Below are 72,089 nucleotides of genomic sequence, written 5' to 3' on the forward strand. Positions count from 1 at the left end.
TGACCCTCTCCCCTCTCATGCTCTCTATCTCATTCTCTCTCTCAAATAAATAAATAAAATCTTAAAAAAAAAAAAAAAAGAAGTGTAAGTCTTAGTCAGTGAGATGTGCCTTCTTGTGAAAGGTTCTCAAAGAGGAGTTGGTGACACATTCCAACAGTGGCCATCAGAGGGGCTTCTGAACTAGAGTGGAGATAGAGTTTGCCAAGTAGAAGAGGTTGAGGAAGTGAGGTCGGAGTGTGAGATAGTTCTCCTTATGAGCAGCAGACTTGTTGAAGCCCATGAATGGAGGCAAAGATGGTTACTCACAGTACAACCAGAGAGAGAAGAAGAGAACGTTGAGGTCAGGAAGTGACAGAGTTGGGGGGCTGAGAGCTGGATAGGCTGGCGCTGGAGACTCAGCATGGTCCTGCGTCTAGGGGAGCATGGTTCTAGAACTCTTGGTGGCAGGACTAGTCGATACGTTGACAATGTACAGCGAACTCTCTGATGTCCATGTGGTGATAGCTGGAATTTTAGTTCAGTGCTTTGCATATGCTTCTATTTTGCTACCTGATGTATTCATTTGGAAGTCTTCGTCACTTAGACTATATAATGCCTTAGCACTAGACTTCTGTTTTCCTAATTTTTGAATCCCCTGTGTCTGACACATGGTATATACTCAGTTAAATCTTCTTCTGAAAGAGTGAATGAATGAAGAAATGGAGGATGGATGGATGAATGAATGAATGAATGCATGACGAATGATTGAAAGAAACTAAGCGGCCCCATATTTCCAATAGGAACTTTGGTGGGAGGGTGCAAAGGAGAGTGTAAGTGAGTTACATTTGATGAGAAGTTGTTCATGGTGATGAAGGTGAGAGTGTGACTGTCGTCTGAAAGCAGAATAAGTGAGATAACAAAGATTTCATTCTCCACGTGAGCATGGGATGTCCAGTATCACAAACTCAGCCTCTGCTTTCTTCAAATTCTCCCCCCAGGTGAGCTCAACTTTATTCTTGGCTTCAATTATCACGTCTATGAGCACACAAACCTCTCCTCTGACTCCAGAACCGTATCTCTTCCTACTCAACTATCTTTTCTCCGAAGCACCAGAAAGCCCCTGAGGCGTAATCTGCACACACAGACATCACCATCTGCCACAGCAGTCCTGGTCCTCTTTGGGTGTAGTCTCTCCCAGTACTTAGCACGTCCTTTCCCAGGAATCAGCTCTGCTGAGTCCCTCTCCTCACCTTCCATAGCCACGCTTCCAAGTTCTTCCAGTTTTAAGATCTAAAGTTCTTCTCTCCATTGTCAAAGCCCCCCAGTTCTGGAATTCTGTAATATCCCCCAGTGGGTTTACTATGCCTACTTTAGGCCCCTTCCAATCTCCTTTCCATCTCACAGCCAGGATGATTTTTTTTAACTCAAATTTGGTAGTGTTGTGTTCTCACTTAAACCACCTATGCAACTTACCATTGCTTTTAGCCCTGAATGTGATTTATAGGCTCAGTCTGTGTGGTCTGACTCCCACCCATGGCTCCGGGTTCATTTTGCATTGTGTTCCTTCACTGTCTCTGGGAGTCAGGCAGTAGGTTTCTTTTGTTCTTGAACAGGTATCATACTGTTCCCACCCCCACTCCCCAAGGCCATTGTACATGCACTTCCTTCCCCACTTCGTGCAGTTAAACCCTACACTTCCTTCTGATCTCAGCTGGGACATGATTTCCCTGGAGAAGCCATCTGAGATCTCTCTGTTGAGGTGAAATCCCCCTCTTTTATTTGCTCATAGAAATATGTCTTCCATCTTTATAGCATACATCTCAGTTGTGATTTCATATTTCTGTGTGTGTGATTATTTCCCTATGCCTATCTCCCTCACTAGACTCTAAGCTCTGTAAAGGGCAAGAACTCTGTGTGCTTTGCTAAGTGCAGTGCTTGGCACATAATGAGTATGCCATAAATATTTGTGAGATGAGTGAATGAAGAGACCAAAGAACACCCTTGTGTAGTGTTAGTTATAGTCACAGCAATAAAGTCCTGTTTCTCTGGTCCATCCACTGGGACTTGGGAATAGGGTAGTCATCAGTAATCCTTCTAGACAATGGTATCCATGATAACTTAACCAAGAGTTAAAGCCAAAAATGCTACATTCTTGTCCTGGCTCTGGGATGGTATGCCCTCTGGCAAGTTGTAATTTTTTTAGGCCTAAACTCTGTATTTCACCCCTAGTTAGGTATCTCCTTCTGTACTTAGACTCTCAACAGCTGTTTTCTCCAGACCTCTCCTTCCTCCCTGCCTGCCTGCCTCCTCAGCTAGAAATGACGGTAGGCCTCCTGCAAAGGGAGGGGAAGGCCTGAAACAGAACTGGCTTCTCTGTGGGAGGATTGGGAGGAAGCACAGAGCGTGGGTACTAATTCTATGAAACTGCCTTGGTATTCAGAAACAACTGCTGGATTCTATCTCTTCAGACAAACTAGTTTTGAGAAGTAAGGCTTGAATACTTGACATGACAGAATGCTAGTCCTAAACAGCCTGTTGCCTGCAAGGACATTAATTCATCAAACTTAAATGGTATAACCTAGAAGCCTTGTTTCAGTGTATTTAATCCCTTTCTTGTTTACCTGGGGTGTCTCTTTGATATTCAAGCAGTGTAGAGTTTCAAGCCACTATTGTTTATTTTCTATGTGTTTTGCTTAAATATTTCATGGAAAATGAAGGGGAGAAACTTGGTTTTCAAGTTTCTGGAATCCTTCAGAAGAAAGTCAACAAGTTGCTTTCTCCATCATTCTGATTCTTGGATCCCAGTTTGTCCTCAGTAAATGAAGCCCAGCTACAGTAACCAAGGAGGAGATCCATCCTGTCCTAAAGTCTTGCAGTGTGAAACTTGCAATGGTCTCTTTGTATGTTAATTTCTCCATCTCTAGAATGGATGCAATTGTTTTTACCACCCTTAGGGAGGTGTCATTAAATCACTGAGATGATATTGGAAGAAAACAAGAGTGATTAATCTTGCAGAACAACACATCTGTATTTTCTCCATATTCTCCAACGTGCATGAAAAGTTCCTTCAGAAGAGAATGTTTACACTGGATGTATGTATACCTGATTTGATAATCCCAAACTACACCCCAACCACCCACTTCTGAATAGGGGGAAAAAAAAATCAGAAGCCTGCAATTGTGTAACATGCAAATCTCTTCTGGACTGGAGCCCATCGCTGTGGTTTGGCAACACAACCAGCACAACATCTCTTTTCTCATCTCTTGGGAAAAACAAAAAACAAAAAACAAAAAACCAACAGAGGAAAAAAAATACCTTGAGAATAAAGGTAATGATTAATCTATCAGGCACAAAAAGGATCGTTTTGGGTATTTCAGACTCTAACTCACGAAGTCAGATAAACAACAGTGAACAGGGGATGACAATTTCACCAGAAGAGGATTAAGTCACGGGCTGTAATTGGGACAGCGTTTGTACAGTCAGAGAATCTCACTAGACATCTCCAGGAATCTGAGCAGTTGTCAAAACTTCCATTTTCACGTGCAAGTGAAGTAGGAGCCAGAAGAAGCAGGTACTGGTGGAGAGACTGGTCCTTGGAGAAGCCCCACAATGCAGCCTGGTAAGGGGCGAAAGAGGAAAAGCTTCAAGCAGAAGCTGGCCTTGAAGAGCAGCTTAGCTAAAGAAACAATCTCTGAGTTCTTGGGCACCTATATAATGATCGTAAGTATTTCCTGAATTCTGACCCAGTTATGCCTCTCTTTCTATGTAGCTGGTGGCGGATAGTTTTGTTTTCCTTAAGTTTGTTACCAGATTCATCTCTTCCAGGAAACATCACGTTACTTCCATGTTGTTTGGCTATTTATTGACCACAGGTTAGGTTTCCATTTACTCATTTCATTTATTCTCAAGAGTTGATGGGGGTGGGAGAAGGGGAATAAACTACTTCATTTCAGAGATTTACTCAGACTCTGAGCTGGCTTTGATTAAAGTCAGCTGTTAGAAATTTTTCTCATTGATTAACTGATGTATACCATGTTCGTTTCCCACAAACATTGAAGTGACTCGCCCCTTGAAATAAGGATCGGTAGTCAATAAATATGAACGGCAAGAAACAACTCAGTAGTACAAATGCTTGGCAAGGCTTATGTTGTCAGATCACTTGACTTAGTAAGTTAGAAATTTCGCGAGGTAGAAATATGTATTCTGCAACCATCCAGCTTTGGTTTTGCGTGATTTTCCCCCCTCTATTTACCTTAAGCTAATCTCTAAAGGTCTTTAATGAGACAGTTACAAGAACCTTCTATCTATCTATCTATCTATCTATCTATCTATCTATCTATCTATCTATCATCTATCTAAAGGAAGGACTGATTATAAGAACCATTCAAGGATCTTGGCCAGGGAATTGCACAGCTATTAATGAAAAACTGGACAGTTTACTTAAGTGGCATGGGCTCTAGGCTCTCATCCTATTGCACATTGTAGTATTCTTTGGATGCTGAGTTTTTAGCTGGAGCAAGATCATTTGTGAGCAGAAAATGAAATGTTTGATTATTCTCATATGCAACAACTACTGACTTTAACTTGCTCTAAAAAAATAAATAAATCTGCTCAAAGATTCCCTACTTCAGGTATTAGTAATTTCATTTTTCTTAAAGTTATAGAGAATTGTCCATAAATTTTGTACTTTAAAATTTCTCTGGTAGTGTATAGCATGGAGACTACAGTTAGTTAACACTGTATTGCATATTTGAAAGTTACTAAGAGAATAGATCTTTAAAGCTTGTTATCAGGAGAAAGAAATGTGTAACTATGTGGTGATAAATGTTAACTAGACTTACTGTGGTGATCATTTTGCAATATATACAAATATTGAATCATTATATTGTATACCTGAAGCTATTGTAATGTTATGTCAGCTATATCTCAAAAAAAAGTTCTTTGCTTTGTATAAATACATAATTTAGGTGAATAAGCCAAGATCAAGAAACAAATGTGAACTCAGAAATTTGAACCTAGTGTAAATTGAGAGGGAGTCGTTAAGTTTCCTGGTCTCTGAGAGCCTCTTTTTACTGGATCCACTCAAGTCTTTTCAAGGCATATGGACAACTCCTTCTTGACTGTCCTCACTCACTTGAGTTAGGAATGCAGATGGGGTGGGTCGTTTGAAGGAAAAGAGAGTAAATAAAAGCCCATGATTCTTCTGATCTTACTCAGTGTTTACTGGAAAATCACCCTCAGCGAGACAAGAACTCTGGGGTGATGTTCTTTACAGTTTGGTCCCAGTGAGGAGAGTGGATGTCACCACAGACTCAATTCAGCTCTATGGTGACCTGTGGTACAGAGAAGTAAGCAAATTCAGTTACAATCCACAGTGCTCTGCAGAAAACACAGAGGAGGAAGTGAACTAAACATCCGTTTTGCAACTGAAAAAGCTAAAACCTCCTTTCTTAATGAGAAGCTGTTTCATAACTCCATCCCCTCTGTGTTGAGTAAATAAAAGTTGCTTTCCGCCATTCACCATTCTATTCATACAACTAGTTGCATGTCTTCATCTAGTATTCAAGGTGGGAGCTAAAGAAATATCTTCTATTTTATGTTGAAAATAAAACTTTGTATCTTCTGGTGAAAGCCAATAACTGCCTAAATGTTTCATTTCCATCTACATTGTACATTTACTTTTTTAAAAAATTAATTAATTAATTAATTAATTTTTCTTTTTAAAGCAACCTCTGATGGAATCCATAATTGTGATTATAATCTTTTTATTGAGGCTTGGGGGGTATATAAACAAGACGCTTTTGCACACAGTATTTTTTAACCAATTAATCTTCGTGGTTTTGCTCAACTATCAGCCAAAGTAATGGTTTCTGCTTAATTAGAAAACATGCATTTTGTGTTGCTTTGTATAGCAAAAAGCTTTGCATGTTGATAAGGCAGGGGCAAAAGGGAACATAAAAAAGATGGCAAAGGACATACAGGACTCATCAGGCCTTCAAATTTGTTTTTTCCCCCAGATGTTGGGAGTCTGGTGCCATTTTCCCTCCTCCTCTCAAAACTTGCTCTTAGGAGAAGCGTCTTAAACTCATTGACACCATGGTGTAAATGACTGATGACATCCACTTAACCATGAGCATTAAAGTCCGTGAAAAAGTCTCTGTAAACTACAACTAAAAACAACAATGATTAAGTTATAAGCAGTTAAGCTAGCTCTAATTTAGGCTTGTAGTCAAGGGACAAGTAGGCCTTTTTGCCTTTGCTAGGGCCCGGGAGAGGGTTTGTAATGTGTGCTCCCTAATACATAGAAGAGGTTTTGAAGCATTAAGCTGCAAAGGAAGGGAGAGAGCATGTATTAAGTACCTACCATATGTTAGCTTCTTTATATATATATCTGTTTAATCCTACAATAGCTGCACTAGAAAGGCTTTGTTAACACTCATAAACAGTTGGAGAAATGAGGGCTCAAAGAGACAAAGTAACTGGCCCAAACCAGGAAAGTATGGAACTGGGATTCTTTCTAATTCTAGAGCCAACACTTCCCACCTATTGATGGAATTCCTTCCCCAATGTCCTTGATAGATAGTAAATCAGACTCCCTCTACTTTAACATCTCCATAGCTTGGAACCATGAAAGAGCTCTCCTTTGCTTGTGGGCATGTGAGTTTAGCTGATGGGCACCTAATGAGACCAGACCATGAGTTGTACCCCAAAGCCTTCTGAAGCAGAAAGGACGTCTCAGCAGGAGCCAACAGTTATGAGGGGAAGGTGGAACACAGGGGACTGCTCAGCCCCCTGCCCATGGCTCGTGGCCTGGGGATTTCAAGCTGCACATTACATACCCACTGCTTAGAAAGTTGTTGACGTAAGAAACACTCATTAAATGCCGGCTCCCTTTCCCAGTTCTCTCCCCTTCCCCTCTTTCACGTGGAAGTCTTTGTAGTATTTGAAAATAGCTGCTTTGTCTCCTTCTGGACATCTTGCCGGCTCCCTTCCCCCAACATCTGCCACGGAACTCTGCACGTGCATAACTGGGACCCCCATAAAGTTTTGTTCAATTAAAATGTCTTTTGGGGGCTGTACTTCCCAGAATCTCTAGTCATTTCTTGTAATAAATATTCACTCCTCACTATTCTATAGAGGTGTGATTCTTTGATACAGTTCATCCTATTGAAGATGCTGAGGTGAGCAAGCCACCATATTTCCTCCTGCGGTGGAAGGGCATCCTTCCAGGGCTGGATTTATGAGTGGGTAATCATCTACTTGTGTATTGGGAAAGATTCTAAATTCTTGTCTCACTCTGCCAAGCTTACACATTAGAGATCTACCTTTTGGCATCTCTAAGAATGAAAAAATGTAAATACTTGCTATAGCCTTGATCTGTGCCCTGAAGGGAAATAGGATGAGCAGAGACCTGGGACACAGGATATGGAGGGCATAGGGGAATAGGCAGTGCAGGAGGGAGAGAGGAAGTGGGATGGGTGGTACATGAGAAATGTCGGACTCCACTGTGTTTTCCATATCTGCTCTTGCCTTCCTCCAAGACTTCATGACCATACTTCCCACCTTGCCAGAGTCACTGAGTTTGTCATTCTGTCTTGAGGAGATCTCAGATATGCTGACTATAGAAATTTTGGGGCCTTAAAATTATTATTACAAAGTGTGCTCAGATCTTGGAGTGGGTCTATTCCAGATTGGAGAGCTTTTGAAACTTAAGAATATACAATTAGCATTTAAGTAAAATGGGAAAATTCTTAAAATAAGCTAGTTCTTAAAACAAGTGCTTTGCAGGTCATAATTCAGGACATTTGGGACTGCTGCATATTTAGAATTCCCAGGTACTAGTAGGACAGCTCTGAGATAGATGCTGCTGGCCCTTCTTATTGATGGGAAAGCCGAGGCATGGGCTGATGCAATCATGTGTCCTTTAAATCAGTGTGGAGCCCACATGCCCTGCCTTAAGCATGCACTTGCCCTTGGTTTCCACTGTGCTTCCCTCCAAGAGGCATAGAATGCTTTCTCATATAGATTCTCTTTTTTAAATTCCAGTATCATTAATATACAGTGTTATATTGGTTTCAGGTGTACCGTATAGCGACTCAACTATTCTGTACATTACTCAATGTTCATCATGACAAGTGTGCTCTTAATCCCCTTCACCTATGTCACCCACCCACCCCCCACCGCCCCTCTGGTAACCATCGGTCTGTTCTCTAGAGTTAGGAGTCTGTTTTTTCCATTTGTCTCTTTTTTTCTTTGTTTTCCTCCCTAAATTCCACATATAAGTGAAATCACGTAGTGTTTGTCTTTCTCTGACTTATTTTGCTTAGCATCATACTCTCTAGATCCATCCATGTTGTTGCAAATCTCATATAGGTTCTTGTTTATTTTTATATTTATATCTTTCCTGGAAGCGGGGGAGGGAGGGAGAGAGAAAGATCAACTCCATTTTGCCAGATGGAGAAACAGGTGTAACATAATTAAGAGGTTCACCCAAGGTCACCCAGCCTATGAATGCAAGAACTGGGCTTTATATTTGACTGTAGTTATTCCTAATGTACCATTGTTTGATGAGAGTTAACTCCTTTCCTGGGAAAGCCCAAGAGAACCTTACTAATTTTATAGTGTAAAATACATTAGACACTAAAGGTGTCAAAAGATGATAATATAGAACAAACACGATCATGGCATGGAAACTTTATAGAAGATCTAATAGCGTAAAGTTTATGGACCACTTCAGTACCTACAAACACACTCAAACCTCTTGTAACACGAGGGTTCTGAGGTGATTCAGTCATATCTTCATGTGCCTAATGAACACATTGACCATGCATTGCACTGTGTTTCTTCTAGTGCTTCTGTTTTCTGGGTTCTCCTTGAGACCACCCTGTGGCTTAGAGCAAAAGACCGACAGGCCAGTGGCCATAGACACCATAACTCCTCTCTCTTGCTTTCTGACTCAACAATCACTTGCCCTTTCTCTGATTCCTCCTTGCTTGGTCTGGCTTATTGCTTTGCAAAGACCTGCCCCACTCCAAGCCGGGATGTCCAGGATGAGGGTCCCACTGAGCTAGAGCCATCGGTCTACCCACAGCTGATAGGACAGAAGCCTCTGCTGTCAGCAGTGCCTGGCAGGTTCTGGCCACAAATGGCGTGTTTGCGGGAGCGGTGTGGAAGAATCTCTGTCCTCAGGCTCTCATGCACTGGCTTGGGAATGAAGTGGCCTCTGTCGTCCACCCCCTGTGTCTTTCAGATGAGGAAACAGAGACCCGCATGCTCACAGAATTCTGTCAAATGCTTTTTCCACCACAGTAGGACATCAGAGAGAACTTGCACAGTCAGTCCTACTTGATTCTTAAGATTTACTTATGATTTATGTTTAGTTCTCAGCTTCTCATGGATTTGTACTTCTGTCCTGGGGGGTTCTGTTACTTTAAGAAAGTGCCAGCTTCTAACTATGAACATGGGGAAGAGTTAAATAAACATGGCAGGATCTGTGTGGGCTCTTGCCCTGTGCCTTCAGCAGGTGTGAGGGTGTGAGGGGGCCCAAAGCAGGAGGTCCTTTCCCTTCAAGTATGGCTATGTGATGAGGACAAAAGACAACGAAAGGGGTTAACATTTATTGAGCGTACAGTATACCCAGACACTCTTTAATTCTGGAAACATCTCACGAGGTAAGGCAATTCTTCATATTTTACAGATGAGAAAATGAAGGCTTACTACGATCAAGCGACTTGCCCACTGGCGAGTGTGTGGCGGATTTGGGATCAGAGTCAAATCCCTGCTTTTCCTTCACCGTGCTGGAGTTATTCTCACATACGCTTTTGAGCTTTTACTACTGTTGCCCCAAACGATATATGTTACTGTTTTGTATGCTTTAAAGATGTACGTACGTGGCTTCCTAGTTTGTATACCTTCTACAGTTTGAGATTTTTCCCCAAGTACACTTCCTGAGACTGCTCTGTTTAGAGCCATGTAGATGTGGGTAATTCATTATAGTCTTGTAGTGCAGTGGCTTTATGTTTCCACTCCCCTTGTAAACCATTGGGGTGGTTTGCAGTTTGTCACTAGGAGCACCACTGCAACAATGAACATCTTTGTACACGTCTCCTTGTCCGTGTGTTCCAGAATTTCTTCTGAGTATACACTTAGAAGTGGGTTTGGTGGCCCAAGGGCATCTTCAACTTCATGCATATTGCAAAATTGCTCTCCAAAGTGGTTTTAAATTTACAGTACCATCAGCAACCTGTGAGTTTCCATTTTCCATGTACTCCCTGACCCTTGATATTATTCAACTTTTAGATTTTTGCCCATTTGACATATAAGAAATAGAATTTCACTAATATTTGCAATGAATTCCTCGTGCAGTTGACCATCTTTTCATGTTTACTAACCTTTAGATTTCCTCTTCTGTAAATTGCCTGCTCATATCCTCTGCATTTTAATTTTGTCCTATTGATTATAATAGAGTATTGGTATTTTTAAAATCCAGACATTAGAGATATTTTGTGTTTTCTTATTACATAGTTTAATGTCTTAGTTTTGATATTTAAGTCTTTAAATAATTAGAATTTATTTTGGTATATGATGTAGAGTAGGTGCTCTTTATCTGGTAGGACAGCCAATTGTTCCAGTAACATTTGTGACAGTCTGTTCTACTTCTATTTCTTGTGATGACATCAAATACCAGTTAGATAGAGATCATATATCAGTTCATATATAAATGTGGTTGTAGGCCTAGACTTGATTTAGTTCTTTCGATTTCTCTGTCCAAACCAGCACCAATGCCATATATTTTTGTTATAATTACTTTCTAAATTATTTTTTGTTATCTGGTGTTTTTCTTCCTTATTTTTCCCATATTGTCTTGGCTATTTTTAGCCCTTTATTCTTACATGAATTTTAGGATCAGTTTATCAAGTTCCATAAACACCCTGTAGACATTTTGACTGGAATTGCATTAAATTTATGTATTATTCTGGATAGAAATGGCATCTTTAAAATATTGAATCTTATATCCATGAACATGATGTAGCTCTTTCTTCATAGGTCTGCTTTCTAAACTTATTTTTAAGTTTTATAATTTACTTGATATTAGTCATATATCTCTTTTGTTTGATATATTGTGGTTGTTAGTACTGTTGTGAATGGTACATTTTAAAATTATATTTTCTAAAACAAATTATATTTTCTAATTGGTGACTACTAGGGTTTTGGAGCAACATTGATTTGTGTGTATGTTGATCTTGTATTCAGCAAACTCGGTAACTGTCTTATAACACAAGTAAATTTATGGATTATCTTGGATATTCTGTATAGATCAGGTCTGTCAAATATGATAGCCACTAGCCATATGTGGCTACTTAAATTAAAATTAAATTTAAATAAAATAAAATTTGTTTTCTTCAATCTTACTAGTCCCAGCTTGAGTGCTTAAAACCCATATGTATGACTTCTGGCTACACTGGACAGCGTGGATGTGGAGTTCTGTTGGACTGGACTGGTATAGATAATATTTTTTTAGATATTTTTGATATTTTTTTCTGAGAATATGAGAACTTTTCTTCCTTTCTTGACCTTAAATATTTAATTTCTTCTTATTACCATGGTTAAAACCTCTCTAGTACAAGGTTACTAGAAGTTATAGTTGTAGTATTCTTGTTTTATTCCCAACTTTAAAGAATCTGCTCCTCATGTTTTACCATTAAGTGTGATAGTTCCTGTAGGCTTTTGGTAGACATTCTTGATTTGAGTAAGGAAGTTCCTGTCTGCTCCTAATTTACTAAAACTTTCATTAGGGATGATTGTTGAATTTTAAAAATATCTCTTCCATATTTATTGAGATAAGCATATGGGTTTCTCTTTTATCTGTTGATAAAGAAAATTACACTGACAAATATTTTTAGCATTAAATCCTCCTTACATTCCTCAGATGAATTCCTATTAATCATGCAGCATTTAGTTTGCAATGTTTTATTAAGGATTTGAACTATAATTTCTTTATGTTATGTTGTCCTTCATCCAGTTTTATCACTGAGATTATATTAATGTCATGAAATGAAGTTCTTTCCCTCTTTTTATATTTTCTGAAACACTTTGCATGCCGTGATCGTATAGTGGTTAGTATTCTGCGTTGTGAAACACTTTGCATAAAGTAAGGATTACCTATTCCTTGAGGATTACTTAGCATATGCACTGAAAAAAAGAGAGGGCGAGAAAGAGGGGAGGAAGGGAGAAAGAGAGAGAGGTGTGTACAAGAAGATTTCTCTAAAATTTATGTCTAATTTAGATTCTCCATTCTTTTTCCTAATTTAAATTCAATTACCCGACATATAATTTATCATTAGTTTCAGAAGTAGAGTTCAGTAATTCATCAGTTGCATGTAACAGCCAGTGCTCATCACATCACATGGCCTCCTTAATGCCCATCACCCAATTACCCCGAGGATACATATGTAGTGATCCTAAGGGGTACCTGCACCCTGATGTTTATAGCAGCAACAACAACAACAAAAAGAGTTTCTCTTTCTCTTCCCCTGAAATTTCACTACAATATGACTAAGGGTTATTTTATTTTATTCGTAGTGCTCAAGATTCATTGTTTATTGGAATTTAAAGATAAACAATTTTTACCAATTCTGGAAAATTCTCAACTTTATTACTTTGCCTTTTCCCCAGTTTATTTTCTCCTTTTAGAATTCCTATTATATGTGCATATATGCCTGACTCTTTCACTTTTTTTCTTTATGTCTCTAGCCATTCTCTCCTATCTGTATCTCTTAATCTCTCCATGATGAATTTTATGTAATTGTCTCAAACCTGTCTTCCAGTTCACTAATTCCTTACTCCATTGTATCTAATCTTTTGTTTAACACACTCATTAAGTTTTTAGTTTCATTCCTATGTTTTCATTTCCAGGAGTTCTATTTGGTTCTTTTTAAAAATTGTTTTTCTTTTCTTAGGTGTTTATTTTTTTCATCTCTTTAACTCACTAAAGTCTAATATATTTATGCTATTTTATGATTGTTCTGTCATCTTAAGTTTTGGGGGAGCTAATAATCCTGCTTATTTTACCTACTAAGTCTCATTGATGAAGGATCATTTCCTTTAGTGTTTTGTAAATTTGTATTGTGAACTCTTCAGGAAGGTTTGTTTTTCTCTGTGGGAATTCTATATGGCCTGAGTTGTGGAGTCATTCTTCTACAGCAGGTTTGCATTTGCTTCGGCTAGGTTGCCCAGGTATATCACCAACCAGAAATTATTGTGAAGTGGAAAACTGGAAAAGGAAGATTGACGAATGTGCATGCCCTGTTGAAGAGCACTCTCCCAAAAGAATGGCTCTTGGCTCCCTTTCTTCCACATGGGACTTGTGACCATGAATGATTAAGAAATCCCATGCTTTCTCCAAATGAAGCTGGTTCTCTTCACGTCCTTAGAGCCTGAGTCAGGATCAGCTGAAGGACTTTCCTATAGATTTCCCCTTAATAGCCCTGAACACGAAGGGCCAGACTAGCCCGGAAAAGTTCAGAGTTCCAAAGGACTTGGGGAGAAAAGTCCATTCTGGATCACTGATCTGAAGGCTACAGATACCTAAATCCAAACAATTCTGCCAAACAGAACTCTGCTTTTGATCCCTGAATTTGAATTTTGACTCAGAAAACTTGCCACTTTCATTGACTTTCAAAGAGGAAGTACTTTTGTTTTCTGCTTTCCAAAGTGGGTTTGGTTGGTTTTTCTTTAGTGACAAAGCCCATTGCAACATGTTCCCATTACTTGACAAGAAAGGAGAACATAGAAATGAGAGCAGAAGTTGGCCCCTCTTTACTCATCAGCCTTGTGATGAAGATATCACATAAAGTGAGGGACCATGAGGAAGAGAATCCTCATAAAAGTGAGGTAACTGATAGATCTGATTGAAATGCTAAAACAGCCCAACAACGAAGGCTACTCCGTACATCTAGTGGGCACCTTATTTCATGTCTGAGGTAGGATTGCTAAGCCCACTGAACCCACAAAGCAAAGCAAATTCTTTATCCATTCATCTATCATTAGACACTAGGCTGCTCCTATAACTTGACCATTGTAAATTATGCTGCAATAAACACAGGGGTGCATATATCCTCTCGAATTAGTGTTTTCATATTCTTTGAGTAAATACCTGGTAATATGATTACTGGATTATATGGTAGCTCTATTTTTAATTTTGGGGGGATACTGTTTCCATACTGTTTTCCACAGTGGCTGCACTAGCTTGCATTCCCACCAACAGCACACAAGGGTTCCTACTTCTCCACATCCTCGCCAATACTTGTTATTTCTTGTGTTTTTAATTTTAGCCATTCTGAAAGGTATAAGGTGATATCTCATTGTGGTTTTGATTTTTATTTCCCTGTTGATGAGTGATGTTGAGCATGTTTTCATGTGTCTGTTGGCCATCTGTATGTCTTCTTCGGAGAAAAACTGGAATGACACAGAGAAGATTAACACAGCTGCTGCACAAATCCCTTTTTTTGAGGAGCATCTCGTGGAACTGATGATCTATGGAACATACTTTGGGAATTGCAGGGCCTAGAATGAATCTAAGAAACTAATCGGCCCCAGAATTCCTCTGTCTCCAGGGTTCTTTCAAAGTGAAAGTGATCCAAGGTGTACTTAACATTGTTAGACCACTCTAAGTAAAGGGAGAGCTGTCTTGAGCAACCCCCATCCACATTCAGCATAATCAGACCATGGTTATCCTAATATGAACACTGACACCTTAATAATAAATAAATAATGCTTAATAAATAATAAATAAATGCTTAATTAGTTCCTTATTCTGGCGCTGGGATCATGATCAAGTTCTTGTCCAAGCTAGCATTATTTGGATGAGTTGAGGGATGTGAATGCCTGATGTCGGTCAGAAGAGAAGAGCATTATTCTTTTTAGCTTGTGAGAAACAATGGTGTTTAATCACCTTATATTTCTGAGGCCTAATTTTGTTCTTGGTACTTTTTTCTACTCAGAGAGATCTGAGGTTGGCCATCTGCCCATTCACCTGGTTCTCAAACCTCGGATTCCTCTGTTTTTATGAGCCTGCTCTAACATCATCTTTTTGCAAGTACAGCTGGTTCTTGAGTGGTGATTGATCTTATCCTGATATTTTCTCAGGCTGCGTGCCACCAAATACTTTATTTTTAACCAAAATGTCCAAGTTTCAATCTTGGGGTTTTTTTGTGACTATTTTGTTATGACTGAGAAAATTTTATTTTCCAATTGGAAAACTAACTGACTGGAAAGCCATACATAAATATGCTTTCTGCCCTAATAAAGGGAACAAGCAGACCCACCGAAACAGTAGCGGTTGTCAGAAGAGGAACACAGAACTAGGAATCCAAAAACCTGGCTCCTGGTTCAGATTCTGCCACTTACTATCTGTATGAATTTTGTCGAATTGTCCAGTGTTCCACTTTTTAAGTCTTTATTTTAATTCCAGTTAGTTAACATACAGTGCAACATGAGTTTCAGGTGCACAATACAGTGATTCAACACTTCTGCACAATACTGGGTCTTAATCAAAAGCGCACTCCTTAATCCCCCTCACCTATGTCACCCATTCCCCCACCCGCCTCCTCTCTGGTAACCATCAGTTTGTTCTCTAGAGTTAAGAGTCTGTTTCTGGGTTGTCTCTTTCCAGTCTTCCACTTTTGAAATGCAGATTAAATGTTGGCAGGTAATGTACGTGACAGTGTTAACCACACTGTATACATGCTGTATTCACCTATCCAGGGGTCAGAATTATGTGTAGTCAAACTGGGGCCCCATCGTTGACCACCCATGTGAGCGTGAGAAATTCTCTTAGCCTCCCTAAAAACTTCATTCCCTTATTTGTGAAATGGAGGAAGTAAGAGGACCTGACGCACGGGGCTGTTGTGCGGACCAATGGGCTAATGTATGGAAAGTGCTTAGCTTGTAAAAAGCACTCAATAAACATTAGTTGTTGTTGTGACTATTACCCTTATGTCTTCCAATGGCTAGAGTCACATCAACTGAGTAGATATATGAGAGGTAGGATGTGGGGCTTCTGGTAACATATACCTACAGCCTGGGCTGGAGGGCCAAGGTTTGCCGAGACTATGCTGGCAGATTGGCATTTGTTCTCCTTCCTCCCCCGTTACAAAAAGCAAGATGTTTGTAGGAGTAGGGGAACCTCTGGCAAAACCCCAAAGTGACTCCTGCCTCAAGAAAGGGGACTGGGTTTTTGGTCTCGCTATCACTGCCACCTTAGATGAAGTCATGCCCGTGGTCAGTCCTTTATTTGAAGGTTGCCACAGATTCTCCCTCCAGGAACTGAGAGGCTGGGCTACCTCTCATCCCAGAGATGTTATCACCATGCCATCTGTGGGGCCAACAAGTCACTGGCACCAAAACTCTTCCCAGGACTTCAGATGGGAGTCGGTAGCCCCAAAACTCATTGACACGAGGCAGGTCATGTATATGAGTGAAGTGGACAATGTATGTCCTGTCTTAGGATGCATCTGCCGCCCAGGCTCTCTCCACTGTGGCCAAGTAGGAATTGGGTGGGTTTTTATCAGATTTTCAAGTTTTCTAAAAATGGTCAGAAATCAAAAGTTCTATGCAATTTTTCTCTTTTTAAATACTGGCAACAGTTTCTAAAATAATAATAATTTTAAAAAAGCACGGTGTAGGCCAAACAAACATATTTCTGAGTCAATCCATCCCACTCATAAGCTGTCTTCAGCCATGGACCACCAGTTTGTGACTCTGCTCTAAGGTGTCCTTAACTGCATTCTACACAGACAAAATATGCTCACCAGAATAGGGAAAATGGAGAGACTGTGAAGGTCTAAGCCTTCTGTTCAATATCATCTGTTTATAAAAGGCTTGGCTATGGGAAATCTAATTCCTGCATGCGAGATTGTTGTCCTTTTCTTTTCCTGTTCTAACACCTGGCAAAACTGATTGAGGCAATAGTGTGAAAACCATTTTTTTTAAAGATTTTATTTATTTATTTGAGAGAGAGAGAGCAGGAGCAGCAAGAGGGGCAGAGGAAGAGACAGACTTCCTGCTGAGCAGGGAACCCAACATAGAGCTCAATCCCAGGACCCTGGGATCACCACCTGAGCCAAAGGTAAATGCTTAACTGACTGAGCCACCCAGTTGCCCCGTGAGAAAACCATTTTTATTTCAGGAAGTATCAGAAGAGAAATCTTGATCTCATGTAATTTTAATCAAGTTTCTCATGAAGCCAATCTGTCATGTGCATATATTAATATATCTGATTTAATAGTATTATGTCAGATGATTCAAGAATTTGGGGAGACTTAAATGTCAAAATAACCATCATCTAGTTAGTAAGGCAAAATTACAAAATCACGTCTTCATGTACACTTTCCCTAGGCATAAATGCTTAAGGCATTTTTTTTTTAATGACAAGCCTACAATATTAAATAACAGTACCACCCTTCATCCATACTTTTCCTACCAGTCTGTGAGCTCTCAAAAGGACCTGGGTCTGATTTTTTTTGCATCCCTGCTACCCCTGGGCATCATGCATGTCACTGAGAATATTTGAATGTACCTATATATGGAGGAATAAATGAAGAGCGGAAGGAATGGCTGGATGAATGCCAAATTCCAATTAGGGCTACTTGTAGAATTGAGGATCTTAGTTTCCTCCAATTTTGCTTTTTGAAAGACAGACTCATAAAGCACAAATCTGGACAAACTACTTATTTGGCTTAGGCACAGTTGAGGGCAGTTTAGTTTAAGTGAAAAAAAAACACAACCTTTGGACCCAAATGTTAATTTTAGGTTCCAAAAGATCTTTTCACTAGCTGTATGTCCTCCGGCAAATTACTTATCTCAAGGTTTCTTTGGATGAAAACAGCAGAGTTTTCCTCCCCCTCAAGTTATTATGCCGACTAAAAGACAGTGTTTGTAATGTGTGTGTGTATGTATGTGTGTGTGTGTGTAAACAAATCAGTTTATTTATTTATTTATTTTTAAAGATTTTATTTATTTATTTGACAGAGAGAGAGAGAGAGAGAGAGAGCACAAGCAGGGGAGTGGCAGGCAGAGGGAGAAGCAGGCTCCCCGCCGAGGAAGGAGCCTGACGTGGGGCTCAATCCCAGGACCCCGGGATCATGACCGGAGCCGAAGGCAGCCGCTCAACCAACTGAGCCACCCAGGCGCCCCAACAAATCAGTTTATTTAAACCCAAAACAAATCAGTTTATTTAAAATACAAATGTTGCCCCAGATATACTCTCTTAATGCTGACTTCTGTCTGGTGAGCATTTACATTGAATGACAAATTTTCTACTGAAGGATATTTTTCATTTAAAATACACTGCTTACCTATTTCTAAGAAGACCAGCAGCAACGTACAAGGTCAACAGCCATATATGACTCACATTCTTGGGTCCCATTGTTGCTGCCCATGTGACCCCTAGCAACCATGCCCCAGACTGGCACTACTGGATTAAAGCATAATAATTTCCTAGAAAAGTTTTCAGGAGAAGGGTAATAAATAAGTACTAGCCAAGTGAGCTTGGAAGCTACTGGGGCATTTTATTCTCAGTGGCCACTTTAGTTACTTCTTTGGCTCTGGTTAAAGGGACAAGCGGGAGTGGGGGAAACGCTTGGCTTCTCGGGTCTTGGTGTTGGGAACAGATATGAGTGCTAGGAAGTCCCCAAACACTGGCTGGTGCTGCCGGAAGTCTGTTTGACTCGTGAGTGTGGTTCATCTGTGCAGAAAAGGCCCACCCCACGATTATCTCAGCCCAGTCGCTTCCAGGGCCAGGCAGGTTTGGTCATCATTAGGGGCATGAGTGTGCCGGCTGCTGCTGACCACAGAGTTGGGAGACACTCTGAGAAAAGGAGCGAGCCAAAAAGAACAAGAGGAAAGGGTCTGATGGGCTTTCTGGTGTAGTATTCTCCTGGTGATTGCTCAGTCATCTAGTGGAAGCCGTCTGTGCAGGGGGAGCTAGGAGGCAAGCAAATACTACTCAGTGAAATCGGTCTTGCGTAAACCAAAAAGCTGTGCTGCATCACCAGCCTGTCTCACTGACCTCTGAGAAAGAAGGCAAATGGGGCTAAAGAGGATGTTTCCCTAGGTCATTGGAAGCTTTGGTGAGAAAGCACAAGTGCTGGGTATTTTTCTGAACCAGAGTGACCACATGTGTCGTCACCAGAAAATGCACTTTGTCTTGGCGCAAAATCCCAGAACTACAAGAAGATTCCCAAACGAGCTTCATCTTCAGTCCTTTCTCCGCAGCCCGATGCATCTGGTTTACAGTGCGGGTAGGGTAGATGGGTAGATGGGTAACTGACAGCTCTTGGGTCTCCCAAGTCCTTCAACACTCCCGGACAGCCCTTGTAGCGTGCAGATGGGAAAGCTGGTGGCCTGACCCCACATTCCGTGGGACCTCGCTGGTCCCCCTGAATATTGCCATGAATTCTTGGGGCTGTTGGTTGTCTTGGATGACCTCTCACTCCATCCAGTGTGTAATGGTTAAAGCACAGGCCTCCGAGTAAGACAGACCTGGGATCAAATCCAGGTTCTGTCTCCTTTGTTTTTATTATGTAACCCTGGAGAACTTGTTCGGCTTCTCAGCCTCCATTTGCTCATCCATGAAGCAGAGATAGTGATGCTGTCCTCCTCTCCCGGGGTGCGCGGGCATTGGTAGGATGAAGTGATACAGGGAAAGCACTTCGCCTGGGACCGGGCACAGAGAGCATCCCTGGTGTTTGTATTTCTTTACCCATACTGCCCTAAACAGATAAGTACAGACACTAAACATGTCATGCAGCCTTAGCTCCAAAGTCCATGACAGTACTGGCCAAGAAGCCCTTTCAACTGTTCTTTCAGTATCCACTAATTCTGAGAACGCTGAACTGTGGAAGACATGTACTATACAGGACATGTTATCCTTTCCTTCTTTGGACAATGTCTGATGAGCACAGAGAATTGCAGACCCCTTGCAATAATCACAAGGTCCCCTGGTGGTCCCTGGCCTCACGTTGCAGGCATTTGCAAACATTTTCTAAAGAATCCTTGGCCTCTGTTAACTACTGCTTTCCCAAAGGGCTCAGTTTTTACATATTGACTAAACAGATACTTGTTCAGTGTCTATTATACACTGTGTACAGGGTTAAGAACATCTTAGTTTGCACTTTAAAGGAGGTAATAGATACCCAGGGGATTTGAGAACGGTCAAATGAAATAAAATTTGTGGGCTTATGATTCTCCCCAACCCAGCATTTGTTTGTGATAATCACTTTACCTCTTTAGGTTTTATACTGTGTCCAGTAATCAGCTTGTCATAGCGGTCATGGTTCAACTGGGAACTTCCCAGCAGCCCAGCTGAGATTTCTTAGAAATTACACCTCCCATTTCTCACATCCTATCCCGTTTCTATTGAAAAGAAATTTACACAGGGTTTCCCCCCCCCCTGCTTATGTTTAGATATTTTAAGATCTTATTTTTTATTTATTTGACAGAGAAAGACAGCGAGAGAGGGAACACAAGCAGGGGGAGTGGGAGAGGGAGAAGCAGGCTTCCCCGCCCAGCAGAGAGCCCGATGCGGGCCTCGATTCCAGGACCCTGGGATCATGACCCGAGCTGAAGGCAGACGCTTAATGACTGAGCCACCCAGGTGCCCCTGTTTAGATATTTTAATATATTCCATCAGATATTGTTTGAGCATGGAATATAAAGAAGCATGAGCTGCTGCGGTGGACATTACAGTCTTGGTAGGGTGACCCGAGGCAAGGTGTTATGTAACGAAATGCTATTGTAAAGACGTAGCAGAAGAAGCAGAAGAGGTCTCTGAGGGCTTAAGTTGTCAAAGGAAAGCCCCACAGAAAAGGCAGGATTTTAGGTCAGTGTCAAGAATACATTGAGTTTGGTTGCAGAAAGGGACAGACAGAGAAGGGACGTACTGCTAGAAGATAGAGCATGAGCTGGTGTGCAGGGTGGGAATGAGTCTCGTGAGCTCAGACAACTCAAAGTGACTGGGATGCCAGGGCAGCTGATGCAGATTTATGCTGGAGAATACTGGGCATAAAGTGGATGGGGTCACGAGGCAAGACCCTGGAGAGCCCTGAGTACCAGGGGGAGGGGCTTGTGCTGCCATTTCCCGAGTAATGGTAGGGGGAGCAGTGTGATGAGTCGTGCTCCCTCTGGCATGGTCACTGAGTGGGGAGACCCTGGGGGTGGGGATGCTGGTTGGGGGCTGCAGAAAAAGCCTCCAAAGATTTGGGAATAGCTGGCTATGGGTGGCAAAGGGAGAGAAGAGGAAGGAATACCAAATGATTCCAGAATGTTTGCCCTGGGTGAATGAGAATGACTAGTCAGCCAGTCAGTCTTTCGTAGGAATTCTGCCTTTCAAATGTCCTTCTCGCTTTTCCACGGAAATTCTTTCTCCCGTTCCTACCATGCATGGCGCCTGAGAAGAACAACAGTATTTGCCCTCTCCTCTTTCCTAGTGTGGCTTTCCCACCAAAAGCATTAAAATCTCACCAACTATGAAAGGACCCAGCTTTGGAGAGGAATCACGTGTAGGCAAAACACCCTGAAGCTCCTGTCAGCTTCCCACTTCCCCTCTTCTGCAAATTTTGATCCTATGACTAGGAATGAAACCGCAACTATTTCTAGTATCTGTCACAGATGTGGTTTGCTCCCTATTTTTATTGCCACTCAGTGAGTCAGCAGTTAAGTTCATGAGTCCCTTTGTCTTAACTTATTCACCCTAAATTGGGGGTTTCCTTTTGAGTTTATACTAAAAGCAACAATATCCTGCACTTGCCATTGCCCTTTGTTGTTTAAATAGTGCTTTCATTATTGTTATCCCATTTGAACCTTTACTAAACTATCCTACGAAACAAGCCTGTCTGATATCATTAGTATCTTTTAATAGGTGATCAAGCTGATACTGAGAAGTGTCATTTACACAGACACCGGCTGTCATACCTAGAAATAGCACCTAGAATCCCGTTATTTAGTTCCCTCCAATATACTAGATGCTGTTACAGAGACAAAGACGTTTCATACAGGATCTTGAGTACCTTATAAAATTGGGAAAACCGGGCATAGATTTGTACAGTTTAAGTACATCCTGTACCTGAGTACCCCACTAGATGGCAATAGAAGCAATGAGCAGAAGGTACAGGATGACTTACCCCGTAGTAATGCCATGCACGAATATGGGAGGATTGTGTCCATTTCTGGGTTCTGTGTTTTAAAGGGGATGCTGACAACCCAGAGCTTGACCGGGTGAAACTCACCAGGAATCAAAGATGAAGGGACAGGCATCCAGGAAAGAGAACTCAGAGAGGACTTCACACTCCCTCCATTTATTGGAAGGCCTGGCATGTGGAAGAGGCTTATGCTTTATGGTCCCGAGAATGGGCCTAGAGCTAACAGACAGAAATTACAGGAGAGAGGATTCCAACTTCATGTAAGGAAAGACACCCTAGGCACTGGAACAATAAAAAATATATAGAACAAGCTGCCCGATGTGGTAATGAGCTCCCTATGTCTCACAGTAATCCAACACAGACCAGATGAACACCTATTTAGGATGTTGTAGGGAAAATGCCTATATCTATCAGACCAAGTATGTTTGCCATTGAGTTCAGGACCAGTGTAGCGTTGAGGCTGAGGAGAGAGCATTGTGCTGGGTTTGAGACCACAGGCTCTGGAGACTCCAGAGTTCCAAGACTCCTTGGAACCAATCCATGGGGTTGTGAAGAAGCCAGGCCACATGGAGAGGCCATTTGTGGGTGCTTTGGCCAGCACTCCAGCCAAGGCATCAGCTGACAGTCAGTATCAACCACTAAACACATGAATGTGTTAGCCTTCAGATCATTCTAATCCTCCAACTTTGAACCATCACATTTGATACCAAATGGAGCAGAGATGAGATGCCCTGCCCAGCCTTGCCCAAATTCCAGATTCGCAAGCAAAATAAATGTTATCATTTTAAGCCACTAAGTTTGGGGGGTAGTTACGTAGTGCTGGGTAACTGGGACACAATGTTTATGTGATATTCTAAATTGCCACCGATCTTCAAGGCAACTTACAGGTGCTGAGTCAAGTAGAAGGTGGTTTTATTTGCAGAAAGGGGATTGGTGGGTTGGGCTGATGAGAAAAGAGAAAGTATGGTGAAGCTGTTGGGTGAATATGAATGAGAGATGAATGAGGAGCTTTGGAGGCACAATGAAGGGCACAGTGAGAACTAGATCCATGATTTGTAATAACCTCCCTCCCCTACATGGTCCTGTGAGTTTTCTAACTCCCCTGGAGAAGGAAGATAAATTGAGCAGATGCCAGATCCTGACAAGAAGGGGGAAGAGAACTTGAAGGTATGTAGATGGCCGGCACAGGTGGACCTGGGAAACACAACACCTAAGGAAACAGAATGAAACAAAGTAGGCCAGCATATTGTTTGCTGTTGGTCTGGAAAGGAATCTTAGAGATTGTTTTCTAGATACGGAGGCCAAGATCCGGCACTTGGAAAACAACTAAGCACTAATTGTATAGTACGGACAGTACAACTGAATTTCGGAGAACACAGGTTAGGTGTGACGAGAGTATGAATGGGTGATGGATCCACAACAGCTTTCCAGATAGTGGGACCAGAAAATTGAGACAAGCTGGATATGATAATAGGCTCTTTCTGTATCTAAGAAGGGGAAAGGTAGGGCAGTTTGTTTAAAGGTTAGGGCAGGAAATCATGTTGGAAATTCTCTCAGTAATACCATGAAGGACAGTTCTCTCATTTTGGAAGGGGGAAAAATTACACCAGGCACAAAGAAGAAGGAAACCAGAGTGGGTGACAATTCCCCAGTGATCTGGCCACGGTACTTTAGGATATCCAAGCTCTGCCTCCCTGGTGCTTGGATGCAGGTGGGAAGAGGCAGGCAAGGGATGATACCAGAAGGTGGTATCATCATCACCTCATTACCTTTCAGGCTATAATAAATATATTTTAAAATTAAAAAGCAATCACATAAATCTGGGCTGAAATCTTCCAAGTGGCAATTTCCGATGAAGGTCACTGGAGTGCCCACACTGTTCATTTCTCCTCCTTCCTTTCCTGCAGCGCACTGCATCAGTTATCCTCCTGAGGAAAGAATAAAAAAACAATTTCAGCATCTAGGGTGGAAGAGGAGAGTGTTAATTGTTGTGAAATTTGACAGGGGGGAAGCCTCCCTGAACCCGCCGGGGCCATTTAAAGCTTTTCTGCCCCCTCTAGACTAGCACAGGTGCACGCGCATCAGACCTCAAAAGAGGGAAGACGTTTATATAGAAAGCAGTAATACGTCAGGACTGGCCCATGTCTGGATGTGTCTCGTCTTACCCCCAGTTGTCAGGACATGTCATGTCGGCTGTCAGTAACATTTCATTCCTCTTTTCAGAAGATGCAGTCAAAATGCCAGTTAGCGTAGAAGTTGTGCATGGGTCGGTTAATTGCCTTGAAATTAAAAAGAAAGACACCAAAAAAAAAAAAGAGAGAGAGAGAGAGAGAGAGAGAGAGAGAGAGAGACACCAATGTGGTGGTGGTTTTAATTCAGAGAGTTACTAAAATAGATAGGGATTCTAGAAAAAAATTAGGTCATGTCTAAGTGGAATTGATAGGCCATGAAATGGACCCAGGTGATGTTCTTGAATAGGGAAAAGGGAACATGTTACTAGTACACCCTTAGTTAAGATTCCCTGTAGGGTCTGGAGCCCAGCCTGTGCATGTGTGTTGTGTAGCCAGCCCAAGGGCTCCCCTCAAGATGTCAAGCCCACCTACTTAACCCTACTGTCTAGCAAGTGGAACTAAGATGAGGCAATGCGTCTTAGAACTAGGGATTACAGAAGCTGTTGAAAGATCAAGATAATTTCTCTGCCTTCAGGGAGGAATAATCTAAAATCATTCTATATGTATTAAATTATTGTTCATAAATTATATTTCTATGAAAAACCTCACAGAGGCACCCAGGGGGAAGCTATTTAGAATTAATTCATCGCTGTCAGGAAATTGTTCACATGTAACCTCTCATACTTCAGGCTCAGATTTCCTTTTTCATCCTTTTGTGGAGAGACGCACAGTGGCTGGTTATTATCTTCATCCACCTTCTTAATCTTTTTTTCCTTACATATATTTGCTTCTGAAATCTTTCCTCATATGCCCTTAAACAATATTCATTGCCTGATGTTGAGCCCTTCCTGAAATCGGTTGCTTTCATTATGAAACCAAGCTGGTCTGTGTATTCTGGAAAAAGTTTGGCCAATTCAACACACAGAGAGCTATGATTTAATGATCCTGTGTTCCAGAACTCACTCCTCCAGGACCACACTCACCCTTTAAACCACAGCATGAGGATGGCTGATGGCCATTTATTGTCTTGTTACTTTCCTACCAGACTTGCACGTGACTATTCTGTCTTTCCCAATAACAGTTCCTCACCAAAGGTTTCCTTCATGGCCAGGATTAAATGGTTTTGACTGGTTGTTCAGTGAGTTTATAGGACCCATTTTCTAAACGTTGGGAACTACATGGTGCTACAGTCAAAATGTTTCTGTCGCCACCCCTCCCGCCCCAAAATTCATTTGCTAAAAACCTAATGCCCACAGTGATGGTATTAGAGGTGGGGCCTTTGCAAGGTGACTAGGTCATGAGGGTGGAGCCCTCATGAATGGGATTAGTGCCCTTTTAAAAGACTTTCAAGAGAGCTCGCTCGCCCATTCTGCTCTGTGAGGATGCAACAGAGAAGTCTGCAACCTGGAAGAGCACCCTCACCCGACCATGCTGGCATCCTGATCTTGGACCTCCAGCCTCCACCTATATCCGTTCAGTATAAGCCACCCAGTCTATGGTATTTTATAGTGGTACAGACTAAAACACATGGTTAAAAAGAAGAAAAAAGATAAGCAATGAAAAGTTTTCTTCCAGTGTCTGCCCTGGCCATCTAGCTGCCCCACCCCCCCACCACAGAGTACAACCCCATTTCCTGCTCTTTTAGGTTCATAAAGAGGGCTCATGCATATAAAAAGAAATACATATAACGTGTTTTGAATACAATTGGCAGTGTGCCTTAACACTGTTCTGCATCTTTTCTTAAAAATTAAGAATACCTATGGGGGCTCTTTCCCTCTGGGACACACAGACCTCCCTCATTCTATGATATAGCGGCAGAGCACTCTGTTGAGTAGATGTACCATAAGATATTCATCCCAACCGTTTCTGAATACTGATCCCATTCTCCACAGTACCCTCTACAGCTGAAGACTGTGGCAGACTCACGATCGCACTTCCTCTTCACTGTACACCTGTTTGCAGAGTGCTTCCTGTGAGCACAGCTCCATGCTCAGTGCCAGAGGGAGTACAAGCAGCAGTGAGTTTGGCAGTCTCTGCTCCCTCGGAAAGGACAGCCTCCGCAGGGACAAAAGACATGGAGATGAGGAGGGCTTGATTGCCAAGTCTCTCCTCCTCCCAGTTTGCCTCTGTTTGCTTGCACATCAGGCGTTCTTTCCCATGGCCTTGTAGGTGGTACCTGTGGCCCTTCCACTTGCCGGATGTGCATCTGATTGTAAGCCCAAAACGGCTTGCGCTGGGAACTTCTAGAGCAGAGCTTGCCAGCTTCCCTCCAGGGACCAGGAAGGAGACCCACCGGAGTGCAGTGAAGTGACTGAGCCCACACAGGCTTTGTTTAAAGGGATAGACTGACCCCTACTCTGCCCCAGGATATTATTTCCTTGAGGCTGCTAGATCTTCTGATTGATTAAAAGGAACTGGCAGGTAAAAAGTACACGGGATCTTTCTGTGTTACTTCTTACAACCTCAAGGGAATCTACCACTGCCTCAAAATAAAAAGTTTGATTTAAACTAAGAGCCAGAACCCTGGATCAGTGCGTAAAACTACCTGATTGACAAGTGGGGAAAGAATAACACTGCCGGCCCAGCAAAACCCATCTGTATGCCTGATACAGCCTCGGAATCACCATTTGCTATCTGTGCTTGGCTGGATCCTTATAATTTGATTTGCATGAAGTTGGAGGCAGCCCAATCCGTGCACTTGCTTTAAGCATATTTCTTATTTCTGTGACTTTCCATTGTCTTCAACAGTGGCCTTCTCCACTTAGTTACTGAGCTTCCTCTCATTCCAGGTCCTTGGATGTGGCTCTGTCGCCCAAGCTGTCCTCAGTCGAGGACTCTTTGGAGGAATTATCACTATCAATGTTGGATTTGCCATGGCAGTTGTAATGGCCATTTATGTGACTGGGGGTGTCTCTGGTAAGTAATAGAAATAACAGCGGCCGTTCATTCAGCCATTCCAATGTGCTAGCACAGTGTTGGGGGCTTTACATACCCCAGTTTATTTGGACCCCAACAACCCTGCAAGAATATGTATTTAATTCTGTTTTTATAGATGTTAAAATCAAAATGGCCAACAAACAGTAAGTGACTTGTGCAAAAGCAACATTTAGCAAGAGACAAGAGATGAGGGTTAAGATTCATAACTGGCTGATTTTTTTTTTTAATTTTATTTATTTATTTGAGAGAGAGAGTGAGTGAGCATGAGTGGAGTGAGGGGCAGAGGGAAAGGAGGAAGCGGACTCCTTGCTGAGCCGGGAGCCTAGTGAGGGGCTCGATCCCAGGACCTTGAGATCATGAGCTGAGCCAAAAGCAGACACTTAACCCACTGGGCCACCCAGGCACCCCTGACCTGGCTGATTCCTAAATCGAACCACTGCATCCTGTTCTTCATCCATCAGTATGATCTTTGGCCTATTTCTTCCCCATGCTTGGAAGTCATTCCCAGAGACCCTGTGCAGAGCCCAGTGAAGATCACTCCAACAGAGACAAGTCTCTGGACCTTTACCCACAACAATCAGAAAAGTCTAGGCCACTTGCAAAATGGCTGGTGCTTTCGGGGAAGTGCAGGTCTCATCGAGCAGTGCTCTTGGTTGAATTCCGCCCCAAGTGGGGGACTGATTAGAACCCATTCACAAAGTTCTGAGAAGCAAAATGAAATGATGCGATTTAATGCAGCCTGGGAACTCAGGAGAGGTCTGTGGAAATGATGCAGTTCTCAAACGTGCTCAGAATCTTTCAGCAGCCGGGTCAGAACACTAAGGCAAGCCTGCTGAGCCTGAAGGAAGAAAGGGAAGCCCGCGCGGGGCCCTGTGCGACCTGCTGTGCATACTCTGTCCCCTTTCTCTACAGTAGCGCTCTGCCACAGGCGTTCCTGTCTCCATGCCACCAAGAAACCTGGAGCTCCAAGAAATTGAGAAAATGACGAGTCCCCCAGCTGGTAAAGAAGCAGAGCAAAGACTTGACCTAGGTCTATGTGACAGCAAAACTCCCGTCCCCACCATTACACAGTGTTCGCAATGGTCTATTATGGGAAGGGCGTGACATTACAAGCAGGGCCTTTGGGCAGAACAGTCCTGGCAGAGGAACCTGCAGTCAAGCTGGCAGGCCTGGTGACAGATGCTGCCACTGGAACACTGAAGAATGGTTGCCCAGACCCCCTGGGAGCCCCATTGGACTGGGCACCTGGAACAGTCACCTGCTGGCTGCCACCTTTCTGTAGCGCATAGACTCAGATCCTGTGGCGGTCCAGGTTAGAGATGGCTGTGTGTGTGGTTTGTTTGGTATGAGCAGTGTTTATGTTCACACTCTTGTCGAGTCTTTGCTGTGATCCCAGCACTCTAGTGCCTACCTAAACACCAGAGTAAGCAGGGGACCATCCTAACTATAGTGCAGGCCTTGGCAGCAGACAGATCATAGGCGTGGCCTAAAGCACACTTGCAAGACGCCCCACAGCTGCCCCCTCTGTGCTCCCACTACGTTCACACAAGGCTGGTGGCCACAAACTGGGGAATATAAATGTGGGCATATTTTTTAGGTAGAAACACGGTTTGGGAATATTTAACCTGCATAATACCCTGACTTGAACATCATCACATATTTATTTAGCAGAAATTGGTCCCAGACCTTACCAGTGTAGGTAATAGCTTTCATCACCAATGTGGCCCATATCTGTCTGTATCTATTGATATAGTCGGGGATTTGGGCAGTCAACATAGGAAAAAAAAGGGAAAAGACCAGCAGAAAGAGGAAGAGAAGGTGAGAGATGGCGTGAAGGCATCCCATCTGGGCCCTGAACTGGGGTTAAGCCCCTGTGCTCAGAAGGGTGACAGCTAGAGCCTATGGGACTATTTCTACTAGAGGTTCTTTCCAGTTGAGGGTTAAGAGCCGACCTGTTCATGAGAGTCTGTGAGATCCCAAAATATATGTAGAGCAGTTTCTGAGCCTGGCTGATACAAGGCAGCATTGGGCTGGAAAGGAAGCTTATCTCCCCATCTCTGGAACCTAGCGCTGTTCAGCTCCTTGAGGACTGGTGGCTTTGGGAATGCACAGAGACCACACACCAGGCCACCGTTAACACCCAGGCAGACATCAGTATTGGTTTCAGCAGCCACAGTAATGGGACGGGAAGACTGTGGGGGCGAGGAGGAGGTGACTTTCTCCTTTGGCTGCAGCTAACATACTGGTTTGCGAGCACATAGGAGGCCCTCTTTGAGGATCCCAAAAATAACCATTGTACAATGGGCATAAACATAAATAAGATCCCACTTTGTGGTCACAGACTGGTGACGTCAACTGACATCTGGTTTTGCAATATACAACATGACCTTTCTGGAAGGAACTTACCACACTGTTCTTCCTTGTGAACATGCCAGTGGCCTGCCCCTCAAATCTTGCCGATAGGAACTCACGACTCCCCCATTAATGATGCAGCATCCAACATTAAGTGTTTATGCTGCCTCCTTGTATGGTGGCTGTTTGTGATGTAACATTGTTTAAGCCATATAAATTCTCAAAAAAGCAAGAGGGCTTTGCATCATGACAAATAAAATATTAAGGTTGTCTCTATCGCAGCATGGTCTGTGAGCGTGGGAAAGGAGGAGGCTTGCCCAGAACAGCACCTTGAAAGTGTTCATTCTGCTCACGTAAGACTTTCACCTCCGGCCAGGAGGGCTCCAGCTCCACCCTGGGCTCTTCTTATGAATCATCTGATCTTCACAACAACCTGGACAGAGCGAAGACTTGAGGGCGGCGCTCCCCAAGTCCAGCACTCGTGTTCTTTCCACTACACTGCTCTGCTTTGTCCGGCAGTCAGCCAGGCGGAGCACTCATCCTGCAAGGAGAAATCTTCCTGTTGCTCTGCAAGGCACCCTCCTGGACACACCCTCTCTGATTCCCAAACAACTTTCCCTCTCAGCAGGCCTTCATAGTCCCGGCTGCCCTTGAATAAAGGCCTCTGATGATTTATTGACTCAACTTTCATATTTTAAACACCTCCTGCGTGGCTTGCATTGTGTAAAATCCGAGATGAAGAATGAGCACCCTGCCTCAAGGTGCTTATGAGGGGCTACAAACCAGAAACCTACCTGTAGGAGGTTTTATTTTGGAAGAGGAGCCTGCTAAACACATAACTCTCAAATTGCATGGACTCGTCTGAGGGGAGGTGTTTTGGATCGGGGCTGATTTCTTACGGCTGATTTCTCTTGTCCTTTCACACGGGATCCCTCTACGCAGGCTGGGTGGCAGCGCCTCTCCACATAGCCTCTGGGAATAGAGAAACAGGGCTGGCTTCGGGAACTTTCCATTGCCTGGGTACTCCTCTCTCCTAACCGCTGTTCCCAGCTTGCCTAGTAAGTGGTGCTCCTGCTGGTCTCCAGAATTGTGGCTTTCTTAGATTTAAAAGTAAAACAAACCAGTTGAGGTGTTTGTAAGGCTTCAGGAAATCACCCATACTTTGATATATTGGCATTTTTTCCCTCATATTAGCCCCTAAATGGCAGGGGCAGGTGAAGAAAGGACCCTGTGGCTTAGCCAGCAGTGAGAACCACTACCTGCCAGCCCACTTTGGTTTAGAGACTTAAGAAGAGCATTGCTTTCTTCACAGGGGGAGACTTTCCAGAAGCAGCCTGACCTACAGGTTCTGTAGAGAATCAGATGGTGAAGTTTCTTTTTCTGCTCTCCTCCTCCTTCTGCTCCTTCATCATCATCATTATCATCTCTTGTTCACAACTATGTCCCCACCCCAAAGGTCCACATTTCAATGTGGTCACATTGACAGTGACTCTAATTCACCCTCCACACAAAGTGTACTCTTCAAATGAACATCTTTCATTTTTAGGAACTAAGCCCATATGCACTCAAAGATGATATTTGAAAAAAAATTTTTTTTCTGCCCACTAAGGCAGGGAAGGCTTATAAAGATGGTGAAGGAGGTCTGGAAGTGGTATAACACAGAACATAGACTCTAGAATTCATATCAACCTGCATTTGAATATCCCATTTCCACTACTTAACTAATCATGTGGCCTTAAAAAAGTTGCTTAACTTTTCTATGCCTCAGTTTCCTCACCAGTTAATTGGAGTAATACCCATCTCACTAGGTTCTTCTAAGGGTCAAATGTATATAATACCCCAATAATAATGTATGGCACGTGTTTAGTAAATGTTGTTGCTGTTACTAGCAAAGCCGGCTGGGGTATTGGTGACCTACCACTGAGCAAACCCATTATCTGATCTGGTGACTAGATGAGAAACCAGGAGGCTGATTTCTCTAGCGGGAGTTTAGGTTGCGGTGTTGGAAGTGTTGCTACGTTTTGTGTGTGAGAGAAATACATGGTTTATGCAGAGGAACTGAGCAGAATCCACTCAGACACTGTGATCACCTCAAAGTAAATTGAGCCCCTTACCTGAGTGAGAGTCACAGCCCACCAGCCAAGGTTTATTTTCCCTTAGACATCTCTTTTCCGTCTTAAGATTGTTTTATATCCTCTGGACGTGGGCTGAGGAATTGCTAGATGCAGATTTAAACCTTAAACAACATATTGTATAAATATATTGACTTAAAAATATATTGAAGTTAACAGTTTATACCCATCTCTTTGAGGTTATTGTTTTATACATAGATAAAAGCCTGGTAGATAGATGATAGCTGGGTAGAGGTCCATTGATGGTAGATAGAGATAAAAAATGAGCCTCTTGAGTACAAGTTTCTTCCCATATCTGACTCCCTTTTCAGAAACCTGAACTTCCTAGACAGTGTCTAATGATGCATGTGGGTTATTGGTCTGCCTTTCCTCCCCATTCAAACACAAACACACACACACACACACACACACACACACACACACACACATGCACACTCACATACACTTAGGCCTCTGTCTCTTCACACAGTTCCCTACCTGGAAGGCTGAGTTCTGCCTGAGGTCTCTAGATAAGGTTTTCTGTGTAATAATTCTCCCTGGCCTCTTGCTAACATCCCTAATCCTCTGCTCTTTCTTGTAGGTGGCCACATCAACCCAGCTGTGTCTTTTGCAATGTGTCTCTTTGGACGAATGAAATGGTTCAAATTTCCTTTTTACGTGGGAGCCCAGTTCTTGGGAGCCTTTGCAGGAGCTGCAACCCTCTTTGGCATTTACCATGGTGAGTAGGTCCCCGAGCCCAGAGGTTAGGGAGAGCTGGCCATAATTTGGAGGTCAGAATTACTTGCTAGGAAGAGCTGAGATAAGGCAAGAACAGGGAACTGTTCCACAACTGGCGGGCAGTTCTAAGAATTCGAAGTTCTGAATGATGGGGCCAACATTATCATTAAGACAAATTCATGAAGCCTTTTTCAGAAAATGGTCACAATTTAAATGGAGGGCAGAACTAGAAGTCTATCTTTAGGTCCATTCAGTACTACAGTGTGACCTTGCACAAAATAAGCAATAGGCCAGTGGCTGCTCCACAAACTTTCTCTGACTTGGCTGGGAGAGAGGGTGTTGACTGGTAGCAAAAGTGATGATGATTAAGTATTCAGAGAAGGAATCTGGAACAAAGTCTTTGAAGGAAGGGGCACGGTTGAGAATAGGCTAGGTGGAGAATCTCTTCCACATTCTGTCCAACAACCAGGACCTCTGTTCTGTAACGGTCCTGGGAGAGAAACAGTACTGGCGATCGAAGACCCAGACTTTAATTCTGTGCTGTGTCAGTAAGTAGTTGGGGGACTTACATGTAAGTCATCTGACTCTGTCATTCTCAGTTCCCTCCTCTGAAAAATAAGGGACTTGACTTCTAAGACCCCTCAAACTAAAAATCTTGAGATGGCATGAAATCAATGGTTGAAGTAATTCCTTCTGTCTAACCCAAGGTAAGTCTCAGTACATTAGGACTCTCAAACTGAAGCTTCTAGGAGCTAGAATTTAAGAACTGTGCCTTCAAGAAATACTTTGTGGTTGGAGACTTCTTCCCACAGAATGTCCTTCTGAGAAATAGAGCTTAAGAGGACTGATGGAAAATCTGAGACCAGATCAGAAACTCAGGAGAGCCAGCTGCTGTGGCAGGAGAGACCTGGGGTTGGCATTGGCTGTGTCGAGGACTGTGGTCTCCCTTGAACTAAGGGCATCTTCGCTGTACCACAACACCCTCAATTTCTGGACTGGTATTAGGGGTTACTGAGAACCCCCTGGGATTCATGAATTCTACCTACAGTAGATTGAAGCTCCACCTTGCCATTTGGTTGACCTCGAAAATTCCAAGAATTCCCCTCCAAAAAATTAGTTCCCCGGACCCACTGGCTAAGGATGGCTCAAGTGTGGAGTGAACCATGGAGGGCAGCCAGGGCTTTCTATCTTTGACCCGACATCCTAGAATTTCTCTGGGCATCTCTAAAACTGCCATGCTATGAAGTGAGGAGAGGCAAATGGTGTGGATCTGCTAAGCTGAAGCTGAGTGTTGGGTTGCAGTTGTTTAGCACAAGACTGGGCATAGGCTTCCCTCAGCTTTGCCCAGAGAGCACTAATGTGAGAGTTCTTTCTTCCATAGACGGACTTATGGCCTTTGCTGGTGGAAAATTGCTCATTGTGGGAGAAAATGCAACAGCACACATTTTTGCAACATACCCAGCTCCATATCTGTCTCTGACGAATGCGTTTGCAGACCAAGTAAGTATCATTTAACAAAGATCAAACTTTGGTGAAAAGATATGATCTAATAAGGGGAATGCACAGGAGCATTATAGTCCATCAAAAAGAAAAGGCTGTGTTTCCAAAGTCAGAGGTCACTAGGCATACCGCAAGCATTTTTGACAAGTTTTTCCCTTTACCAAAGTTGATACCACTAAAAAAGTTTTCTGCTTCCTCTTTAATAGATACACTTGAGGGTGCCTGGGTGGCTCAGTTGATTGAGTGGCCCAACTCTTGATTTCAACTCAGGGCATGATCTCAAGGTCATGGGATCAAGCTGGGGTCATCGGGCTCCTCACTGGGCGGAGAGTCTGCTTGAGATTCTCTCTCTCCCTTGGCCCTTCCCCCTGCTCTCTCTCTCTCTCTAAAAATAAACAATATAAATCTTTAAAAAATATGCATACACTTGTTTCACATTGGTTGAGGTCCAGAAAAGAGTGGACAACTGGACATTTCAACCCCTAAAGGGGCAAACAGAGTTTGCTTTCTGATCACTGTCTCTTCTGTGCTCTGAACATGGAGGCTATAAGAAAAGACATTTCTATCTCAATTCAAGGACTGTGAAGTGTGGCAGTTGAGCCTAGAGTATCACTGACCCTCTGTGTCTCCTCAGTTGCATAGGTTTATCTAACCTCTCGAGGTAGCTAGAAGTGTCTCTGCCCTATGGACATCTAAACAAGCTGCACCCAGACATCTGTGATGTAGCCAATAGCACAGTTCTTCTGGTCAATTTGTGGCAGGACGAACACTGTCAACCTGATAGCCTCTTCCTCCCTTACTGCAGCCCAAAAAGGCTGCTGGTCAGCCTGGAAGGAAGGAAGGAGGGAGGGAGGACATCTCCAGCAACTCCCAGTTGTTCTCTTGTGATCACGATGGGGCTGCGTAGAGTGGACATGTGTATAAAAGGGATCTTCCAGATTGCCAACTCTGCCCACCTCCGTTTGATGGATAGATGAAAAAACCATGCCCTCATGCCCTCAGTCTTTTTCCTTTCCACTTTGATCAACAAACCAAACAGGCAACCAACAAGTCTTTCTTGAGCCTTCTCTGTATGCTCAGCCCTGTGTCTGGAGCTTGAGGGACTGACAAGTAAACGCGAGTCATAAAGATCTGAGATTTGGAGTCTGAGTGTCTGAATTAAAATAACAGTTCTGTGCCAACTCCCTGAGCAACTTTAGCTAAATTACTGAACTCTGGGGGTCTCGTAAAGTGGGGATAATATGAGCACTTATCAGATTACTTTGTAAGGACGAAGTGAATAATATGAGGAAAATGCATTGTAAACAGTCTCTGCCCAGGAATTTTGAATCTAGCAAAAAACAAAATGAGCACCTGAGGACAAAAGGAACAATGCAAAAGTGAAGACAATTAGATGGGAAACTGGACTGTGGGAATCACATTGGAACTGAGAGCCTAAATGAGCTGGGATGATGAGAAAAGTTTTGGTGGCAAAGATACAGAGAGATGTAGCTGCCAGAGAAAAAGGAATGTTCTCATAAGCTGAAAAAACAGAAGGATAGTATTCAAATGAAGTAGTTTAGGGTTTTATACTCTATTCCATACTGGGAGTATTAGACTCATTTCCAAATGTCACAGTTCAAGAGGGCATACTACTACAAGAGAGGAACCAAAAGCTAATGATGTCACACAACAATGAGTGGAGAATGGGGATGTTTGTTCTAGAGCAGGTGTGTGTGTGGGAGCTGTGGGGCTGGAGGTGATGGGATGGACTAGTAGCTTTCAAAGAGTTGAAGGAATGTCAAGTGCAAAAGAAGTTAGGCTTGGTATGTACACCCTCCATGGAGATTTGGTGGAAGTTAGTACATAACAGGTGCTCAATAAATATTACTATACTTACATATTAATTATATAATATATATACACTAATATTTATACACTAATTATAAAATATTTAGTCCATGAAATTATGGTGAGATAAAGTTACACCCAATAAAAGGAAGACCTTTCTAGCAAATGGGGCTGGGCTATCTCATTAGAGATTTCTCATGTGAATTCAGGTCCTTTCCATTAGAGGTAAGAGAGAAAGAAGGCTGACTTTCTCTCTCTCAAACCTTGGCTTTCATCGAAAAGGACAGTATCTTCATTCCTTTTGAAAGTGGCATGTGTCATTCTACTAGAAGAGCCTGAGAGAACTGGTATCATTTCCCTAATGTTTAGTACTGTTTGCCTTTTTTCATTACAAATTAGTTTTTCCCACTTCTTTCTTTCTTAATTCTACTTTTCTCTTATGAATTTTCTTTTCATTTCCTTTGCCCACGTATCCACTGATGTCTCACGTTGTTTTTCTCACCAGTTTGACTGAGCATCTTTAACCATTTTGCCAGCCGGCAGCTTGCCTTTCTGTTTAGCGGGATGGTAGCTTAGCAGGATAGTTGTAGTCAAGCTAGTAGTCTCCAGAGCCGAACTCTCTGGGTCCACACCTGACTGCCACTGGGTAGGTGACCTTGGCACGTCACTAATGTGTAAATGATGCTAGCCCCACATCTAGGATTGCTGTGATGAGAAGAGAGCCTGGCACAGTGCGTGTTAGTTATTACCGGGTTTGTTTTTAACAAGAGGGAGTGAATTCTGAGGTGGGTGAGTGAGCAGAATACAAGTTAAATCCTTTGTGCATTTTCTCTGTCCCCAGGTAGTGGCCACCATGTTCCTCCTCATGATTGTCTTTGCCATTTTTGACTCCAGAAACTTGGGAGTCCCCAAAGGCCTAGAGCCCGTTGTCATTGGCCTCCTGATTATTGTCATTTCTTCTTCCTTGGGACTGAACAGTGGCTGTGCCATGAACCCAGCTCGAGACCTGAGTCCCAGACTTTTCACTGCTTTGGCAGGTTGGGGGTTTGAGGTCTTCACGTAAGTAATGGCGGTGTCGGGGGAAGAGAGATTCACGCTGTGCCTCACTGGGAAGGGCTGTGCTTGGACCGGGGAGGTCCGGGAGAGTTCAGTTAGGAGCATGGAGATTAAGTGCATGCTCTGGTCATCAGTGTGGATTGTTTCACTGACAATTTGTGATTTGGGGTGTGGGGGAAGGGGGAGACACACATGGACACAGATAAAGAGAAAGAGAGTGGGAGAGAGACAGAGAGAGGGTCCAGGTAAATTCAAAAGAGATAGGCCTACCCTATATAATAATAATAAATCCTCAGTTAGTAGATGGCTTTATGTGAGTATTTTGGTTGTATAGGTTGTCTGCAGATTCACTTTGTGATAAAGTTGCACCTAGAATTTCCATCTTCTGATACGACTACTGGGCTCTTGCTAGTGAACCATGCTATGCTTCACTCATTCAGCAGATCTTTACTGAACACCATCTGTGCTGTGGTCACTGTGCTACGTAAGGAGATTTCAAAATCAGCTAAAACACTAGCCTTGAGCAATATAGTAAGGGCTCTGGCAACCCCCAAAACAAAGTGCTTAGTGAACGCAGACAAGAGAGTGACTAGCTATGCCTCAGAGGTTGGGAAAGGCGTCACCAAAGAAGTGAGGGCTGAGTTGGGTCTTGAGGTATGAGTAGGAAATCCCTGGTGGAACAGATATGAAAGAGAGCCCATGCACAGGAAATGGCAAGACGCCATACTTTCTACCTCAGAATGTGCTGAGGAAATACGTCAACTGTTGGTACCAATCTTCCAGGACACACTGTGCCCATTTATTCCTTCCCACTTTTGCCCCATGCAATCACAGTGGTCTGTCCCCACCCACTTAGCACATCTCTCTGTGGGAAAGGAACTTACATTGGTTCATCAAGTAACAGGGCTCTAACATGGAGAAAGAGAAGTAGGAAAGACACGTGTGAGGAAATTCTAGTGATATTTGCTGTGAGAAAAGACTTGAATGTCCCTAAATGCTGACCTGTACATATAATCATACACATGTGATGACTTATTTAAGTGAAAGTTTGGGTTGTCTTCACCAGTGTGAAAAAGTAGCTATTAAAATAACTGACACCAGTCATATCACCACCACAGACAGGGTTGAGAACTGCTAGAATGTAAGCATCCTGAGGACAGGGACCTGGCTGCTTCCTCACCGCTGCCCCCAGAGTAACAAGACCAGGGCTTGGCATATACAGAGTCTCAGGAGACGTCAATAAAGTCTGAATGAAAGAATGGGCAAATGCTATGTGCCTGGCATGTCCTAGGAGATGAGAAATACAAAGAAAATCAAGCAACATCTCCTATCTTTAAGAAACTAATAATTCAATGAGTTTTCTAGACCAGTGGTTCTCAACCAGAGGTAATTTTTTCCACCCAAAGACATTTGGCAATGCCTGGAGACATTTTTGGTTGTCACAACTGGGGAGGGTGGAGGTGAAGGTTATTACTGGCATGTAGTGGGTAGAGAGAGGCCAGGGACACTGCCAAGCATCCTACAGTAGCCAGGACAGATCCCCACAACAAAGAATTATTTGGCCAAAAATGTTGAGAGTACCACGGGTGAGGAGCTCTTGTTCCAGAATGATTACCGCTAGGACATGAAAAGGTTGAACAAAATGTCCCCAACTAAGAAGGTTCTTTTGTATCCTCCTGATGGAGAATGAAAAACATGTCAGAAAGATTCCCAGAGCCCAGAATTAACCTGAGTTTCGTTAATCCCACCTCCCCGAGCCTCAGTCTAGGAGACTGCTGCCCCCACAGCCAGGTCACCTCTGTTAGCTTCACACAGACCCCTGGAACAAATAGACCTCGAAGGCCTCCTTTTGAGCCCTGTTTTGTGACTCACCCAAAGCTCTAGGAGTGGTGGTGCTTCTAAGATCAATAGAGGGCTCACCTGTCCTCCCTTGGCTTTAAGTATATGGTAAGAGATCATGTCTGTGGTCTACTGCCAGACCAGCTCCATGTCCCTCTGTGTCAGGGTCTTTTCCCTTCGTGCATTCGTTTATCCACCCCTGCAGCAACCTGATCTCTTGCTCAAGGCCCCCGGGCTGGAGATGATGAAACCCAGCTGCTGCCCTTCTGCTTCCTTTGTGTTCTGTTCAGCGGGCTCAGCATAGGCGCTTGCACCAGTTGAACCTGCCTAGTGCCATTAAGGAGATTTGACTCGTTAACTCAGGCACTTGAGAGGTTTGCAGCTCCAAATTTAGGAATTACGGGGGTGGAAGTAGGGGCATTTTATAGTATTTGGACATGCTTAAATGGGGGACAGAGAGGAGATTTCAGGCAGAGAGGATCTGTTTACAAAGACGGAATGTTAAACTAACAAGTGATCTCGTCTAGCTGGAAGGGTGCGTGGAGAAGGCTGGAAAGGACAACTCGTGTCGGATCACAGAGGCTCTAGACTCCCAGAGTGAAAGACTGGGGTCTGGGTTGCTCCCTCTTCCATAGATTATGGGAAGCAATGGAAGGATTTAGAATAGAAGTTTGACATGCTTAGAACTCCAATTCACTAAATTAATCTGACATCACTACATAAAATGGATTAAAAAGGAGAGATAGAGGAGCAGAAACCGGTTAGGAAAGAGCTGGCTGGCTGGTGATCTTCAAAACTTCCCAAGAAAATCTTGGAGGGATAACCGATCTCCAGGGTGTTCCTAGATCGTCCCACCCTTTCGGGGTTCCTCATCCCTGGTAAGCATCTCAGGAGATAACCCTAGCTTGGTGTCAGATAAGACCAAGACTGCCTAACTCTCGGGTCCCCACTCGTCCCTGTCTGGCAGGCAGTGAGGATGACCGCGGGTGGGGGGGGCACCAGAGACTTGCCCTGACAAGGGCAAGTCAATAGACCCTGGCTGACTCTGGCTCTTCCCTTAATTAGGAGGTTTTCCATCTAAGCGCTCTCCACGAATTCACATTAAGGTGTTAATGACTTCATGGATGAAGGATCTCAGGGATATTGTTAATATTTTAAATAGTTGACCCAAAGGAATGAATCCCTGATGGTGGTGCGTACCTTAAGCAAGTAACACAGACGTTGTCCTGGCATCCCCCAAATCACAGCATGCGGATGACACTGTGGGCACGTAAGACCCGGCCAGGCAGGAAGCCACGTGCGAGGGCCGCCATGTCTGAGCTGTGACCCTGGTACCACATGTTCAGCCCTGAGAGTCCGGCCAGTGAAAGAAGGACGTGAGTCCTGGCAGATACCTGGGACCCGAATCTGTTAAAGGACAGTGAGATTTGCGGTTAAATCACGATGAGAGAAAGGAAATGAGAGAAAAATAAGGGGGCTTATACTTGTTTCATGTGTTTACCAAAGAGAAGGCTCCTAGCTCTTTAAAGCCCATGTGCCTCTCATAGGAAAGCCCTCCTGGATTGGGGGGCTCGCCCCTTCTGGGTATGGAGAGCAGGCAAGTGCAGTGTCCTCTCTCCTTCGTAGTAAGAGTGACATCTGGTGGCCGTGGTGCTCAACCTCAGGGCTCTGCCCTGGAGCCTGAATTCATGAGCTAGGATTTCTGGGGATGATCCAGGTAGAAGGGATCGCCATGCAGAGGGAAGAATGAGGGTCAAGAGCAGGGCTTAGTTCCTTTATTATCCTTTCTGATTCAAATGTGATACAAACAACAGGCCACATGGAACATATATATGGTTATTAAGCATAATGATAAAAAGAACAGCCATGAGCATTTCCCCAACTGTGAAGTCCTCAATATACGCGCGTGCTCCTGCTCTTTCCTCTGCCTCCTCTGCATTATCCTCAATGCTGGTGTTTATCATTCCCCTGCTTTAAAAAAGTCTTGTCTGAAATGTATAAATCCTTAAATAATTTTAGAGTATTATTGTACAATTTTGCTTGCTTCTGAGCTTCGTGGTCCTTCCTATGGAGTTATTTAAATGGATTTCCTGTCTCCGGAAAAGATGGTGGCAATTTACGAAGGCACCTGCTTTCTCCCAGAGCTATACTTCTAGTATAATGTACTGTCATTGAGGACTTCTGCAGAAGACAGGGAATCATGGCAGAAAAGCCTTATCAGAGAGTAGCTTGAAGCTGTGACCTCAAAAAGTCAGCATGAAATTAAATTATATTTAGTAGGTAATTCATATGTCCACCTTTCATTTTTTAAATTCATTCATTGACAAACATTCCTGATTGTTTATTCTGTGATTGCCCTCCTAGACCAACGTTATCCAGGAACCTCTCCACACCCTTCCATTTGTAATCCCCAGGACTCATCATTTCAGGATGAGGGAAAGGCAGTTCCTGAAAAATCGACCAACACTGTCCCTAGATGCCTTCAATTCTGACAGTGGGTTCAGGGACTCCCTTTCATGAAAGGAAAATAAATGGGACATATTCTCTCACGAGTACTAATAGGACAATGGAATAGATCATCTGAAATAAGGTATATGAAAAATCTAGGATGATGCTTGTGAAGCACAGTGAATGTCCTTATACTTAGCTCTTGCTGAATTAAAAGGGAACCATGAGCATGAGAAAGATGGGCTTGTTAGTGAATGGCTAGTAATACCAGGGGGAAGATCCAAGTGGTGTGTCACTAATTTCTTGTTTGATTTCAGAGCTGGAAATAACTTCTGGTGGATTCCCGTAGTGGGTCCTTTGGTTGGCGCTGTCATTGGAGGCCTCATCTATGTTCTTGTGATTGAAATCCACCACCGAGATCCTGACCCAGACTTCGAGACAGACCAAGCTGAGGACAAACCAGAAAAATATGAACTTAGTGTGATAATGTAGTAGTGTGCTCAGTTCAGGTCTACAATTGGCTGCACTAGTATTCTCTTCAGAAAAGATGGCATCCAGGGGCCTGTGTTTTCATAAAACTAGGGTGGAATCCACCCAATTTCCTCTGCTAGCCATGTGAGGCTCCTAATTGTAAAAGCATTCAAGGGAAAGTTTGTAAATGCTGACCTCTTCTTCACCGGTTTCCCCTAGAATAGCACTGACTGTCCCCTGAAATAGCCTTATCTCCTGCTCTGCTTGTTTCATCCTTTGATGAGAATCCTTATTACTAGGCGAGCACTGATAACTTAGAACCTTGACCATGGACTTATTTGGATGATCTCAGCTGCACGACCTATATGAAAAAGCATTACGAAAGCCTTGTTTCTTCCACAAAGGTTATGTTTTGAGTATCAACCAAAACTAAATTGAAAGACAAAAACTGTGATTTCAATTAATATGTCCATGAATTAGGGAGCTAATAGGTTAACTCTGTAGTTATGTTGTGCCACTATATTGGTATAAATACAGATATTCTTCAAACCTAGAGATACAAGAATCAGTAGAATATGCTGGAAAGCACAGGGGAAGGACACTGTGGCATTCAGAAACCTCAGGAGACAAGATAAATTTGGGAAACCAAATGGCATTTTTTAATGGAAACCATTTATCAGATTAATCTCTTGCTCTTTACATTTTAGAGGGCACCAATTAATTTTCTTGTCTTTAGTATATAATAACCTAAAATACAACTGTAACCTCAGTCAGGAAAATTACATCACCCTGTATTTTTAACTCAAATGTACTTTCCTAATTGTCCACTTGAGGACAGGCATTTGACAAGTTAAGTCAGTGTCTGCACTCATCCATTATTCCACACAGGCCCTAGAAGCCAAAACTGGAAGCCATGGGATCCTGGTCTAGTGGAATCTTCAGGATGGAAGGTCCCAGGAAAGATAGTATTACCTTATTGGGCTTTACAATTCACAAAAACACTTTCACCTTTATTATCTAATTTAATCCTCATAATGACTGTCCGAGGTAAATGCCATGCTGCCCCAATTTTTCAGATAAGGAAACAAAGTCTTGGGGAAGTTAAGTGAGTTGCCTAAGGTCACATGGAAGGTTGAACCTCGTCTACTGCATCGTACACCTTTCAGAAGATCAGTAACTGGCCAAGAATCTCGGCCAGCCCTCCTTGGCCGGCCAGAAGACATGGGATTGGCAGCTGCCAAAATGTGTACACCTTCTGGATATAATGTTCCTGGGATCCTAAAATATAAAGACCTTCATCGTGTGTGTTTTTTTTTTCTTAACATGTAATGTATTATTTGTTTCAGAGGTACAGGTCTGTGATTCAACAGTCTTACACAATTCACAGCGCTCACCATAGCACATACCCTCCCCAGTGTCTATCACCCAGCCACCCCATCCCTCCCACCCCCCACCACTCCAGTACCCCTCAGTTTATTTCCTGAGATTAAGAATTCCTCTTATCCGTGAGACTATCATGTGGTTTTATTCCCGCTGTTACTGAAACACTAACAAAGGAAAGAGGTTGCAATTTGGTCATATTTTTCATGTGTTGATAAAACATTATCAGAATGCCTCCCTCCTTAGCCCACCCTTGCTCTTTCTAAATCTCACGCCTCCTTCCCTGCCAGTCAACAAGCATTACATCTGGGGAATTTCCCATTGGTCGGGCTCTTCCCTGTGAAGTTCCCTAATTGATGTCACTTTGGTGACAAGTCTCTGAGTTACAAGCACCAGAGAAATTGCTCTACATCAAATGATGCACCTTCAGTCAAACTGTTAAAAAGCCCAGCATTCCCAGAGGTATCCAGGTTCCCAACTGCTTTGTGATGATAACAGAACAAAAAGTAATTGTGAAATGTCTCCAGTGGCCTATGTTCTATAATCTACCAACATGGAATTTTTTTTCTTGCTCTGAAACTACCTGGATATTTCCTATTTGAAATAAAATTGGTGGCCCTTTCTTTTTTTTAAGTTTTTATGAGTATTATGACTGCTAAGTACACATATTTATCCTATGTCAAATTGAGATCTCTTGGGGAAGTTTTAAAAAAATACTAAGGCCCAGTTAATCATTTGTAAATATTGCAGTGATTCAAATGTGCAACAGAGGTTGATAACATTGACTTGGTTAAATTACATATGTCTAAGCCTTCTTTGAGAACCATGTCTGGTGGTGGCCAGGTGATTTCTGGTAGGATTCTCAGGCTTAGGATCCTCATAGATTTGAGAGCAGTGGTTCCCTACAGGGAGCAGCTTTACCCCCTTCTCGGTCCCTTCCACCATCCCTGCAAGGGGATATTTGGGCCAAGTCTGGAGAGATTTTTGGTTGTCACAGTTTGGGCAGGAGAGTTACTGGTGGGTAGTGGGTAGAAGTCAGGATGCTGCTAAACATCCAACAAAGGACGGGATAGCCCCCCTACCCCCACTCCCCACAATAAAGAATTATTCAGCCCAAAATGGCAATCATGCAGAGGTTGAGAGAGTCTGGATTTGAGAAAAGGTGAAGGGAGGAATAAGAGAAGACACTGAAGCCCTGTGCCCTGATTCAAGTTCTGCAAAAACAGAAATGCCAAACAAGTCAGGAAGACCCCTGGGGATGGATTATAATTATTAGAGGAAGAGGCAACCTAAAATTTGAGTTTCAGGTTGGATTGTGGAACCTATGATCCATGCAGGTGCTCATTAAACACTAACTGGTGAATAATGACCAGGATCATGAAGAGGAAATGCACACTTACGGAAATCAACCCCAGGAAGGCTTTTTTAAATGGGAAAAAAAAAAAAAAGTCCTCTAGTTCTAGGGGTTTACATTCAAATTCTCCCTCTCCCCCAGTTTACAAGTGGGTTTGCCTGTGATGGGTTCTTATTCCAGAGAATGTCTTTGTGGTTGAATGATCTATATCAGAAGTCAAGTAGAGCCAATAACCTATTTTTTAAATAGATCCTTTAGGAGCTGGAATTTTACCCCCCCTTCCTTGTCAATCACAAAACTTAATAGAAGCATTTATTTTAATGCCAAAAACAGAATTTCTCCATGATTCCCCAACCCATTGAGATCTCAAAGTATGTCAAATGTTGTAGGACTTTTCTAACCAGTAAGAACCAGAGTTAATACTCAGCTGTTGAACAGGCTAAGTGAAGTAGAAATGCCACATTTAAAATCTGGTCCTTAAGATATAAATTACTGTTTCCTTTAAATTGCTTACACACACACACACAAACGTCTTATATAGAGACACATCAGTACTCAAAAATATCAACTTCCAGTTAAAGAGAATGGTTTACAAGTTTTATTTAGCCACAGAACCTATTGTTCAAATGAAATCTTATATGGTAACCACTAGTAAACAAAAGCTGCTATAAATAGAAGGAGGGTGGGGAAGGGGATAGAAGTTTGGCCCTGCCTGTGTATCATCATACTACCCCCATCTGCCCCCAGCCCAATGCTGAGGGGTCTCTGAAAAGAAACTCTATGTGTGTATGTATGTAGGGGATCTTCAGAACACAATTTGAAAACCATTGATAAAGGACTTGGGACAAGTTGTTGATGAATATTTTTGTAAAAGGATGAGATTCAAGAACAGAACCTACCAAAGGTCATGGTAGTTCAATCTTGGGTAATTTCCCCAAGACTTCTTAATAAATTAATTAGATACATTAAACAGAACTACTTAACCCACCAAACATTACAAAGACATGTGTATCAATTCTCAAAGTGGGAATTTAAAGTTGTCTGAGATAACATATTTACTAATCACAGCAAATGGAGAGAAGCAATGTTAGTCCTGGGTTAATTACTGGGTTGACTCTCTAAGTCTCTATAAAATAAGTAGGTAGATAGATAGGTGATAGGTAGGTAGGTGGGTAGGTAGATAGACTGATCCACCAAGCCCTAAGCTCTTGTTGCTGGAAATGGACTAGCTCTTATCTAAGAGAAGCTGTCTTTATATTACGGAAAGAAATGCCTCCATATGAACTGAACACGAATAAGTGAACTGAATGAGCTGAGAGAACCCAGGGAACTCTGTGTGGGTGGAGATGCTGCCCAAGCATAGTTTGACTCTGTCTCCCTCCAGATGTGTCATCTGTGGACTTTAGGCATTTTTGCCTTTGTGGGCCCCTTCCCTTGCAGATTTTTTTTTTAATAAATCATGTTTTATGATTATACTAGTAGCAAACTAGATTGTAGATTACATATATATTTTTTCATATGATGTTAGAGAACATTAAAACATTTTCATGGGCTACTAAAAGTATCCTGGGCTCTAGGTATCTTGCTTAATGAGTAAGTAGGCCCTGCCTCTTACCTCCCTCACAACCCCCCCGCCCCGGTGTCCCAGAGCTCAGTTACAATGCAGCTTCTTCCCTGTGGCTCTCAACTCCCTGCCCATGGGGTCTCAGGTAGTAGGTCAAGGGGCAGACTGAACCCGGGAGTAGGGATGGAGACTGAGGAGAGCCTTGAGAGTTCTAGAGGTTGTGAGGGATACTCCAGAGGCCAGAACTATGGCCATGGGGATTGTACAAATCTTGGTCCTTCTCCCTCCTTCTCAAACACTAAGCAAGAAAGGGGCTTCCTGACCTGAGAAGGAAACAGGGAGGTCCTAGGGCCTAGACATCATAAGCTCCAGAGGTACTATAATATGTTATTAACACATAATTCTTCTGTAGTGTCTTACAGTTTACAAAACATGTTCACATTCAGTATCTTGTAAGACTCTCAGAACAGCTAGACAGGTATATTATTATCCCCAGTTGAAGATGAAGAAACTGAGGCTCAGAGGCCTAAATGATTTGCACCAAGTTCCAGAGTGAAAGAGTGGTAGAGGTGGAATACAAATCCCATGTCTGAGTAGGGTGACCACTGCTCTTTTATTCACCACTACTGTCCTAGTGCTTGGAACATGGTAGCTGCTCAATAAACACTAGTTGAATGGATGAAAGAAGGGATTATGGAATCAGACTCCCTGGGTTCAAATCCTGGCTCCTCAGAAATTTAGTTACTCGTAAAGTAGCCGAGTTACTTAGCCTTAGTTTACTTATCTCTTAACTAGGTATAATAATAGTGAGATAACCAATGTAAAGCTCTTAGAATAATTCCATGCTCATGTTATATATTCAATAAATATGAACTAGTGTTGCTGTAGCAGCTGCCATTTTTATTAATGTCATTACAATATGGTGTAGTTTGAAAACATGGAGTAAGGAAATCAGAATTTGGTTAGAAGCTCTTCTCTTACCCTCCATAATGTAATAATTCTTGGTTACATATATGTTCTGGATCTTTAGAATGGAATCAGGTATAAGTTGTTATCAACATAGACTGTTCCAGATAATTTGTTATATGTAAGCCTCATGGTAACCACAAAGCAAAAACCTATAGTAAAAGCACAAAAGATAAAGAGAAAAGAATATAAGTATACCACTAAAGAAAACCATCAAACCACAAAGGAAGAAAAGAAGAAGAAAGGAACAGAGAGGAACTACAACAACTGCTAATAAACAATTAACAATATGTCAATAAGTACATAGCTATCAATAATTACTTTAAATATAAATGGACTAAATTCTCCAATCAAAAGATACAGAGTGGCTGAATGGATTGAAAAACAAAAACAAAGGAGGCAACTGGGTGGTTCAGTCGGTTAAGCATCTGCCTTCACCTCAGGTCATGATCCCAGGGTCCTGGGATTGAGCTCCTTATCAGGTTTCCTGCTCAGCGGGGAGTCTGCTTCTTCCTCCCCCTCTGCCCCTCCCTCCTGCTTGTTCTCTCTCTCTCTCTCTCTCAAATAAGTAAAATCTTAAAACAAAAACAAAAACAAACCCATCTGTATGCTGGCTACAAGTGACTCACTTTAGATGTAAGAACACACACAGATGGAAAGTGAAGGATTGGAAAAAGATATTGCAACCAAGAGAAAGCTAGAGTAGCCATACTTATGTCAGACAAAACAGACATTAAAACAAAGACTTTAATAATAGACAAGGATGGGTGTTACATAATAATAAAAAGGTCAACCCAACAAAATGATGTAATAATTGTAAATATTTATGCACCCAATATAGGAGCACCTAAATATATAAAGCAAATATTAACAGACTTTAAGGGAGAAATAGACCCCAGTACAATGACAGGGAATTTTAATACCCCCACTTACACCAAGGGCTAGATCATCCAGACAGAAAATCAATAATGAAACTTTGGCCTTAAATACCGTAATACCAGATGGACTTAACAGATAGACACAAAACATTCCAACCCAAAGCAATAGAATATACATTCTTCTTAAGGACATATGGAAGATTTTCCTGGATAGATCATATAGTAGGCCACAAAACAAACCTTAATAAATTTAAGAGGATTGAAATCATGTCAAGCATCTTTTTGATCACAATGGTATGAAACTAGAAATCAATTACATGAAGAAAACCAGAAAATTCACAATTATGTGGAGATTAAACAATATGCTACTTAACAACCAATGGGTCGAAGAAGAAATCAAGACAGAAATAAAAAAATACCTTGAAGCAAATGAAAATGGAAATATACCAAAAGTTGTGGGATGCAGCAAAAGCAGCTCTAAAGGGGAAGTTCATAGCCTAAAATGTATACACAAATGAAAAGAAACTGCAAGAGCCAAAACAAATGAAAAAAGGAACAAAGTGGGAGGACTTATACTATCTAATTTCAACACTTTCTATAAAGCTATGGACAGTGTGCTGTTAACATAGGAGGGACAAATAGATTAATGAAACAGATTTAGAGAATACAGACTTTGATTCACATTTATGCAGAAAACTGATTTTCAGTAAAGGAGCCTATGCCATCCTATAGAGAAAGGACACAGGTTTAAAAAAAAATAGTAATGAATAACTAGAAAAAAGGAAACCTTGACTCCTACTTCATAGTAACATTGTACACAAAAATGAATTCAAGATGGATCATAGGCTTAAACATAAAAGCTAAAACTATAAAGCTTCTACAGTAAAACATGGGAGGATGTATTTACAACTTTAGGATGAGAAAAGATCTTGTAAAAGAATATAAAACAATATAAAATAGATTAATTGTACTTCTGCAAAATTTAAAACCTCTACCCATTAAAAGACACTATTAAGAAAATGAATGTGTGGGATGCTGGGTGGCTTAGTCAGTTAAACATCTGCCTTTGGCTCAGGTCATGATTCCAGGGTCTTGAGATTGAGCCCCGTGTTAGGCTCCCTGCTGAGCAGGGAGCTTGCTTCTCTCTCTCCCTCTGCCGTTCCCCCTGCTGTGGTCTCTCTTGTGCTCTCTCTCTCTCAAATAAATAAATAAAATATTTTTTAAAAAAGAAAGAAAATGAATGTCCACACCACAGACTGGGAAAAAAATATTTGTAATTCTTATTAGCTAACAAAGGACTTGTACCCAGAATATCTAAAGTACTCCTTCAACTAAATAAAAGAAGACAAACATCAATTTTTAAAATGAGCTAATGACTTAAGTAGACACTTTATTAAGGAATATATATGAATGGACAATAAGAATATCAGTGAAGTTCAAATTAAAATCACAATAATACATCATGTTACCGGTACTAGAATGGCTAATTCCAAAATAGACTGGACAACATCAAATAACAGTAGCTGAACTCATATATTATCAGTGGAAGTGTAAAATGGTACTACTTTGTAAAAGTGTTTTTTATAAAGTTAAACATACATATATCCCATAACCATGCATTTCACTCTCAAGTATTTACCCAAGTAAAACAGAAAATATGTCCACCAAAAAACCTTATACAAGAATGTTCAGGGGCGCCTGGGGGGCTCAGTCAGTTAAGCATCTGCCTTTGGCTCAGGTCATGATCTCAAGGTCCTGGGATCAAGCCCTGCGTCGGGCTCCCTGCTCGGTGCGGAGTCTGCTTCTCTCCCCCTCTGCCCCTTCCCCCACTCATGCTCTCTCTCTTTCTCTTGCTAACTATCTCTCTCAAAAAAAAAAAAAAAAGATGTTCATAGCATCTTTATTCATTATAGCCCTAATCTGGAAAAAATCCAGATCAACAGGAAAATGGTTATATAATTTGTGGTATATTCTTACAATAAAACGTTAGTCAACAATAAAAAATAACACGTTATTATACATGCCACAACTTGGATAAATCTTTAAAACATTAAGAGTAAAAAAAATCAGACATAAAAAGTACATAATATATGATTCTATTTTTATAGAGCTCAAGGACAGGAAAAAGAAATCAGAGATGCTGCAGAGATGGACAGCAGTATTGGATATAAAAGGGCTGGAGGAAATTTCCTGTAAATATGGAAGTTTTATAGTTTTTGACTGGGTTAGAAATTATATAGATGTATACATATGTCAAAACTGATCAAACCTTACACTTAAAAATCTGTGCACTTCACTGTGTGTAAATAGTAATAATACAAGAACTCTTTAAAAATATTAACAACTAATTTCTCATTAGAAACTATAGAGGACATAAGTCAGGGGGATATAGTAAATTCAAAGTAATAAAAATAAAAGATGGTCAACCAAGAATTCTATGTCCAGCAAAACCATCCTTTAAAATGAAGGAAAATTTAAGACTTACCCAGATAAACAAAAACAGAGAGTTTGCCACTAGCAGATCTGTACTACTTGAAATACTAAAGGAAATCTGTCAGGGTGAAATTAAAGGACATTAGACAGTAACCAAGTCCACATGAAGAAATAGACTGGTAAAGGTAACTATATAAGTAAATATAAAAGACAGTATACGTGTTTTTGTTTGTAAATTTTTTTTCCCATGATCTATTTTACTTTATTTTTTAAAAGGATTTATCTATTTCTTTTAGAGAGAGAGAGAGAGCACACAAACAGGAGGAGAAACAGAGGGAGAGGGTGAAACTCTCAAGCAAACTCCTTTCTGAGCGTGGGAACCTGATATGGGGCTCGATCTTACGACCCTGAGGTCATGACCTGAGCTGAAATCAAGAATTGGCCACTTAACCAACTAAGTCACCCAGGTGCCCCTCCCATGGTCTATTTTAAAACATAACTGTGTAACGTAATAATTACAAGCCTCCAGTGATGGCTTTATAATGTATAAGTATGTAATTTGTATGACAATAATAGCACAAAATGGGGAGAGAATGAAGCTATACAGGAGCTAAGTTTTTTTACAATATTGAAATCAAGGGGGTAATTATCAGAACTAGATTGTTACAAATTAATAAATTTATTGTTAATTTCCAGGGTAACCATTAAGAAAATAACTCAAAAAATATTAAAGAAACAAGAGAATTAAAATGGTGAATTAAAAAATATGTTTAACACAACAGAAGGCAGTAATGGAGGAATAAAAGAACAGAAAAGACATAAGACATCTAGAAAACAAATAACAAAATAGCTGTTGTAAGTTCTACCTTATTAGTAACTACATTAAATGTAAATAGATTAAACACGCAAGTGAGAAGATGGAGAGTGGCAGGATGAATTCAAAAATATCCAATTATATACTGTCTACAAAAGACACACTTCAGATTGAACGCCAAAGTTGAAAATGAGACAATGGAAAAAAGATACACACCATGCAAACAGTAATCAAAGGAGAAGTGTCTATACTAATAACAGAAAAATAGGTTTTCATGAAAAAGTGTTACTAGAGACAAAGAGAACATTTAAAAATGATAAAAGAGTCCATCCATCAAGAAGACATAAAAAGTATAAACATAGAGCTCCAAAATACATTAGGCAAAAACTTACAGAATTAAAGAGAAAAATAAACATTTCAACCATTATAGTTAAATATAAAATATCTCACTTTCAATAATGGAAAGAACGATTAGACAGAAGATCAACAAGGAAATAAAAATCTTGAAAAGCACCATAAACCAAATAGACCTAACAGATATCTTTGGAACACTAACCCCATAAAACAGCAGAATATATATTCTTTTCAAGTACACATGAAACAGTCTCCAGGACAGACCATAGGTAGGGATTGAAATCATATAAAATATATTCTTTGACCACAATGAATTGAAATTAAAAATCAGTAACTAGGAAATTTGGGAAATCCACTAGTACGTGTAAATTAAACAACACACTATTACATAATCAATGAGTCAAAGAAGAAATCACAAAGGGAATCAGAAGATATCTTGAGATGAACGAAAATGAAAACACGACATATGGAAATTTATGGGATGCAGTGAAAGCAATGCTCAGAGGAAGATTTATAGCTATAAACGTGTACATTAAAAGAGAAAGATCTCCAATCAACAACCTAATCTTCTACCTTGTGACACCGAAAAAGACGGTCAGGCTAACCTCAGAGCAATGTTGACTACACTGTAATAAAACAACAACAACAACAACAACAACAACAAAAACAAGAGCAAGTAAGAGGAATAAAATAATAAGGACTAGAGTAAAAATTAATGAAATGAGAAATAGAAAAACAATAGAGAAAATTAACAAAATAAGTCAGTCAGAGAAAGACAAGTATCATATGATTTCACTCAGATATGGAATTTAAGAAACAAAACAGACTAACATGATCCACAGGAAGAGGAAAGGGAGAGTGACTGCTAATAGTTACCAGATTTCTTTTGGAGGTGCTGAAAATGTTCTGGAATTAGATGCACAACTCTGTGAATAATCTAAAACCACCGAATTATACACCTTAAAAGAGAGAATTTTACAGTATGCAAGTCATTTCTCCAATAAAAGGAGTGTTATGACCATTTAGATTAGGTTTTTTTCCCAAAATCAGCACTACACCCAACATGAAGCTTGAACTCATGATCCCGAGATCAAGAGTCACATGTTCTACTGACTAAGCCAGCCAGGCACCCCTGTCACCCTGTCATGACCATTTAAAGAACAACCTAGAAGCATTTAGTTATAGCAGATATTTGTATGCCTATGCTCCACAAGCTCACTCCTGTCCATATACCTCTGGTAATCAGATCCATAGGGACATGTGCACGGGGATGTTTACTGTGTTGTTTTTGACAGCAGGATGTTAGAAATAATCTAAAAGTCCATGATTCGGGAAATGAATAAATGAAATGTGGTGGATGCATGCTATCAACCACCATGCAGCAGTTAGCCGCAATGAGCCAGATGGACATCTCGCACTCTAAATAGATCACAGAAATAGTATTGAGCTAAAAAATAAAAAGAAACAGAACAAGACCCATAGCAAGTACCTTTTATGTAAATTAAAAATACATAAACACAATATATTCTTCAATGATGCATACAAATACAAGAATATAGCATCTTAGGATGGCTACCAGTGGCAGGAGAGAGGACTGGGAATAAAGATTCAGGATGAAGGGGGGAAGCAATAAAATAAAATAGAAGCAATGCCAAGGACATGCAAATGTGGATAATGTGCCATGACTGAGAAGTAGAAATAATTCACCTCTCTGGCCTTGAGGTCTGAGGAGAGAAACAGAAAGGGGGGGACAAGAAGGAAGGAAGGTTGGAGGGAGGAGAGGGGGACAGAGAGAAGCTGACTCAAATATGCTCCACAATATTGAGTGTGATCTCTAGGCGGTGGGCGTGTGGTGGGGTTTATTTCTCCAGCTCCTCAAAAAATGGGAGGGGGTATTTTTTTTGTTTTAGAAGGTTAAGAAATGGTAAAAGTCTTAGATGGCTTTTGAGTGACATTTAAGGGCACCTTGTATTATAACCAGTACCATTCCCTTAGGTTGTTAAAGTGTATTTAAAATGACTGCCCTGTGACGTGTAACCCATCACTGCCTCTCTCCACTCTTATCAGATCTAGTCTAACATAGAATTGACATTTCGAGGACTCAGAGAGTCACCAGTGACCTGGATCCCCCTCAGCTGTAGTCAAATATTGTCATCCTGCTGAAAGAAAGACATCTGGTAAGTTTCTAGCTAGTCTTACAATAAGGCCATGTTTCCAAAGTCGGAAATCGGTTAAGAGAGGCTCTCCAGGATTTAATTCAAAACCAGTTGGAAGGAGATACGTTCGTTAGATTACTCCTTTCTGCCCGTGGACGCCGCCGAGCAAGCATCACTAAAGTCTCCCCTCCCACCGCCGTCAGGTCTAAGTCAGAGTCTCCCAAAGAGCCTGAACAGCTGCGGAAGCTCTTCATCGGAGGTTTGAGCTTTGAAACAACCGAGGAGGGTCTGAGGAGCCATTTTGAGCAATGGGGAACGCTTACGGACTGTGTGGTAATGAGAGATCCAAACACCAAGCGCTCCAGAGACTTTGGGTTTGTCACGTATGCCACTGTGGAGGAGGTGGATGCAGCCATGAACGCAAGGCCACACAAGGTGGATGGAAGAGTTGTGGAACCAAGGAGGGCTATCTCGAGAGAAGATTCTCAAAGACCTGGTGCCCACTTAACTGTGAAAAAGATTTTTGTGGGTGGCATTAAAGAAGACACTGAAGAACATCATTTAAGAGATTACTTTGAACAGTATGGGAAAATTGAAGTGATCGAGATCATGACTGACCGAGGCATGGCAGAAAGAGAGGTTTTGCTTTTGTAACATCTGATGACCATGACTCTGTAGACAAGATTGTCATTCAAAAATACCATACTGTGAATGGCCACAACTGTGAGGTAAGGAAAGCCCTATCTAAGCAAGAGATGGCTAGTGCCTCATCCAGCCAAAGAGGTCGAAGTGGTTCTGCAAACTTTGGTGGTTTTGGTGGGAATGACAACTTTCGTCATGGAGGGAACTTCAGTGGGCAAGGTGGCTTTGGTGGCAGTCGAGGTGGTGGTGGATATGGTGGCAGTGGGGATGGCTATAACGGATTTGGTGATGATGGAAGCAACTCTGGAGGTGGCGGAAGCTATAATGATTTTGGCAATTACAACAATCAATCCTCAAATTTTGGACCCATGAAAAGAGGAAATTTTGGAGGCAGAAGCTCTGGCCCCTATGGTGGTGCAGGCCAATACTTTGCCAAACCACAAAACGAAGGTGGCTGTGGTGGTTCCAGCAGCAGCAGTAGCTATGGCAGTGGCAGAAGGTTTTAATTACTGTCAGGAAACAAAGCTTAGCAGGAGAGGAGAGCCAGAGAAGTGACAGGGAAGCTACAGCTTACAACAGATTTGTGAACTCAGCCAAGCACAGTGGTGGCAGGGCCTAGCTGCTACAAAGAAGACATGTTTTAGACAATACTCATGTGTATGGGCAAAAAACTCGAGGACTGTATTTGTGACTAATTGTATAACAGGTTATTTTAGTTCTGTTCTGTGGAAAGTGTAAAGCATTCCAACAAAGGGTTTTAATGGAGATTCTTTTTTTTTTTTTTTTGTACCCATGCTGTTGATTGCTAAATGTAATAGTCTGATCATGATGCTGAATAAATGTGTCTTTAAAAAAAAAAACAAACCAGTTGGAAGAGCTGGATGGGATTAGCAAGTGTCAGGAATCTTGGAAATTCTCTCGGAGGACATCTTGTACATTGCTTGGCTCTCTGCTGGGGCATCACAGTAACCACCAACATCGCTGGGGTCCTCCTGTTACTACTTACAGATTCTACTCGGACCTAAGGTCCGATACCACCAGTTTTAGTGCTGGAGGGTATGTAAGGATCCCTGGATTTGGTACTTTCTAAGATCTCACTTTGTCAGCTTTGTGCCCGGTTCTATGAATTGGTACCCAGCTCCTTGCTACTATAATTCTATTTCATTTCCCTTTCTGATGCCCCAGTTCCCCCTTGCTTCTCCCAGCCCTGCTCCCTAACGCTAGACCTCATGACTTCTTAGTATTGACTGGCTTTCTACCCCATCCTGGCAGAGCTAAATAACTTCTAATTCTGGCCTCACCTACTACTGGGTTGACAGACCTATAACAGGATGGCAGACCTATGCAAATTATGGCAGGAGCAAGAGTGACCCCAATGGGTCTCTAATGGAGGTTGGAGCCCCAGATGAGTTGAGTCCCATGAAACATGCTAGGAACACAAAAGGTATGAGTTGGGCACAGGGGTGGGGGACAGACTTTAATCAGTGTTTTGAGCAGGAATTAAAAAAAAGGATAGGCCCACAGCTTCGGACAGATGGTTAATGTTAACAGATGGCAGATAGAAAGAAGCACTATTTTTATTTTTGCTATATTCTTCAACACAGTGCCATAAAACTAGGGATAGGCATATATTATTCAAATTTTCAGAGAAGTGCAAAGAAAAGAGGTCAATTTTAGAAACTACAGATTGAGTAACAACTTATTGTTACAATAATAAAACAGGAACAATAATGAAACCCAACATGTATTGAAGTATTACACGATCAGCATGGTGCTAAACGTTTTCCATACAGTATCTCATTTTAATCATCACATCAAACCCCTAAAGAAAGTATTATTATCCTCATTTTATGGCTGAAACTGAGGCTCAGAGAAGCTGAACAACTTGGCTTAGTTCACAATTAAAAATAGCCAGGCTTTCAACCCAGGTGTGTTTAACGCCAAACCTGTGCTGTTCAAATTCTAAAACAAATTGTTTCTGACTGTGTAGAAAATAGTGTGGTCTCTGTTAAGAACCTACGTGAGTTGATTAAGAGCAAACCATGTCAGACTAAATTGGAACCACTTTATTGGAAAGTTATACCCACAAAGGTCAGGGAAGGCAAATGCTCTGCGATGTCGTTGTGAAGAACAAAAGAAGAAAAGCAGCTTAGTGAACGACAGACTACACACACTTGTAGCCGGAATGATCATTTCCTAAAAGTGTCTCCCAATCAGTAGAACAAACATACTCATCAGGAAGTCTTCAGTGCCCGGCTGAAGGATCCTGGATTTGCCTGGTCCCATTCAATAATTTTATCGTGATGATTTGAATAAGATATGTATAGTCTGTTTCTCAGAGTGCAGAGGGCACAAGAGATCGTTATTATCTTAGGTAAGAGTGCAAAATTTTTTTCCCCAAAATCTCATCGAGCTGGAATGATGAGTCACAACAAACAAGATGAAAATTATAAAGGAAAAAGATATAAAATCTTTTATTTGGGTCCCTAACACCTTTTAGGAAGACATTGGAGAGAAGTAGCCAAACAGCCATCCTAGAGATGTATAGTTAGCTACACATTCAATCTGATGATACGATTGTTAAATGTAAAGTAAGTCCAGAACAGTATTAGTAGGGTCAGGATAAACAGACACTTCCATCCTTGGCATTGAACAACCAGTTTGGGTTCTGGAAATATTTTTTGAGTGGTTTGTTTCAGTTATCGGTATAAAACAAACCGCTCAAACTTAGTAGCTTAATAAATTTTATCCTTATCTCTCACGATTCTGTGTGTTGACTGGTCTCAGTTGTGTGGTTCTGCTCTTGATTTTGCTCGGAAACTCTCTTACAGTTGTGGTCAGTTGGCAGCTGGGGCTGAAGTACTCTAGAGGCCCTTGGGCAGGAACACTCAAGATGGTCTCGTCACTCCTAGAGCTGATGCCTCTGTTCTCCAGATGGCATCTCATCTTCCCAGGTCTTTCCTCCCCAGCAGGGCAGCCAGACTTCTTACATGTTGGCTAGCTTCCAAGGACACAAAGACACTAGGTGTCAGGCTTTCTTAAGGCTTAGGACCAAAACTGGCCCAGTCACTTCTGCCCATCCAATGTCGGTCACAGGACAGCCAAAACTCAGGATGGGAGGGACGACACAAGGACACAAATACCAGGAGATGTTATTCACTGGAGGCCATCTTTGGAGTCCACTGGAGCAGGACAATGAGGTTTATAATGAATTTTAAAATTTATATATAACATGAAAGATAAATACATTTAGGGATTTTAGCACAGTCATTATGTTTTTTTTTTTTAAAGATTTTATTTTTTGACAGAGAGAGAGACAGCGAGAGAGGGAATACAAGCAGGGGGAGTGGGAGAGGGAGAAGCAGGCTTCCCGCAGAGCAGGGAGCCCGGTGCGGGGCTCGATCCCAGGACCCTGGGACCATGACCCGAGCCGAAGGCAGACGCTTAAAGACTGAGCCACCCAAGTGCCCCCAGACATGATGTTTTATAAGTTCACAAGGGTTGTTTCCAAATTTGGGGAGGACTGTGTACAGAAGATGGCTTGTATAGCTCCAAGGAACAAGATTAGGACCGGAGGTAGGTTTCAGCTCAATTGCTAAGTATCCAATTGTAAGGGGTATGGAGAGAAGCTTCTGTCAAAGCACGAAGTCATACTAGATAGCCTCCAAGGCCCCCTTCAACCTCAAAATCTAAGTTTCTAATTACATGCTTCCTCCTGCTAATTATTTCTTAGTATATTAGTTCTATCTCCTCAGCCAGATTTTAGATTGAAGAAGCTGGACAAAAAGAGAAATAGAAGATTTCTGGACTAGCTTCTAGTGTTAGCTCTACCAGCAGTTAGCTGCTGTATAACTTTGGGAAAATCATTTAATGCCCCTGGGCCTCAATTTCTTCAACTGGAGAAGGAGGGGTTTGGATTGTAACTTCCCTCCCAGTGCAAAGTGAGGATAATAAAGAGCAACTTCGATTGGGTTACTTTAAGAATAAAGTGGAGGGGCACCTGGGTGGCTCAGTCAGTTAAGCAGCTGCCTTCAGCTCAGGTCATGATCCCAGGGTCCTGGGATCGAGGCCTGCATCGGGCTCCCTGCTCAACAGGAGCCTGCATCTCCCTCTGCCTGCTCTGCCTGCCGCTCCCCCTGCCTGTGCTCTCCCTCTCTCTATCTCTGTCAAATAAATAAATAAAATATTTAAAAAAAGAATAAAGTGGAAATGAAGCTAGATAAAGTACTTTAGAGAGTGAGTGGCCTATTGTCTGTGCTTAATAAATATTAGCTCTTGTTATTTCCATGGTGATGATGATGATGATGGTGATGATTCTATGATTTCCACGTATACAATAAAATCTTGAATTACTTTAGACCTTCACTTCTTTTGCTCTGCTGAATGGCGATCAGGAAGTAACTTATAATTATTACTGATCTAAGTTTTCTCAGCGGGTAACCAGGTGCCCACCATGACCTTGGAAAGGGCAAACCTTTGATTAGTAATTGAAATGAACCTGAAATGGTTTGGGCAAAAAATGTGTTCTCTTGCTCCATGTCAGCAGAGGGAGCCAAAGAAAAGGAACAAATCCTTTCCCAGATTAGGTGCCAAACAGTGAGACAGATCAGGGGCTTTTAAGAGAAGTATCTTTAATCACATTCTCCATCCTCATTTTATAGATTGTGAAACAGGCCAGTGGAGGAAAGGGGACTTCCTAAGGTTACCAACTAATAAGTGGTAAGATTCTCAGAAAAGCAAGCCTGTGTTCTCTCAGTCCTGGTTCCTGGGTCTTTGACTCATGGTCCTTCTTAGGCTACCATATTGCTTTCTTGCTCTTCAAGGAAATCAGCTACAGATAACTGCAACTTCAGGGTTCTCTTTTGCCTAACTTATCTGATAATGTAGTCTTTGGGTTCAAATCCTGACTCTGCTCCTTACTAACCGTGTGACCATGGGCAAGTTACACAGCCTCTCCAGGATTCAGAATCAGATTTTTTTAAGTGGTTATAATAATTACACTTGTTTCAAAGGGTTTTGGGGAGGAGCAAATGAAATAATGTAATATAAAATGCCTCATAAGGCATTTCACGCCTTGAATGCATGAGGTGCCTTAATAGATAGAAGTACCCATTTTTGTCAAAATAATTTTATCTAAGTGAATTGAAAATGGATAATGTAGGTCCCAAACTCAGATGCTTCCAGGAGCTAGCCATTTAAATAAAGCTGTCTGGATATATAACAACAGGGACTTCTAGGGACTGTGGCAAACCACAGAGTTCATGGCCACGGGAGACAACATTTACCGGGAGCAAAATTCAAGCCCACTGTTGTCAGATCTTCCGACACGCTGAGAGAAATTGGAAATCTGGATTTTTATGTGCAAATTTCTGATTTTCAAAAATATTGTACAGGCCAAATAAAATCCAGGCCAGCAGCTTGTTATTTTAAAGTTAATTTTAGAGCGCCATATGCAGCAGACTCACAACACACTAGAATTGAGGAACTCAGCCCAATAAATGCAGGAGAAGATATTATGTCTCTCATTTGGAGTGCCAATAATATGAACCCACAGGAATGTTTTTCCAAGGACCTTACTCAGCAAACACACTGAACCCCCGAGGATTATTTTGCAATCTCTAGAATATCCTCCAGCTTTTCTTGGTAACTTCAGATTTTCTGCCCACTCCATGGCTGATGCCATTTGAGGTGCCAGAGTCTTCCAGCCTGACTATAAATTATACATTCCACACTGATACAGTTTTTTCTTTACAAGGTAGAAAATAACATTTCACAATTTTATACATAACATTCATTTTTATTTAACAGCTACCTTCATTAGATATTCATTGAAAAGAGGCTCATTGTAAGCAACAACTAGGTGGGGGGAAAGGGGTTGAGTATCTAGAATTTTGTATACCAAACTTCCAATACCCATGAAGAATAGCAATCATTTTGTTCCAGTAAACAACAACAAAATAAACTGTAGGCACGTCAGAATAGGAAGGAGAAGATGTAATGGTAAATAAAAATGGAAAAAAAGGGGAGGCATCAACTAGCCTAGTAGTTGGAGCCAAACTGATTAAAGACCCTTGGGTTGTTTTCACTCTTCCACCTCAGCAGGCTTCAGCCCCATGCCTGATTTCCAGAGTACCTCCACCACTATCTCCCTTCCTCTGGGAGAAGAAAGGCTGATTGGGCAAAGTTTCTTTTTCATGGTTTCACCCACTTGCAAAATGTACTCAGCCTGGTAGTTTTATTTATAGGTTGGTACCTTTCGGTGCATTTCAAGCTACCTTTCTGGAGATTGTGGGAAGATAGTGCCCTGAGTATAACCTTTTGTTTAAAACGGAGGTTTCCAATTAGCATGCCAAATGTGATCATGTTGACTTGGTTATATTAGAATTTGTTTCAATACTGCAAAGAAGCTGTTTAAAAACCAACCCGGGAATATTACGAACCAGTGCTGGGCCAGGACAGTGGGAGTGGCACCAAGTTAATGAAACAAGGAGACGGTGAGGACCTGGGGGCGGGGCTGGGGGCTGAGTGAGACCACCCAGGAGAGGGCCGGGCGTCGTCCTGTGGTCCAGGGGAGAGGCACAGGTCTAGGGAGCAGGGGAAACCAAGGCCCTAGGGAGACAGACAACATGCCCTGCCCTCCCCCACTCATTTTAATATGGAAAAGCCAGTGTGATGCTAGAAGAGATTAAAAAGAATTTTACATGAAAACGTGAGTCTAATTTTCATGAGACAGCGAAGAGCAGTGGAAATAACACTGGGGGCTGAGCTCTCCTGCTTGCTGACTCTGGGGCCTCGGGCAAGCGGCTTTACCTGCGTGGGTTTTCATTTTACAACTCACAAAAGGAAAAATTTAGAAGATAAAAATCGAAGGATTCTTCCAAGTCTTACACAGTCAGGCATTTTCCCCCAGCATTTTATTGGGAAAAATTTCAAGTCTACAGAAAGGAATCGAACTAACATCCATATACTCGTCATCTTGGTTCTCAACATTTTGCTGTTTGCTTTAATTTTCTGTTTCTGTCTGTCTGTCTGTTTCCAACCATCTAGCAACCGTCTGTCCTCCCATGTAACCACAATATCACAGTCACATCTAAGAAAAATGACAATAATTCCATATACTCTAATATCTAACTTGTATTCATATTTCTAATTATACCAAGTTCTTGCACTCAATTAGGTTTTTTAGCCTTTAACATTTTAAGATACTGAACTGTTTCTTTTTTTTTAATTTATTTGCATTTACTTTCGGAGCAGTCCAGTTATTTTGAAGAACACTTCACACTTTTTGGACACAGCCGTTTCCTCGTCGTGAAATCTTTTTTTTTTTTTAAAGAATTTATTTATTTATTTATTTATTTGACAGAGAGGGACACCAGTGAGAGAGGGAACACAAGCAGGGGGAGTGGGAGAGGGAGAAGCAGGCTTCCCGCGGAGCAGGGAGCCCGATGTGGGGCTCGATCCCAGGACCCTGGGACCATGACCCGAGCCGAAGGCAGATGCTCAACGACTGAGCCACCCAGGCGCCCCCTCGTTGTGAAATCTTGGGTGTTCCTCTATCCCGATGTTTTCTGTAGGCTGGAAGTTGGGTCTGGTGACTTAGCCGATTCAGGTCAACACCTCTGGCAAGAATGCTTCTGGGGCAACTTTGTGTTCTTCATATGGATTCGTACCAGAAGCCCTTTCATGTCAGGCTGTCCCAGTGTTCGTGATGTTAAGTTTGATCCCTTGGTTAAGGTGGTGACGGCCAGGTCTCCCCAGGGTAAAGGCGCGTTTTCTCCTCCTTTGTCGTTCGTAATCTGTGAGATAACACTTTGATGTCCTATGAACAAACCTCTCACCCGACTATTTTAGCACCATCAGGATCCTTACCTGAATCCTTTATTATGTTGGGTTTGCGGGGATTGCCCATTTTACCCTCCCTTCTATATTTATTAGCTAGCATTCTTCTGTAAAGATGAACTTCCCTTTTATTTTTTCTTCTCTCTCTTCCTCTCTCTGTCTCTCCCTCTGTCTGTCTGTCTCTCTCTCTCTTCCACTGCGTGTGTGTTTCTCTCTGGCTCCCCCCGTCGTCCATTTTTCCTTCTTCCTCTCCTTCATATTACTATAGTCTCATGAATTTCCTTTATATTTAATTTGTAATCAGTTACTCTCTTTATTCTTTTTGATGTCCAAAGGGTCCCAAACTTGGCTAGGGGGAGCCCCTTTAAGATGGATCTTGTATCCTTTTCATAAGAACACACTGGTTTTTGAGTTCCTGCTTGCTATCCAGCAATATAAACTATTTCTGATTCACTTCACATTTGCCCTCCCTGGATCTGAATTCAACCATTCTCCAAGGAGTCCTGTTTCCTTTTAATGGAGAATGATATTCACATCAAGAGCTGGGCAAGTGAGTATGCTCATTGCAACTAAATGTCCTCACTTATAAGTCTTTTCAAGTGAACAAAGCTAGGAAATGTATGTATATAATATACACATACTATATATTCAAGAATTCATATATTCACATTTAATACAGAAGCTTTTTAAAAATTATTTTATTTTCTATTTTCATTTATTTTAAGTTTTGGTTTAAAATCTTGATTCCTAATAATATTTAAAGTTTTGATTCCTAATAATATTACTATATCTACTTCTTTCCTTTTTCCTACAATATTTATATATAGTTTCAAAGTTATAATGCTAACATTCCTAATACCCAATAAACATACTAAAGCTTTAGATGCCACTGAATTCTTTTTGTTCTTAGAATATATCCCACTGAGGGAGGGTCAGCCAGGGTCCTCATATCAAAATTCACTTGAATCAATTCTTTTCTCTGTGTGGTTATTTTATCAATACAACATACAGCTAGATTCATTTGTTTTTTGTTGCATTCCAGTTTAGATTTGCTTCTTTCTGTCCCCTTCAATTTACTTTTTCAAGTGTCTAAGACACTCACATGTCCCCATACTTATTCCTTCCACCTCAGTCCCACTTCTACCCCTTGTAGGTTTTAATTTCTGATTTATTCTTCCTGTGTTTCTTTTTGCAAGACACACACACACACACTTTCCGTTCTTTCTGCACAAAGGATATCCTACTGTATACATTCTTGTACCTTGCTTCTTTTACTCAACAATATTTCTAAAAGTTACTGCAAATCCACTCATAAAGATCTTCATCATTCTTTTTCATGTATCACCAGGTATTTTCAGAGGCATATTTGTAAAACGAGACATCGGGAAGCAAGAACCAAAAAGTACCTGACACCATGATGGAAGATTTTAAAATTGAAAACTGACTTTGAGATCCAGTGAGCCAATTTCCCCACTTTATAGTTGTGGGCACTGAGGCTAGAGTGGGGAAATGACCTTCCCCCACATTTCTTTCTACACTGTATTATGTGACCCGAATCAGAGTGGTTATCTTTTAACATGTGGCTATTTTAGCTGCAAGGATCGGCCAAGGGATGAACATACGACCTGATCCAAGCCACTGAGAGTACCTTCTAGGGGTTGTGAAAGTTAGAACTAAGGGCGGGGGGCTGGGGGAGTCTTTTCCTCTCTGGTAGGAAAGCTCTGAGCATCAGAGCCTGAAGCTGCTGGTAGCCAGATCCCCTACTGAGCGGAGAAAGTTTATCTGTACTCAGAAAACATAAAGGCAACATGTAATGATCAAGAGAGGGTTGATCTCTTGATCATTAGACCCCCGTCAGGGGGTCTTGAGTCCCTGTGCATCATAGGCCAGCTCCACCTTCACCCTTCCCACACTGGGAACTGAAAAATGACGTGACCATCAGTGGACTAACTTGCCTCCCTAAAAGGTGGGGGTGATGATAACTGGCAATAATTGTAGTACCCAAAGAACGTAGAGTTAGAAAATAGCCTGGCACAAGAACAACAGGGAAAGAGGGGGTGTCCAAGTAAGAGTTTCTGCCGTGCTCCATAGTTCATTGGTTCGAAATGCAGACTATAGCTGGAGAACTGTTTCCCCTTCCCACTCCACACCAGCCCTTTACTCACCAGCAATGTTGGGGAGTCCAGACAACGCCTTGGTCTCTCCCCCACAGGGGCTACCCACAGAAAGGAGTTTGCCGGTTTCCCCTGTCCGACCTCCCCACCCTAATTCCACTTTGCTAACTACTTACCAAGCAGGCTTCGAGAGCCAGGAGGGTTTCGATTGTCTATGCCCTTCACAACAGTGACCTTTGAGTTAACTCAAAGTTGGTTGTCTACATAGTCTGTTTCATCGAACAATCACCAATCTCCCATTGCCTGCCCCAGTTCTGGGGGAAGTGGAGGTTTCATCTTTTACAAACTACGGATATTGCTTGCTTGCTTTTTCCAGAAGGGGGACAAAGGTTTAGCCTAGCCTTAAGTCCCAGAGGAAGCAGAGCTTTGTTTCCGTGGTTTTGATTTGAAAAATCACCCTACCCCTTCCCACCCCCGCCCCACTGAGTCACCCAGTGGTGCTGTTCAAAAAAGATCCCACCAAAAGCTTCCACATACTGGGGCCTTTGCACTTCTAACAAATGAAGGGTCTTCTGGCCATCATACCCTGGTTCTTCCTAGACAAGGGGCATAAACTCCATTTGGGTAAGTCACTGCTGGGGGCTTGAGCATGGGCATTTTCCTAGTGATGAGACCTCAAAATTCTCCAGGATTTGAGGTGAAATGTTGACCACTGCCTGCAGGAAGATCATAAAGAAGTGGAAAACACCACTTTAAACATCAAACCCTCGATTATAATATTAATTTGCAAAACCAATTCCATGAGCTTCAACTTCTACATCCATAAGATGACGAAAAAGAATGCCTACCTCACACGGATGTTCTGCTCAGGGAATGCTGATTAAGTGAATCACTGAACTAATTAATTTGCTGAATAGAGGCATCAGAGTTCTGGGTTGCAAGCAATAGAAACTCAATAGAACTTACTTAAAGGGAAAGGGAATCTACAGACAAGACACCAGGAAGCTCACAGAACTGGCCAGAAGCAGAAGAGCCAGCCCGAGAGTGTGGGAACCAGAAGACACAAAGGTCTTGCAAACAGACCCCTGGGTCTGTCCCCTGGGTTACGATGTGCCCCACTGCTGCTGGCCCTTCAACACCATGTCACCCCGCTCACCCAGTGCTACTCTCCTGCGGGAAAAACAAAAATCGAAATAGGTCCCATTCTACCTGTCTGGGTCTCCTAGCTTCACCGCATAATGCTTGAAAAATGACTGAATGTAGCCATGTGAAGGAATTACTGCAATTTTGAAATGACCATTTCTTCCACATCCTAGGAATTCATTTCAAGTTGAGTCTATACCTGCATATCTGCTTCTGCCAGGGACTTGAGCACTTCTTCAGTCAAAAAAAAAAATGATGGAGGGACAGACATGTCAATGGACAGACAGATAAGCAAAAAGATAATCTCATTTAAAAAATAGCTGAAGGAAAATATGTCTCAGGCACCTGACATAAGCAAGTGAGGACATTTGGACAATGACTTCTACTCTAAGCTTTCTGGCACCCAGAACTTGGAGGAAAATGTGACGGATTATGTGGTTTTAATTTGCCTTTTCACACCAGAATTTTCTCTATGGAGACAAAATGTTTTCTGGCAATAATCTCATGCAGAAGATTTTCATTTGGGTTTGACATGAAAGGTGTTACATGAGCTAGTAGACAGTATTGCCAGTTACGGTTTCACAAACCCAGAAAGGTTTTTGAAATGGATGAACCTCACGTGAAATATTTTCTGAAGGCCCACTGTATCTTGGAACTGTTTCTGACAGCCCCTTAGGGACAGGGCCCACGTGCGTTGGCTCCTCCAAGGTCGGGCCCCCCACCCCCTCACGTGCAGCCTGCTGGGTCTGGAAGTCCACCTGCAGTGGGCCTACCCTTTCCCAGGTCAGATGTGCAAAACCAATCTCCAAACATGGCCCCGAGGTGTGGCAGGTCCTCCGTGGGCTTAGGCCTCAGACTTCAGACAGGAGAGGGCAGACTGCCCCTTCGTTCCGGAAGGTTTAAAACCCAATGTGTTTTCTTGCCCAGACAGCATAGCCTCAGCAGCAGGAGTATCTGCAGATGGAAAGGCTTTTTTTCTTCTTTTGTCTTTCTTTTTCCACAAGGAGTTCAGTGGCTGCCCCAACTCCCGTACCATAACAGAACCTCTGTTACCTGGGACGCAGTCTGCCAGCAACGTGGAGGCTTGTCACTCCACTGCGTCACCGTGGGTGGGAAGGGCACAGAAGCCAAGAGGTAAGCCCTGCATCTTTACATTACACAGGAGAGAGTTGCGGGAGGCACCGAGAGCCTGAAAACCGCAGTGAGTTTGAATGCTGACAAAAATGACCAAAATGCTGGAAACCTCAACTTCATTTCACAAAAATGTTTGAGACAGGTGGGTTTTTTTTTTTTTTCCATTTTAGGAAGAGATCAAGATGACAGCACAAATAAAATCAGGTTAGTGAGATGAAGTGTGTCATCAAAGTGGGTTTCCAGAAATGCATGCCACATGACCCCATCCATAGAAGCCGGCTGAGCCCTGCCTGAAGAGCAAGCCGGCTCTCTGGGCGGCTGTGCGGAGAGATGGGCTAGGCCGAGGTGTGGAGAAGGGGCCCTGACCCCGAGCTGGAGAAGGAACAGCAGAGGCCTGGATGGACAGACGGCGTTCACCTTTCTTGGAAAGGACCATGTTTTCTTATACTCCATCTTCAACAGACTGAACTCTACTTCCTCAGGAGCAGGTGTAGACCTTACCGTCCCGGATGCTTTCCCTGCTGCAGCCCCGTACCCCCCACCCCCACTTGACTACCCCCCACCCGGACCCCATCCCTCTGGGCTCCCAGAACACTTCTCACACCTTTCATTCAGTGAGGCCAGATGCCTGCTTCTTACTGAAGGAACATCAGTCACAAGAGCACATGCAAGAGAAGATAAAGTGTTCATGCTCGCTCCCCCCTCCCCCTTAACGGGGACTAGGGACAGGGAGATACAGGAGTCTCCTCTCCCTGGAATCAGATTGTTCCTAAAACTAGACCTGAAGTTGTCATTGTTTCACTCAGGCCAGAGGACCTAGACGGAGGGTGGGGTGGGGGGGGCCAGGCCTCCCGTCTTCTTGCTCCCATGCTCCATACTCCTCCCATTTCCAATTACCTCTAGTTGTTCCCTCTGTGGCAACAAGGCCAGGTCCCACCCACACGCGTCATGGCTCCCCCACCCCCCAGAACCCCACAACCAGTCTAGGCCCAGTGTCCCTTCTCCTCTGGTGCAGGTGACTTTCATCTGGTGTGGGGACGGAGAGCCTAGGGGCATGGGCGGAGAGTGTGAAGGGCTTGTGGGAGGGCCAGGACACTGAGAGGGAATCAGAATTCCTGGGGATATTCCAGGGAAATTCAGTCCTGGCAGCCAGGGGCTAGGAAGTAAAATCTGGAAACTTTGTCTTCAATTTACAAGTGATGGTAATGCCGCTGAGACTAACATCTGGATAACAGAGCATTTGCATGCGTGCACGCACGCGCACACACACACACACACACACACAGAGTATTTGACTCTTACACCAAACTGATGACATACATAATTATTATCTCAACCTTACAGACTGGAAACCCAGTGAAATGACTTCCCCCAAAAAGGAGCAAAATGCGTAAGTGAGGTTTGAGTCTTCTGCTCCCACAAAGTATGTTGATGATAAAACAATCCATGAACTTTAGCAATTATTTCACATGCTGAAGAATTAACAAAATAAACAGAGAAAACATAACACAAAGCGGGGGGGGGGAGATTTACCTGTGTAAAAGCAATTACAATTAAGTCCCCCAGTGTGAACTAAATAACTGTCAAACTCAATGTGATAATGGTTATAATGAACCGTGTCTGATTAATAAATTTCTTAGATCTTATTTGATTATTATAATCTAAGATCTATACACTTATGATATTTTCACAAATTATGCACTTCACAATGTCAGCTTATAATGTTCTTATATTCCCTAACAGATTAAGGTAATCGATTATTTTATAAGGTTTCACAGGCTTATCGTACTTCACAGGGTAAGATATAAAGCAAATATAAAAACTTGTCTTTGCTTCACATTGACCTTGCATTCCAAACAGGAAGGACCACAGTATCATATGAGACCAATTGGTATCTTTATAATTTGGCTTTTAAGATTCAATTCCTAAAACGAAGGCTCTCAGCACACACAAAAATGAAGTTAGGGTGCGTGGTCAAGACTGAATTTACGTACACCGCCACCAGGTGGAGGCAGAGTGCCATGGGTTGTGGAGTCGCCCAGGGTCGCTGGAGAGTTTGCTAAAATTACAGATTATGGTTCTAGGTTCAAGCCCTAGAGATTTAAAATCATACATGTTTCTATTTCCTATTTATTAGAAACATTTGCTGAAATAGCAAAATGCAAACAAACTATTAACAAACATTTAAAATAGCACTTTAGAGGGGTTTTATAAATGAGAAGTACAGTTTCATTTTCCCCTTTACCTCTTAAGGTTCCTTTTCTCACACATACTTTCCAAAAAAATTATTGGCTCCTCCTTATGTTGCTTTCATGAGAAACCCCTCAAATCTCTGGATCGTTTGGCAAAAACTTCCAAAGCGCCGTTTCAGGCTATGACCTATCTCCCTGTCTCCCAGCTAGCGCAAGAACAAATGGTGAAGGACATTTGGAGGGTGGTGAGGAAGGTGATGGAGAGTGACCAGCTGTCCTGGTTTGTCCTAATCCGTCCCAGGAAAGCCCCTCAGTCCCAGGAAAACCAAAAAATAGATATAATTTCCGTTTCAGACTCTCTGCTCAAGGACCTTTATTTCTTTCCACTGGGGAAAAAAAGGCAAAATAACCCCACCCTTGGCTGAACCCTGCAAATCCCAGGTAGGAAAGCCCTCCTTTAGCGTGAGTCTTTGCTGCTGGGTCAGGGGACATGCTTTACGTTTTACACAGAGGCAGCCTGCACAGAGATGTACAGATGTGTGTGGTGGGCCAACCACGTCATGTAAATAGAGCCTTTAAGAAGTCTCTGATGAGGCCGCCCGGCCAGGTGGAAGGGAAGCAGGAAGGAAATCAGCTCCAGCTGACAGAAGATGGGATGCTGGAGCAACCATTGGAGGCTCCCGGAAAGGATATATTTAGCTCAGCTCTGTTAATAGCTGACCCCCTTGGATCTCCTCGGGAATGGATCAGGGAGAGTTCTCGACAGTGAATCGGGAGTGAAATAACACAGACAGGTTTATAACTGGAAAAGAAGAATCTCTTCAAGGAAATGACCTAAAAAAGGATGACTCGAGGGGGATTTGATGAAAATGTTCATGGTATTTTGTGAATTGCTTTCCTGTGCAGTTTATGTTCATTATATTCATTTCCTGTAGTCTTTCATGGAATTGGTTCCATCTTAATTTTGCTTTTCTTTTGGACAAGAATTCTCTGTCCAGTTTGTGTTCTTGGGCACCTGGTACTAACAAACACTTCTCCATACACCTGTCACCTACCAGCACCTATTAATGAGGAAACGTTCTTTAAAAATGGAGATTTGGTAAGAATTACCTTCAAACCCTGCAAAGAAGAACCCAGAGATGCTGACCGTGGAGGCAACGTCACAGTAGGACGGCAGGGCCATCTCGCCCCGAGGCCCCCAGTGGGTACAGACAATGAACAATGGCAACACAATGGCACAAACACTATTGGAACAACACATTTATTTATTAAATCTGAGGCTGGGAAACTGAAGACAGCTGAGAAATATGGTTGAGTTCCTAACTTGGCGATGAATAAGCAGGCTCTAGTTTATAATTGCACGGGTGTGAGACTGCCATATGTTATGTAAATAGCTGTGGGGCCATTTAAGAAAAGAAATGGTGTGAAGACAAAGTTCTTTTGTACTACTGACTGAGGCTTACCTGATCTTCAGGGAATAAAAGAAAGGTCACCTGGATAGAGTTGCCAGATAAAATACAGGATGCCCGGTTCCTTTTAAATATCAGATAAACAATGAAAATGTTTTGGTATAAGTATGTCCCGAATACTGTATAGGACATACTTATACTAAAAGTCCTATCCATTGTTTACCTGAAGTTCAAATTTAACTGGATTTTTATTTGCTGAATTTGGTAACCTTAAGCCTGGGAACAAAAGGAAAGACCTGCGAGATGGGAGTGATGTAGGTAAGATGTTAGGGTTTGAAGCCGAAGGCCAAGAAAGAATTCCTGAGACGTCTTTGGTGCAAAAAGGTGGTTTCATGAAAGCGCCGGGACAGGACCCGTGGGCAGAAAGAGCTGCTCTGGGGTCGTGAGGAGTGGCCCATTATGTACCTTCAAGTTGGGAAGGGGTTAGGGATAGCGGGTAAGTCTCTAAGGAATTTTGGGAGCAAGGTTTCCAGGACCTTGAGGGGCTAGTTATTGTTAGGCAAATGTCATTTATTGCCGTCTAAGAAAACCTTAGTCATGAGACCCTTCAGATGTTTACCGGTGGGCCATATGCTTGGGGGATGATTGCCAACATATATCTTGAGGGTAGAGATAAAGGAGGTTCCCAAAGGAATTTTTATGTTAAAGCAGACTTACAGGATCCTGGAGGGTCCAGCTAAGATTGCCTTTTGCCCTCAGTAAAGTGTCAACATCAAGGCAGTTGAGTCCCTAGAGGAATGTCACTCTGCCTGTTTCAAGGACTCGTCAATGCGCTGTGGGTAGTAAGGAAATTTAATAATTTCTCTTCTGCCTTTGTTTCCCACATCAGGAGGGGAGTGTTGTCAGTAAGACGAAGGAACAGGAAGTTGGACAAACATCAGCTTGCCCAAGAGGAGCAGCTCCATCATCAGAGAGCCCAGGAGTGTGGAGAAGTGTTGGATTCCACACAGAAGCTCCCAAGAGCCCCTCCAAAAAGCGTCAACGTTTTCTGGCTCGCTGGTTTCTGCTGGAGTGAATGATCAGGCATTGAAAACTATTTCATTGGCCGTGTTGGGGCATATAACGTTCCCTTTTAAGTGGTGGAAGGCCGGCCTTTCAAAAGAGGTGATAAAGTTCTTCTGACTAAAGACCCACTCAAAGGAAAGGAATGGGGAGTGGGCGGAAGGATGAAAGAACAGGAGGGAATAATGGAAAGAGACTGCAGCTGATTTCTAGAAGGTGGGGAGCAGGTGGGTGGAGAAGGAAGCAGGTGGAGCTTGCAGGGGGACCTAAATTCAGAGCGGCCAGGCAGGCCGGAAGAAAGGAAGAGGGCTTTGTCATCAAAGAGTGGAAACCTACAACCCCCGGCTCGCACCAGCAGCTGGCAGAGCGTCCCTGGCCAGGGGGTCTGTGCCGGAGCTGAACAGGAGAGGGGTCAGCCTTAGAAACCGCTGAGGACAGGAGCAAGTCATCTGGGCTGAAAATAGTAGGAGTGATTGAAAGTCTGCAGAGGGAGTGATTGGGACCCAGACATCTTCCTCTGCCATCTGCCGGGGACACTGAGTGCGGGCCCAAGCCTAACCCCAGCCAGGGGAGAAGTTTCCTCCCCAGAGAAAGGGAATGGCCTCAGAGGAAGGACCTTCATGTGCCTCCCTCCCTCTGCCCCCGTACACAAACATAACTCACAGGACTTCCAATCAGTTTATTTATGCCACAATCTTAAACATAATCAGACAACCAAGGATCATCAACCATTGGAGGAAATTTCCTACCCTTCCCGGGAAGCCCCCCCCCCCCACTACCTGAAAATCACCAAAATAGGGAAAAAACAACAACAACAACAACGACTATGTGAGGGGCGCCTGGGTGGCTCAGTCGGTTAAGCGTCTGCCTTCAGCTCAGGTCATGATCCCAGGGTCCTGGGATCGAGCACCGCACTGGGTTCCCTGCTCAGTGGGGAGTCTGCTTCTCCTCTCCCTCTGCCCCTACCCCTCTCCTTCTCTCTCTCTCTCTTGCTAACTGTCTCTCTCAAACAAATAAATAAAAT

General features: G+C 42.4%; 1 protein-coding gene across 3 annotated transcripts; it reads left to right on the forward strand.

The window, feature by feature from the left end:
- Window positions 1-1,719: 1,719 nt before the first annotated feature.
- On the forward strand, window positions 1,720-43,644 carry AQP9 (aquaporin 9). 3 transcript variants are annotated; one of them, XR_003210532.2, is made up of 7 exons: window positions 3,051-3,699; window positions 27,139-27,265; window positions 32,351-32,488; window positions 33,869-33,987; window positions 36,659-36,876; window positions 41,077-41,302; window positions 41,478-41,592. XR_003210532.2 is itself a non-coding variant. In XM_025883995.2 (6 exons), exons 2-6 carry the CDS (start codon window positions 27,223-27,225, stop codon window positions 41,650-41,652), a joined length of 693 nt encoding a protein of 230 aa, XP_025739780.1. In that variant the 5' UTR covers window positions 1,720-1,738; window positions 27,139-27,222; the 3' UTR covers window positions 41,653-43,644. The 3 variants fall into 3 exon arrangements, 2 of the variants coding, with proteins under 2 accessions (XP_025739780.1, XP_025739778.1); XM_025883995.2 differs by lacking the exons at window positions 3,051-3,699; window positions 41,077-41,302 and adding an exon at window positions 1,720-1,738 and having other exon boundaries at window positions 41,478-43,644; XM_025883993.2 differs by lacking the exon at window positions 41,077-41,302 and having other exon boundaries at window positions 3,165-3,699; window positions 41,478-43,644.
- The last annotated feature ends 28,445 nt before the right edge of the window (window positions 43,645-72,089 follow it).

The sequence above is a fragment of the Callorhinus ursinus genome, unplaced genomic scaffold (assembly GCF_003265705.2).
Source record: "Callorhinus ursinus isolate GAN/ISIS: 27379988/994484 unplaced genomic scaffold, GSC_fseal_2.0 scaffold25, whole genome shotgun sequence".
Taxonomy (NCBI): Eukaryota; Metazoa; Chordata; class Mammalia; order Carnivora; family Otariidae; genus Callorhinus; species Callorhinus ursinus.

Bases quoted from the DNA above. Each gene is read 5' to 3' on its own strand.
- AQP9 (XM_025883993.2), top strand. From the start codon at position 3,589: ATGCAGCCTGGTAAGGGGCGAAAGAGGAAAAGCTTCAAGCAGAAGCTG. The intron at 32,489-33,868 runs GTGAGTAGGTCC...TTTCTTCCATAG, and splicing joins CCTCTTTGGCATTTACCATG to ACGGACTTATGGCCTTTGCT. The intron at 36,877-41,477 runs GTAAGTAATGGC...GTTTGATTTCAG, and splicing joins TGGGGGTTTGAGGTCTTCAC to AGCTGGAAATAACTTCTGGT.